The 64,735-nt window shown below is 42.5% G+C and overlaps 2 protein-coding genes across 3 annotated transcripts in view; one reads left to right on the forward strand and one right to left on the reverse strand.

Moving 5' to 3' along the window:
- Positions 1-11,423, reverse strand: part of LOC135572387 (rho GTPase-activating protein 4-like) — a 21,498-nt gene extending 10,075 nt beyond the window's left edge. The window contains 3 exon segments of the mRNA XM_065020081.1: positions 7,553-7,715; positions 10,518-10,689; positions 11,152-11,423. Of these exon segments, the coding sequence (XP_064876153.1) occupies positions 7,553-7,715; positions 10,518-10,689; positions 11,152-11,221 (405 nt within the window). The 5' untranslated portion in view covers positions 11,222-11,423.
- Positions 11,424-39,218: 27,795 nt separating this feature from the next.
- Positions 39,219-54,065, forward strand: LOC115121319 (zinc finger TRAF-type-containing protein 1-like). Of its 2 annotated transcripts, none has more exons than XM_029650376.2 (6): positions 39,219-40,363; positions 41,080-41,174; positions 41,351-41,494; positions 42,908-43,128; positions 53,440-53,618; positions 53,690-54,065. In XM_029650376.2, the coding sequence occupies exons 1-6, from the start codon at positions 40,064-40,066 to the stop codon at positions 53,900-53,902; spliced, it is 1,152 nt and encodes a 383-aa protein (XP_029506236.1). In that variant the 5' UTR covers positions 39,219-40,063; the 3' UTR covers positions 53,903-54,065. The 2 variants fall into 2 exon arrangements, with proteins under 2 accessions (XP_029506236.1, XP_029506237.1); XM_029650377.2 differs by having other exon boundaries at positions 39,220-40,363; positions 42,908-43,119.
- The last annotated feature ends 10,670 nt before the right edge of the window (positions 54,066-64,735 follow it).

The raw sequence follows: 64,735 nt of genomic DNA on the forward strand, positions 1-64,735 counted from the left end.
GAGACAAATCAGTCATCAGAGATAAATCAGTCATCAGAGTTGAATCAGTCATCAGAGACGAATCAGTCATCAGAGACAAATCAATCATCAGAGACAAATCAGTCAAGAAGAATAAGTCATCAAAGACAAATCAGTCATCAGAGACAAATCAGTCAAGAAGAATCAGTCATCAGAGACAAATCAGTCATCAGAGACAAATCAGTCATCAGAGACGAATCAGTCAGAGACAAATCAGTCATCAGAGATAAATCAGTCATCAGAGTTGAATCAGTCATCAGAGACGAATCAGTCATCACAGACAAATCAGTCATCAGAGTTGAATCAGTCATCAGAGACGAATCAGTCATCAGAGACAGATCAGTCATCAGAGATGAATCAGTCATCAGAGACGAATCAGTCATCAGAGACAAATCAGTCATCAGAGATGAATCAGTCATCAGAGACGAATCAGTCATCAGAGACAGATCAGTCATCAGAGATGAATCAGTCAGGGATGAATCAGTCATCAGAGACAAATCAGTCATCAGAGACGAATCAGTCAAGAAGAATCAGTCATCAGAGACGTATCAGTCATCAGAGACAAATCAGTCATCAGAGACTGATCAGTCATCAGAGTTGAATCAGTCATCAGAGACGTATCAGTCATCAGAGATGATTCAGTCAAGACAAATCAGTCATCAGAGTTGAATCAGTAATCAGAGACTAATCAGTCATCAGAGTTGAATCAGTCATCAGAGACAAATCAGTCATCAGAGTTGAATCAGTCATCAGAGACAAATCAGTCATCAGAGTTGAATCAGTCATCAGAGACTAATCAGTCATCAGAGTTGAATCAGTCAAGACAAATCAGTCATCAGAGTTGAATCAGTCATCAGAGACTAATCAGTCATCAGAGACAAATCAGTCATCAGAGTTGAATCAGTCATCAGAGACTAATCAGTCATCAGAGTTGAATCAGTCATCAGAGACGTATCAGTCATCAGAGATGATTCAGTCAAGACAAATCAGTCATCAGAGTTGAATCAGTCATCAGAGACTAATCAGTCATCACAGACAAATCAGTCATCAGAGTTGAATCAGTCATCAGAGACGAATCAGTCATCAGAGACAGATCAGTCATCAGAGATGAATCAGTCATCAGAGACGAATCAGTCATCAGAGACAAATCAGTCATCAGAGACAGATCAGTCATCAGAGATGAATCAGTCAGGGATGAATCAGTCATCAGAGACAAATCAGTCATCAGAGACGAATCAGTCAAGAAGAATCAGTCATCAGAGACGTATCAGTCATCAGAGACTGATCAGTCATCAGAGTTGAATCAGTCATCAGAGACGTATCAGTCATCAGAGACGATTCAGTCAAGATGAATCAGTCATCAGAGACAAATCAGTCATCAGAGACGAATCAGTCATCAGCGACGAATCAGTCAAGAAGAATCAGTCATCAGAGACAAATCAGTCATCAGAGACAAATCAGTCAAGAAGAATCAGTCATCAGAGACAAATCAGTCAGAGACAAATCAGTCATCAGAGATAAATCAGTCATCAGAGTTGAATCAGTCATCAGAGACGAATCAGTCATCAGAGACAAATCAATCATCAGAGACAAATCAGTCAAGAAGAATAAGTCATCAAAGACAAATCAGTCATCAGAGACAAATCAGTCAAGAAGAATCAGTCATCAGAGACAAATCAGTCATCAGAGACAAATCAGTCATCAGAGACAAATCAGTCATCAGAGACGAATCAGTCAGAGACAAATCAGTCATCAGAGATAAATCAGTCATCAGAGTTGAATCAGTCATCAGAGACGAATCAGTCATCACAGACAAATCAGTCATCAGAGTTGAATCAGTCATCAGAGACGAATCAGTCATCAGAGACAGATCAGTCATCAGAGATGAATCAGTCATCAGAGACGAATCAGTCATCAGAGACAAATCAGTCATCAGAGATGAATCAGTCATCAGAGACGAATCAGTCATCAGAGACAGATCAGTCATCAGAGATGAATCAGTCAGGGATGAATCAGTCATCAGAGACAAATCAGTCATCAGAGACGAATCAGTCAAGAAGAATCAGTCATCAGAGACGTATCAGTCATCAGAGACAAATCAGTCATCAGAGACTGATCAGTCATCAGAGTTGAATCAGTCATCAGAGACGTATCAGTCATCAGAGATGATTCAGTCAAGACAAATCAGTCATCAGAGTTGAATCAGTAATCAGAGACTAATCAGTCATCAGAGTTGAATCAGTCATCAGAGACAAATCAGTCATCAGAGTTGAATCAGTCATCAGAGACTAATCAGTCATCAGAGACAAATCAGTCATCAGAGTTGAATCAGTCATCAGAGACTAATCAGTCATCAGAGTTGAATCAGTCAAGACAAATCAGTCATCAGAGTTGAATCAGTCATCAGAGACTAATCAGTCATCAGAGACAAATCAGTCATCAGAGTTGAATCAGTCATCAGAGACTAATCAGTCATCAGAGTTGAATCAGTCATCAGAGACGTATCAGTCATCAGAGATGATTCAGTCAAGACAAATCAGTCATCAGAGTTGAATCAGTCATCAGAGACTAATCAGTCATCACAGACAAATCAGTCATCAGAGTTGAATCAGTCATCAGAGACGAATCAGTCATCAGAGACAGATCAGTCATCAGAGATGAATCAGTCATCAGAGACGAATCAGTCATCAGAGACAAATCAGTCATCAGAGACAGATCAGTCATCAGAGATGAATCAGTCAGGGATGAATCAGTCATCAGAGACAAATCAGTCAAGAAGAATCAGTCATCAGAGACGTATCAGTCATCAGAGACTGATCAGTCATCAGAGTTGAATCAGTCATCAGAGACGTATCAGTCATCAGAGATGATTCAGTCAAGACAAATCAGTCATCAGAGTTGAATCAGTCATCAGAGACTAATCAGTCATCAGAGTTGAATCAGTCATCAGAGACGTATCAGTCATCAGAGATGATTCAGTCAAGAAAAATCAGTCATCAGAGTTGAATCAGTCATCAGAGACAAATCAGTCATCAGAGTTGAATCAGTCATCCGAGACAAATCAATCAAGATGAATCAGTCATCAGAGTTGAATCAGTCATCAGAGACAGATCAGTCATCAGAGTTGAATCAGTCATCAGAGACGAATCAGTCATCAGAGACAAATCAGTCATCAGAGTTGAATCAGTCATCAGAGACGAATCAGTCATCAGAAACAGATCAGTCATCAGAGATGAATCAGTCAGGGATGAATCAGTCATCAGAGACAAATCAGTCATCAGAGACGAATCAGTCATCAGAGACAGATCAGTCATCAGAGATGAATCAGTCATCAGAGACGAATCAGTCATCAGAGACAAATCAGTCATCAGAGACAGATCAGTCATCAGAGATGAATCAGTCAGGGATGAATCAGTCATCAGAGACAAATCAGTCAAGAAGAATCAGTCATCAGAGACGTATCAGTCATCAGAGACTGATCAGTCATCAGAGTTGAATCAGTCATCAGAGACGTATCAGTCATCAGAGATGATTCAGTCAAGACAAATCAGTCATCAGAGTTGAATCAGTCATCAGAGACTAATCAGTCATCAGAGTTGAATCAGTCATCAGAGACGTATCAGTCATCAGAGATGATTCAGTCAAGAAAAATCAGTCATCAGAGTTGAATCAGTCATCAGAGACAAATCAGTCATCAGAGTTGAATCAGTCATCCGAGACAAATCAATCAAGATGAATCAGTCATCAGAGTTGAATCAGTCATCAGAGACAGATCAGTCATCAGAGTTGAATCAGTCATCAGAGACGAATCAGTCATCAGAGACAAATCAGTCATCAGAGTTGAATCAGTCATCAGAGACGAATCAGTCATCAGAAACAGATCAGTCATCAGAGATGAATCAGTCAGGGATGAATCAGTCATCAGAGACAAATCAGTCATCAGAGACGAATCAGTCATCAGAGACAGATCAGTCATCAGAGATGAATCAGTCATCAGAGACGAATCAGTCATCAGAGACAAATCAGTCATCAGAGACAGATCAGTCATCAGAGATGAATCAGTCAGGGATGAATCAGTCATCAGAGACAAATCAGTCAAGAAGAATCAGTCATCAGAGACGTATCAGTCATCAGAGACTGATCAGTCATCAGAGTTGAATCAGTCATCAGAGACGTATCAGTCATCAGAGATGATTCAGTCAAGACAAATCAGTCATCAGAGTTGAATCAGTCATCAGAGACTAATCAGTCATCAGAGTTGAATCAGTCATCAGAGACGTATCAGTCATCAGAGATGATTCAGTCAAGAAAAATCAGTCATCAGAGTTGAATCAGTCATCAGAGACAAATCAGTCATCAGAGTTGAATCAGTCATCCGAGACAAATCAATCAAGATGAATCAGTCATCAGAGTTGAATCAGTCATCAGAGACAGATCAGTCATCAGAGTTGAATCAGTCATCAGAGACGAATCAGTCATCAGAGACAAATCAGTCATCAGAGTTGAATCAGTCATCAGAGACGAATCAGTCATCAGAAACAGATCAGTCATCAGAGATGAATCAGTCAGGGATGAATCAGTCATCAGAGACAAATCAGTCATCAGAGACGAATCAGTCAAGAAGAATCAGTCATTGGAGACTAATCAGTCATCAGAGTTGAATCAGTCATCAAAGACGTATCAGTCATCAGAGTTGAATCAGTCAAGACAAATCAGTCATCAGAGTTGAATCAGTAATCAGAGACTAATCAGTCATCAGAGTTGAATCAGTCATCAGAGACAAATCAGTCATCAGAGTTGAATCAGTCATCCGAGACAAATCAATCAAGATGAATCAGTCATCAGAGTTGAATCAGTCATCAGAGACAGATCAGTCATCAGAGTTGAATCAGTCATCAGAGACGAATCAGTCATCAGAAACAGATCAGTCATCAGAGATGAATCAGTCAAGACAAATCAGTCATCAGAGTTGAATCAGTAATCAGAGACTAATCAGTCATCATAGTTGAATCAGTCATCAGAGACTAATCAGTCATCAGAGACAAATCAGTCATCAGAGTTGAATCAGTCATCAGAGACTAATCAGTCATCAGAGACAAATCAGTCATCAGAGTTGAATCAGTCATCAGAGACGAATCAGTCATCAGAGACAGATCAGTCATCAGAGACGAATCAGTCAGGGATGAATCAGTCATCAGAGACAAATCAGTCATCAGAGACGAATCAGTCAAGAAGAATCAGTCATCAGAGACGTATCAGTCATCAGACACTAATCAGTCATCAGAGTTGAATCAGTCATCAGAGACGTATCAGTCATCAGAGATGATTCAGTCAAGACAAATCAGTCATCAGAGTTTAATCAGTAATCAGAGACTAATCAGTCATCAGAGTTGAATCAGTCATCAGAGACAAATCAGTCATCAGAGTTGAATCAGTCATCAGAGACTAATCAGTCATCAGAGACAAATCAGTCATCAGAGTTGAATCAGTCATCAGAGACTAATCAGTCATCAGAGTTGAATCAGTCAAGACAAATCAGTCATCAGAGTTGAATCAGTCATCAGAGACTAATCAGTCATCAGAGACAAATCAGTCATCAGAGTTGAATCAGTCATCAGAGACTAATCAGTCATCAGAGTTGAATCAGTCATCAGAGACGTATCAGTCATCAGAGATGATTCAGTCAAGACAAATCAGTCATCAGAGTTGAATCAGTCATCAGAGACTAATCAGTCATCACAGACAAATCAGTCATCAGAGTTGAATCAGTCATCAGAGACGAATCAGTCATCAGAGACAGATCAGTCATCAGAGTTGAATCAGTCATCAGAGACGAATCAGTCATCAGAGACAAATCAGTCATCAGAGTTGAATCAGTCATCAGAGACGAATCAGTCATCAGAAACAGATCAGTCATCAGAGATGAATCAGTCAGGGATGAATCAGTCATCAGAGACAAATCAGTCATCAGAGACGAATCAGTCAAGAAGAATCAGTCATTGGAGACTAATCAGTCATCAGAGTTGAATCAGTCATCAAAGACGTATCAGTCATCAGAGTTGAATCAGTCAAGACAAATCAGTCATCAGAGACAAATCAGTCAAGAAGAATCAGTCATCAGAGACGTATCAGTCATCAGACACTAATCAGTCATCAGAGTTGAATCAGTCATCAGAGACGTATCAGTCATCAGAGATGATTCAGTCAAGACAAATCAGTCATCAGAGTTGAATCAGTAATCAGAGACTAATCAGTCATCAGAGTTGAATCAGTCATCAGAGACAAATCAGTCATCAGAGTTGAATCAGTCATCAGAGACTAATCAGTCATCAGAGACAAATCAGTCATCAGAGTTGAATCAGTCATCAGAGACTAATCAGTCATCAGAGTTGAATCAGTCAAGACAAATCAGTCATCAGAGTTGAATCAGTCATCAGAGACTAATCAGTCATCAGAGACAAATCAGTCATCAGAGTTGAATCAGTCATCAGAGACTAATCAGTCATCAGAGTTGAATCAGTCATCAGAGACGTATCAGTCATCAGAGATGATTCAGTCAAGACAAATCAGTCATCAGAGTTGAATCAGTCATCAGAGACTAATCAGTCATCACAGACAAATCAGTCATCAGAGTTGAATCAGTCATCAGAGACGAATCAGTCATCAGAGACAGATCAGTCATCAGAGTTGAATCAGTCATCAGAGACGAATCAGTCATCAGAGACAAATCAGTCATCAGAGTTGAATCAGTCATCAGAGACGAATCAGTCATCAGAAACAGATCAGTCATCAGAGATGAATCAGTCAGGGATGAATCAGTCATCAGAGACAAATCAGTCATCAGAGACGAATCAGTCAAGAAGAATCAGTCATTGGAGACTAATCAGTCATCAGAGTTGAATCAGTCATCAAAGACGTATCAGTCATCAGAGTTGAATCAGTCAAGACAAATCAGTCATCAGAGTTGAATCAGTAATCAGAGACTAATCAGTCATCAGAGTTGAATCAGTCATCAGAGACTAATCAGTCATCAGAGACAAATCAGTCATCAGAGTTGAATCAGTCATCAGAGACTAATCAGTCATCAGAGACAAATCAGTCATCAGAGTTGAATCAGTCATCAGAGACGAATCAGTCATCAGAGACAGATCAGTCATCAGAGACGAATCAGTCAGGGATGAATCAGTCATCAGAGACAAATCAGTCATCAGAGACGAATCAGTCAAGAAGAATCAGTCATCAGAGACGTATCAGTCATCAGACACTAATCAGTCATCAGAGTTGAATCAGTCATCAGAGACGTATCAGTCATCAGAGATGATTCAGTCAAGACAAATCAGTCATCAGAGTTGAATCAGTCATCAGAGACTAATCAGTCATCAGAGTTGAATCAGACAGTCACACACTATCACATTTTCACTATTAAATTGTGGAGTTGTGTAGATCAGTGTAGATCAAAGACTTGGCTGCAAGGCAACATTAGTGGGTTGATCATTTTTTCAGGTAGTGCAAATATGAATGTGTGTGTGTGTACCCGTTTAGCAAGTCGGTGTGTGTCCTCTGAGCAGTGTGTGAGTCGCTGTGTGAGTGTGTGCGTGCAGGAGTCACTCAGCGCTGCGTGTTCTCTGCTCTCTGCACGTGTCTGAGTCAACAGAACTGACCAACACTGAGACACCGACTGACCACTCTGCTCCTTCCTACAGAGGGGAAGGGGGAGACAGAGAGAGGGAGAGACAGAGAGAGGGGTGAGACAGAGAGAGACAGAGACAGAGAGCGAGGAGAGGGAGGGAGAGACAGAGAGAGGGAGAGACAGAGAGCGGGGAGAGGGAGGGAGAGACAGAGAGCGGGGAGAGACAGAGAGAGACAGAGAGACAGAGAGCGGGGAGAGACAGAGAGAGACAGAGAGACAGAGAGTGAGGAGAGGGAGGGAGAGACAGAGAGAGGGAGAGACAGAGAGCGGGGAGAGGGAGGGAGAGACAGAGAGCGGGGAGAGACAGAGAGAGACAGAGAGACAGAGAGCGGGGAGAGACAGAGAGAGACAGAGAGACAGAGAGTGAGGAGAGGGAGGGAGAGACAGAGAGAGGGAGAGACAGAGAGCGGGGAGAGGGAGGGAGAGACAGAGAGCGGGGAGAGACAGAGAGAGACAGAGAGACAGAGAGACAGAGAGCGGGGAGAGACAGAGAGAGACAGAGAGACAGAGAGTGAGGAGAGGGAGGGAGAGACAGAGAGAGGGAGAGACAGAGAGCGGGGAGAGGGAGGGAGAGACAGAGAGAGACAGAGAGACAGAGAGTGAGGAGAGGGAGGGAGAGACAGAGAGAGGGAGAGACAGAGAGCGGGGAGAGGGAGGGAGAGACAGAGAGCGGGGAGAGACAGAGAGAGACAGAGAGACAGAGAGACAGAGAGCGGGGAGAGACAGAGAGAGACAGAGAGACAGAGAGACAGAGAGTGAGGAGAGGGAGGGGGAAACAGAGAGAGGGAGAGACAGAGAGACAGAGAGCGGGGAGAGACAGAGAGACAGAGAGACAGAGAGCGGGGAGAGACAGAGAGACAGAGAGACAGAGAGACAGAGAGCGGGGAGAGACAGAGAGACAGAGAGACAGAGAGACAGAGAGACAGAGAGCGGGGAGAGACAGAGAGCAGGGAGAGACAGAGAGACAGAGAGCAGGGAGAGACAGAGAGACAGAGAGACAGAGAGACAGAGAGCGGGGAGAGACAGAGAGACAGAGAGACAGAGAGCGGGGAGAGACAGAGAGACAGAGAGACAGAGAGACAGAGAGCGGGGAGAGACAGAGAGACAGAGAGACAGAGAGCGGGGAGAAACAGAGAGACAGAGAGCGGGGAGAGACAGAGAGACAGAGAGACAGAGAGCGGGGAGAGACAGAGAGACAGAGAGACAGAGAGAGACAGAGAGCGGGGAGAGACAGAGAGACAGAGAGAGGGGAGAGACAGAGAGACAGAGAGCGGGGAGAGACAGAGAGCGGGGAGAGACAGAGAGACAGAGAGCGGGGAGAGACAGAGAGACAGAGAGCGGGGAGAGACAGAGAGACAGAGAGACAGAGAGAGGGGAGAGACAGAGAGAGGGGAGAGACAGAGAGACAGAGAGAGACAGAGAGCGGGGAGAGACAGAGAGACAGAGAGACAGAGAGAGGGGAGAGACAGAGAGACAGAGAGACAGAGAGAGGGGAGAGACAGAGAGACAGAGAGACAGAGAGCGGGGAGAGACAGAGAGACAGAGAGAGGGGAGAGACAGAGAGAGGGGAGAGACAGAGAGACAGAGAGAGACAGAGAGTGGGGAGAGACAGAGAGACAGAGAGCGGGGAGAGACAGAGAGACAGAGAGACAGAGAGAGGGGAGAGACAGAGAGACAGAGAGACAGAGAGCGGGGAGAGACAGAGAGACAGAGAGACAGAGAGAGGGGAGAGACAGAGAGAGGGAGAGACAGAGAGAGGGAGAGACAGAGAGACAGAGAGACAGAGAGACAGAGAGAGGGGAGAGACAGAGAGACAGAGAGACAGAGAGAGGGGAGAGACAGAGAGACAGAGAGACAGAGAGCGGGGAGAGACAGAGAGACAGAGAGATAGAGAGAGGGGAGAGACAGAGAGAGGGAGAGACAGAGAGACAGAGAGAGGGGAGAGACAGAGAGAGGGAGAGACAGAGAGAGGGAGAGACAGAGTGGAGAGAAACAGAGTGGAGAGAGACAGAGTGGAGAGAGACAGAGTGGAGAGAGACCGAGTGGAGAGACAGAGTGGAGAGACAGAGTGGAGAGAGACAGAGTGGAGAGAGACAGAGTGGAGAGAGACAGAGTGGAGAGACAGAGTGGAGAGACAGAGAGAGGGAGAGACAGAGAGAGGGAGAGACAGAGAGAGGGAGAGACAGAGTGGAGAGACAGAGTGGAGAGACAGAGAGAGGGAGAGACAGAGAGAGGGAGAGACAGAGTGGAGAGAGACAGAGTGGAGAGAGACAGAGTGGAGAGAGACAGAGTGGAGAGACAGAGTGGAGAGACAGAGAGAGGGAGAGACAGAGAGAGGGAGAGACAGAGAGAGGGAGAGACAGAGTGGAGAGACAGAGAGAGAGAGACAGAGTGGAGAGACAGAGTGGAGAGACAGAGAGAGGGAGAGACAGAGTGGAGAGACAGAGTGGAGAGACAGAGAGAGGGAGAGACAGAGAGAGGGAGAGACAGAGTGGAGAGACAGAGTGGAGAGAGACAGAGTGGAGAGACAGAGTGGAGAGACAGAGAGAGGGAGAGACAGAGAGAGGGAGAGACAGAGTGGAGAGACAGAGTGGAGAGACAGAGAGAGGGAGAGACAGAGAGAGGGAGAGACAGAGAGAGGGAGAGACAGAGTGGAGAGACAGAGTGGAGAGACAGGGAGAGAGTTAATGAACATGATATTAACGTTGAATTTCCTGTACTAACATAACATCAATAAATGGAATCTGCCGGTCAGATCAAACAATAACATAGAATAAACAGGAAGAATGCAATGTTTTCACACACACACCTCTTGGCCTTCAGGGTGAACCTCTCTGTGAGTTTGTCGAGGGCGCGGGCGTACTCTGCCTCGATGTCGCCACGACGACGGAAGAACTCAGACAGGTCAGACAGCTATTGACCTTTGACTTCCACCTGACCGTCCAGAACCTTCATCTGGTCACACAGCTGCACCCGCAGGTCTACGCAAGCGCGCACACAAACACACACACACACACACACACACACACACACACACACACACACACACACACACACACACACACACACACATATGAACACACATATGAACACACGTGAACACGTAGCGGGCGTGACTGTGGGAGACCAGGGTTCAAATCCCACTTGTCTCATGGAGGAAGGAAGTGGGGTGAATATAGCGGACCGGAGTCGGGATCATGGCCTCGTGATGAGATAACCCTGCCTGCTATTTCAAAACCAGTATCACCCAAAAGGGAATTACCTCTTGGTCTAATGGTGAGACTATGGTTTCTCTTTTGGGAGACCAGGGTTCAGATCCCACCAGTGACACATTAACATACGTATTTGAACACACATGACAACAAGAGAAATCAGACATTAGGAGGCAGTATACGTATGAATCCCAGTCACGCATACAGACACGTATAGTTGCATGATCTCACCTTTGACCTGGGAGTCATACTCGTACAGACTCCCTCTCTGCATCCTCAGCTTTCCATGTGATGTCATCATGTCAGACCTCTAACCTCTAACACTGTCTATGGATCCATCCTGGTCTCCAATATGAGTCTGTCCAAGCAGATGAACCTAAGCGAGAAAGACAGACAGACAGCGAGAGAGATCAGAGTAGATAAGGGGAGATGTTATGACGTACTGTATGGTTAGGACATGCTAACCTACCGACCGTTAAACTGGCTAGCACATGCTAACCCACCGACCGTTAAACTGGCTAGCACATGCCAACCCACCGACAGTTAAACTGGCTAGCACATGCAAACCCACCCAACCCTCTCTTTTTCCTCCCTCTTTCAAACACAGCTCGCTTCTCTTTATCTCTCTTTTTCTTCCCCTCTCTCAAATGAACATCCCTCCTCTCTGTCTCTATCTCTCCCTCTCACATAAAAACCCCTCCTCTCTGTCTCTCTATCTGTCCCTCTCTCAAATGAACATCCCTCCTCTCTGTCTCTCTATCTATCCCTCTCTCAAATGAACATCCCTCCTCTCTGTCTATCTATCTCTCCCTCTCTCAAATGAACATCCCTCCTCTCTCTCTATCTGTCCCTCTCTCAAATGAACATCCCTCCTCTCTCTCTCTCTCAAATGAACATCCCTCCTCTCTTTCTCTCCATCTCTCCCTCTCTCAGATGAACATCCCTCCTCTCTGTCTCTCTCTCTCCCTCTCTCAGATAAACATCCCTCCTCTCTGTCTCTCTCTCTCCCTCTCTCAGATAAACATCCCTCCTCTCTGTCTCTCTCTCTCCCTCTCTCAGATAAACAGTCCTCCTCTCTGTCTCTCTCTCTCCCTCTCTCAAATGAACATCCCTCCTCTCTGTCTCTCTATCTCTCAAATGAACATCCCTCCTCTCTGTCTCTCTATCTCTCCCTCTCTCAAATGAACATCCCTCCTCTCTGTCTCTATCTCTCCCTCTCTCAAATGAACATCCCTCCTCTCTGTCTCTCTATCTCTCCCTCTCTCAAATGAACATCCCTCCTCTCTCTCTCTCAAATGAACATCCCTCCTCTCTGTCTCTCTATCTCTCCCTCTCAGATAAACAGCCCTCCTCTCTGTCTCTCTATCTCTCCCTCTCTCAAATGAACATCCCTCCTCTCTGTCTATCTCTCCCTCTCTCAGATAAACAGCCCTCCTCTGTCTCTCTATATCTCTATCTTTCCCTCTCTCACATATACAGCCCTCCTCTCTGTCTCCCTCTCTCACATAAACACCCTCCTCTCTCTCCCTCTCTCACATAAACAGCCCTCTTCCCTGTCTCTCTCTCTCTCTCTCTCTCTCTCAATTCAATTCAATTCAATTCAATTCAAGGGCTTTATTGGCATGGGAAAAGCAAGTGAGGTAGATAATGGGAAAAGCAAGTGAGGTAGATAATATATGAAGTGAAATAAACAATACAAATTAACAGTAAACATCACACATACAGAAGTTTCAAAACAATAAAGACATTACAAATGTCATATTATATATATATACAGTGTTTTAACAATGTACAAATGGTAAAGGACACAAGATAAAATAAATAAGCATAGATATGGGTTGTATTTACAATGGTGTGTGTTCTTCACTGGTTGCCCTTTCCTCGTGGCAACAGGTCACAAATATTGCTGCTGTGATGGCACACTGTGGGATTTCACCCAGTAGATATGGGAGTTTTTCAAAATTGGATTTGTTTTCGAATTCTTTGTGGATCTGTGTAATCTGAGGGAAATCTGTCTCTCTGATATGGTCATACATTGGGCAGGAGGTTAGGAAGTGCAGCTCAGTTTCCACCTCATTTTGTGGGCAGTGAGCACATAGCCTGTCTTCTCTTGAGAGCCATGTCTGCCTACGGCGGCCTTTCTCAATAGCAAGGCTATGCTCACTGAGTCTGTACATAGTCAAAGCTTTCCTTAATTTTGGGTCAGTCACAGTGGTCAGGTATTCTGCCGCTGTGTACTCTCTGTGTAGGGCCAAATAGCATTCTAGTTTGCTCTGTTTTTTTTGTTAATTATTTCCTCTCTCTCTCTCTCTCTCACTTAAACAGCCCTCCTCTCTGTCTCCCTCTCTCACTTAAACAGCCCTCCTCTCTGTCTCCCTCTCTCACTTAAACAGCCCTCCTCTCTGTCTCCCTCTCTCACTTAAACAGCCCTCCTCTCTGTCTCCCTCTCTCACTTAAACAGCCCTCCTCTCTGTCTCCCTCTCTCACTTAAACAGCCCTCCTCTCTGTCTCCCTCTCTCACTTAAACAGCCCTCCTCTCTGTCTCCCTCTCTCACTTAAACAGCCCTCCTCTCTGTCTCCCTCTCACTTAAACAGCCCTCCTCTCTGTCTCCCTCTCTCACTTAAACAGCCCTCCTCTCTGTCTCCCTCTCACTTAAACAGCCCTCCTCTCTGTCTCCCTCTCTCACTTAAACAGCCCTCCTCTCTGTCTCCCCTCTCACTTAAACAGCCCTCCTCTCTGTCTCCCTCTCTCACTTAAACAGCCCTCCTCTCTGTCTCCCTCTCTCACTTAAACAGCCCTCCTCTCTGTCTCCCTCTCTCACTTAAACAGCCCTCCTCTCTGTCTCCCTCTCTCACTTAAACAGCCCTCCTCTCTGTCTCTCTCTCTCACTTAAACAGCCCTCCTCTCTCTCTCCCTCTCTCACTTAAACAGCCCTCCTCTCTGTCTCCCTCTCTCACTTAAACAGCCCTCCTCTCTGTCTCCCTCTCTCACTTAAACAGCCCTCCTCTCTGTCTCCCTCTCTCACTTAAACAGCCCTCCTCTCTGTCTCTCTCTCTCACTTAAACAGCCCTCCTCTCTGTCTCCCTCTCTCACTTAAACAGCCCTCCTCTCTGTCTCCCTCTCTCACTTAAACAGCCCTCCTCTCTGTCTCCCTATCAAAATCAAATTCAAGCTGTTTTATTGGCATGAAAAACTTTGCGTCACTATTGCCAAAGCAACAATGTATACAACATACATTGTAATAAAATAATCAAGAATAATAATATACAATTGTAGTAAATAATAATGCAAACAAATATTTAAAACATGTTTTAAAAAACGACAATCAACAGTCAATAGTATAAATAGAATACACATAAAAGACTGAATACAGAAAATGAAACTATAACTAACAAACAACTAACTACCTAAACTGACATCTTCACCATTACATCAGTACTACAACTACCATCACCATCATTACTACTACTACTACTACCACCATCATTACTACTACTACTACTACCACCATCATTACTACTACTACAGCTACCATCACCATCATTACTACAACTACCATCACCATCATTACTACAACTACCATCACCATTACTACTACTACCATCATCATTACTACTACTACTACCACCATCATTACTACAACTACCACCATCATTACTACTACTACTACTACCACCATCATTACTACAACTACCATCACCATTACTACTACTACCACCATCATTACTACAACTACCATCACCAGCATTACCATCATTACTACAACTACCATCACCAGCATTACCATCATTACTACTACTACTACCATCACCATTACTACTACTACCATCACCATCATTACTACTACTACTACTACCACCATCATTACTACTACTACAGCTACCACCACCATCATTACTACTACTACTACTACCACCATCATTACTACTACTACAGCTACCACCACCATCATTACTACAACTACCATCACCATCATTACTACAACTACCATCACCATTACTACTACTACCATCATCATTACTACTACTACTACCACCATCATTACTACAACTACCATCATCATTACTACTACTACAACTACCATCATCATTACTACTACTACTACCACCATCATTACTACTACTACTACCATCATCATTACTACTACTACTACCATCATCATTACTACTACCATCATCATTACTACTACTACAACTACCACCACCATCATTACTACTACTACTTCCATCATCATTACTACTACTACCATCATTATTACTACTACCACCATCATTACTACTACTACTACCACCATCATTACTACTACTACAACTACCACCATCATTACTACTACTACTTCCATCATCATTACTACTACTACTACCACCATCATTACTACTACTACAACTACCACCATCATTACTACTACTACTACCATCATCATTACTACTACCACCATCATTACTACTACTACTACCACCATCATTACTACTACTACAACTACCACCATCATTACTACTACTACAACTACCACCATCATTACTACTACTATTACTACCATCATCATTACTACTACCATCATCATTACTACTACTACTTCCATCATCATTACTACCACTACTACCATCATATTTACTACTACTACTACCACCATCATTACTACTACTTTACTACTACATTACTACTATTTTCTTCTCTGTATCACGGAGGCCCTCCGCACTGCTAAAGCTAACTCTCTCTCCTCTGCTCTCATCCTTCTAGACCTATCGGCTGCCTTCGATACTGTGAACCATCAGATCCTCCTCTCCACCCTCTCCGAGTTGGGCATCTCCGGCGCGGCCCACGCTTGGATTGCGTCCTACCTGACAGGTCGCTCCTACCAGGTGGCGTGGCGAGAATCTGTCTCCTCACCACGCGCTCTCACCACTGGCGTCCCCCAGGGCTCTGTTCTAGGCCCTCTCCTATTCTCGCTATACACCAAGTCACTTGGCTCTGTCATAACCTCACATGGTCTCTCCTATCATTGCTATGCAGACGACACACAATTAATCTTCTCCTTTCCCCTTCTGATGACCAGGTGGCTAATCGCATCTCTGCATGTCTGGCAGACATATCAGTGTGGATGACGGATCACCACCTCAAGCTGAACCTCGGCAAGACGGAGCTGCTCTTCCTCCCGGGAAGGACTGCCCATTCCATGATCTCGCCATCACGGTTGACAACTCCATTGTGTCCTCCTCCCAGAGCGCTAAGAACCTTGGCGTGATCCTGGACAACACCCTGTCGTTCTCAACTAACATCAAGGCGGTGGCCCGTTCTTGTAGGTTCATGCTCTACAACATCCGCAGAGTACGACCCTGCCTCACACAGGAAGCAGCGCAGGTCCTAATCCAGGCACTTGTCATCTCCCGTCTGGATTACTGCAACTCGCTGTTGGCTGGGCTCCCTGCCTGTGCCATTAAACCCCTACAACTCATCCAGAACGCCGCAGCCCGTCTGGTGTTCAACCTTCCAAGTTCTCTCACGTCACCCCGCTCCTCCGCTCTCTCCACTGGCTTCCAGTTGAAGCTCGCATCCGCTACAAGACCATGGTGCTTGCCTACGGAGCTGTGAGGGGAACGGCACCTCAGTACCTCCAGGCTCTGATCAGGCCCTACACCCAAACAAGGGCACTGCGTTCATCCACCTCTGGCCTGCTCGCCTCCCTACCACTGAGGAAGTACAGTTCCCGCGCAGCCCAGTCAAAACTGTTCGCTGCTCTGGCCCCCCAATGGTGGAACAAACTCCCTCACGACGCCAGGACAGCGGAGTCAATCACCACCTTCCGGAGACACCTGAAACCCCACCTCTTTCAGGAATACCTAGGATAGGATAAAGTAATCCTTCTCACCCCCTTAAAATATTTAGATGCACTATTGTAAAGTGGCTGTTCCACTGGATGTCTTAAGGTGAACGCACCAATTTGTAAGTCGCTCTGGATAAGAGCGTCTGCTAAATGACTTAAATGTAATGTAAATGTTAAATGTACTACTACTACCACCATCATTACTACTACTACTACTACCACCATCATTACTACTACTATTACTACCATCATCATTACTACTACCATCATCATTACTACTACTACTACCATCATCATTACTACTACAACTACCATCATCATTACTACTACTACTACCATCATCATTAATACTACTACCATCATCATTACTACTACCACCATCATTACTACTACTACTACCATCATCATTACTACTACTACTACTACTACCATCATCATTACTACTACAACTACCACCATCATTACTACTAGTAATACCATCATCATTACTACTACTACTACCATCACCATTACTAGTACTACTACTATTACCATCACCATTACTACTACTACTACTACTACCACCATCATTACTACTACTACAGCTACCACCACCATCATTACTACTACTACAGCTACCATCACCATCATTACCACAACTACCATCACCATCATTACTACAACTACCATCACCATCATTACTACAACTACCATCACCATTACTACTACTACCATCATCATTACTACTACTACTACCACCATCATTACTACTACTACCACCATCATTAATACTACTACCACCATCATTACTACTACTGCAACTACCAACACCATCATTACTACTACTACTACCATCATCATTACTACTACTACTACCATCATCATCATTACTACTACTACAACTACCACCATCATTACTACTACTACAACTACCACCACCATCATTACTACTACTACTACCATCATCATTACTACTACTGCAACTACCACCATCATTACTACTACTACTACCACCATCATTACTACTACTACAACTACCACCATCATTACTACTACAACTACCACCATCATTACTACTACTACCACCATCATTACTACTACTACAACTACCAACATCATTACTACTACTACCACCATCATTACTACTACTACTACCATCATCATTACTACTACTACAACTACCACCATCATCATTACTACTACTACCATCATCATTACTACTACTACTACCATCATCATTACTACTACTACTACTACTACCATCATCATTACTACTACTACTACTACTACCACCATCATTACTACTACTCCTACCACCATCATTACTACAACTACCACCATCATTACTACTACTACTACCACCATCATTACTACTACTACTACTACCTTCATCATTACTACTACTACCATCATCATTACTACTACCACTACTACCATCATATTTACTACTACTACTACCACCATCATTACTACTACTACTACCACCATCATTACTACTACTACTACTACCACCATCATTACTACTACTACAACTACCACCATGATTACTACTACTATTACTACCATCATCATTACTACTACAACTACCATCATCATTACTACTACTACTACTATCATCATTACTACTACAACTACCATCATCATTACTACTACTACTACCGCCATCATTACTACTACAACTACCATCATCATTACTACTACTACTACCATCATCATTACTACTACTACTACCACCATCATCATTACTACTACTACTACTACCATCACTACTACTACTACTATTACCATCACCATTACTACTACTACTACTACCACCATCATTACTACTACTACAACTACCACCATCATTACTACTACTACTACCATCATCATCATTACTACTACTACCATCACCATTACTACTACAACTACCAACATCATTACTACTACTACTACCATCATCATTACTACTACTACTACTACCACCCTCATTACTACTACTACTACTACCACCATCATTACTACTACTACAACTACCACCATCATTACTACTACTACTACCATCATCATTACTACTACTACTACTACCATCACCATTACAACTACTACTACTACCATCATCATTACTACTACTACCATCACCATTACTACTACTACTACTACTACCATCACCATTACTACTACCACCACCATCGTTACTACTACTACTACTACCACCATCATTACTACTACTACAGCTACCATCACCATCATTACTACAACTACCATCACCATCATTACTACTACTACAGCTACTACCATCATCATTACTACTACTACTACTACTACCATCATCATTACTACTACTACTACTACTACCACCATCATTACTACTACTCCTACCACCATCATTACTACAACTACCACCATCATTACTACTACTACTACCACCATCATTAAAACTACTACTACTAACTTCATCATTACTACTACTACCATCATCATTACTACTACCACTACTACCATCATATTTACTACTACTACTACCACCATCATTACTACTACTACTACCACCATCATTACTACTACTACTACTACCACCATCATTACTACTACTACAACTACCACCATCATTACTACTACTATTACTACCATCATCATTACTACTACAACTACCATCATCATTACTACTACTACTACTATCATCATTACTACTACAACTACCATCATCATTACTACTACTACTACCGCCATCATTACTACTACAACTACCATCATCATTACTACTACTACTACCATCATCATTACTACTACTACTACCACCATCATCATTACTACTACTACTACTACCATCACTACTACTACTACTATTACCATCACCATTACTACTACTACTACTACCACCATCATTACTACTATTACAACTACCACCATCATTACTACTACTACTACCATCATCATTACTACTACTACCATCACCATTACTACTACAACTACCAACATCATTACTACTACTACTACCATCATCATTACTACTACTACTACTACCACCCTCATTACTACTACTACTACCACCATCATTACTACTACTACAACTACCACCATCATTACTACTACTACTACCATCATCATTACTACTACTACTACTACCATCACCATTACAACTACTACTACTACCATCATCATTACTACTACTACCATCACCATTACTACTACTACTACTACTACCATCACCATTACTACTACCACCACCATCGTTACTACTACTACTACTACCACCATCATTACTACTACTACAGCTACCATCACCATCATTACTACAACTACCATCACCATCATTACTACTACTACAGCTACCACCACCATCATTACTACTACTACAGCTACCATCACCATCATTACTACAACTACCATCACCATCATTACTACAACTACCATCACCATCATTACTACTACTACCACCATCATTACTACTACTACCACCATCATTACTACTACTACCACCATCATTAATACTACTACAGCTACCATCATCATTACTACTACTACCATCACCATTACTACTACTACCATCACCATTACTACTACTACCATCACCATTACTACTACTACCATCACCATTACTACTACTACCACCATCATTACTACTACTACCACCATCATTAATACTACTACAGCTACCATCATCATTACTACTACTACTACCATCATCATTACTACTACTACAACTACCACCACCATCATTACTACTACTACTTCCATCATCATTACTACTACTACTACCATCATCATTACTACTACTACAACTACCCCCATCATTACTACTACTACTACCACCATCATTACTACTACTACAACTACCAACACCATCATTACTACTACTACTACCATCATCATTACTACTACTACCATCATCATTACTACTACCACTACTACAATCATATTTACTACTACTACTACCACCATCATTACTACTACTACTACCACCATCATTACTACTACTACTACTACCACCATCATTACTACTACTACAACTACCACCATCATTACTACTACTATTACTACCATCATCATTACTACTACTACTACCATCATCATTACTACTACTACTACCATCATCATTACTACTACTACTACCATCATCATTACTACTACTACCATCATCATTACTACTACCACCATCATTACTACTACAACTACCATCATCATTACTACTACTACTACCATCATCATTACTACTACTACTACCATCATCATTACTACTACTACTACTACCATCACCATTACTACTACTTCTACTACTACTACTACCATCATCATTACTACTACAACTACCACCATCATTACTACTACTAATACCATCATCATTACTACTACTACTACCATCACCATTACTAGTACTACTACTACTACCACCATCATTACTACTACTACTACCATCATCATTACTACTACAACTACCACCATCATTACTACTACTACTACCATCATCATTACTACTACTACTACCACCCTCATTACTACTACTACTACCACCATCATTACTACTACTACTACCATCATCATTACTACTACTACTACTACCATCACCATTACTACTACTACTACTACCATCACCATTACTACTACTACTACCATCACCATTACTACTACTACTACCATCACCATTACTACTACTACTACCATCATCATTACTACTACTACTACTACCACCCTCATTACTACTACTACTACTACCATCATCATTACTACTACTACTACTACTACCATCATCATTACTACTACTACAACTACCACCATCATCATTACTACTACTACCATCATCATTACTACTACTACTACCATCATCATTACTACTACTACTACTACTACCATCATCATTACTACTACTACTACTACTACCACCATCATTACTACTACTACTACCACCATCATTACTACAACTACCACCATCATTACTACTACTACTACCACCATCATTACTACTACTACTACTACCTTCATCATTACTACTACTACCATCATCATTACTACTACTACTACCATCATCATTACTACTACCACTACTACCATCATATTTACTACTACTACTACCACCATCATTACTACTACTACTACCACCATCATTACTACTACTACTACTACCACCATCATTACTACTACTACAACTACCACCATCATTACTACTACAACTACCGCCATCATTACTACTACTACCACCATCATTACTACTACTACAACTACCACCATCATTACTACTACTACCACCATCATTACTACTACTACTACTACCATCATCATTACTACTACTACAACTACCACCATCATCATTACTACTACTACCATCATCATTACTACTACTACTACCATCATCATTACTACTACTACTACTACTACCATCATCATTACTACTACTACTACTACTACCACCATCATTACTATTACTCCTACCACCATCATTACTACAACTACCACCATCATTACTACTACTACTACCACCATCATTACTACTACTACTACTACTACCTTCATCATTACTACTACTACCATCATCATTACTACTACCACTACTACCATCATATTTACTACTACTACTACCACCATCATTACTACTACTACTACCACCATCATTACTACTACTACTACTACCACCATCATTACTACTACTACAACTACCACCATGATTACTACTACTATTACTACCATCATCATTACTACTACAACTACCATCATCATTACTACTACTACTACTATCATCATTACTACTACAACTACCATCACCATTACTACTACTACTACTACCACCATCATTACTACTATTACAACTACCACCATCATTACTACTACTACTACCATCATCATTACTACTACTACCATCACCATTACTACTACAACTACCAACATCATTACTACTACTACTACCATCATCATTACTACTACTACTACTACCACCATCATTACTACTACTACTACCACCATCATTACTACTACTACAACTACCACCATCATTACTACTACTACTACCATCATCATTACTACTACTACTACTACCATCACCATTACAACTACTACTACTACCATCATCATTACTACTACTACCATCACCATTACTACTACTACTACTACTACCATCACCATTACTACTACCACCACCATCGTTACTACTACTACTACTACCACCATCATTACTACTACTACAGCTACCATCACCATCATTACTACAACTACCATCACCATCATTACTACTACTACAGCTACCACCACCATCATTACTACTACTACAGCTACCATCACCATCATTACTACAACTACCATCACCATCATTACTACAACTACCATCACCATCATTACTACTACTACCACCATCATTACTACTACTACCACCATCATTACTACTACTACCACCATCATTAATACTACTACAGCTACCATCATCATTACTACTACTACCATCACCATTACTACTACTACCATCACCATTACTACTACTACCATCACCATTACTACTACTACCATCATCATTACTACTACTACTACCACCATCATTACTACAACTACCATCACCATCATTACTACAACTACCATCACCATCATTACTACTACTACCACCATCATTACTACTACTACCATCATCATTACTACTACTACTACCATCATCATTACTACTACTACTACCATCATCATTACTACTACTACAACACCATCACACTACTACTACACCATCATCATTACTACTACTACTACTACCATCATCATTACTACTACTACTACCATCATTACTACTACTACAACTACCCCATCATTACTACTACTACTACCACCATCATTACTACTACTACAACTACAACACCATCATTACTACTACTACTACCATCATCATTTACTACTACTACCATCATCATTACTACTACTACTACTACATCATCATTACTACTACTACTACCATCATCATTACTACTACTACTACCACCATCATTACTACTACTACTACTACCACCATCATTACTACTACTACTACTACCACCATCATTACTACTACTACTACTATCATCATCATTACTACTACTACTACCATCATCATACTACTACTACTACCATCATCATTACTACTACTACCATCATCATTACTACTACTACTACTACCATCATCATTACTACTACTACTACCATCATCATTACTACTACTACCATCATCATTACTACTACAACTACCATCATCATTACTACTACTACTACCATCATCATTACTACTACTACTACCATCATCATTACTACTACTACTACTACCATCATCATTACTACTACAACTACCATCATCATTACTACTACTACTACTACCACCATCATTACTACATACTACCATCATCATTACTACTACTACTACCATCATCATTACTACTACTACTACCACCATCATTACTACTACTACTACTACCATCATCATTACTACTACTACTACCATCATCATTACTACTACTACTACCATCATCATTACTACTACTACTACCATCATCATTACTACTACTACTACTACCATCATCATTACTACTACTACTACCATCATCATTACTACTACTACTACCACCATCATTACTACTACTACTACCATCATCATTACTACTACTACTACCACCATCATTACTACTACTACTACCATCATCATTACTACTACTACTACCATCATCATTACTACTACCATCATCATTACTACTACTACTACCATCATCATTATTACTACTACTACTACCATCATCATTACTACTACTACTACCATCATCATTACTACTACTACTACCATCATCATTACTACTACTACTACTACCATCATCATTACTACTACTACTACTACCATCACCATCACTACTACTACTACTACCATCATCATTACTACTACTACCATCATCATTACTACTACTACTACCATCATCATTACTACTACTACTACTACCATCATCATTACTACTACTACAACTACCATCATCATTACTACTACTACTACTACCATCATCATTACTACTACTACTACCACCATCATTACTACTACTACTACCATCATCATTACTACTACTACAACTACCATCATCATTACTACTACTACTACCTCACATTACTACTACTACACCATCATCTACTACTACTACTACCATCATCATTACTACTACTACACCATCATTACTACTACTACTACCATCATCATTACTACTACTACTACTACTACCATCATCATTTACTACTACTACCATCATCATTACTACTACTACCACCATCATCATTACTACTACTACTACCATCATCATTACTACTACTACTACTACCACCATCATTACTACTACTACTACCATCATCATTACTACTACTACTACCATCATCATTACTACTACTACTACCATCATCATTTACTACTACTACTACCATCATCATTACTACTACTACTACCACCATCATTACTACTACTACTACCATCATCATTACTACTACTACTACTACCACCATCATTACTACTACTACTACCACCATCATTACTACTACTACTACTACCATCATCATTTACTACATTACTACCATCATCATTACTACTACTACTACCATCATCATTTACTACTACTACTACCATCATCATTTACTACTACTACTACCATCATCATTACTACTACTACAACTACCACCATCATCATTACTACTACTACCATCATCATTACTACTACTACTACCATCATCATCATTACATCATTACTACTACTACTACCACCATCATATTACTACTACTACTACCATCATCATTTACTACTACTACCACCATCATTTACTACTACTACCATCATCATTATACTACTACTACCACCATCATCATTACTACTACTACCATCATCTACTACTACTACTACCATCATCATTACTACTACTACTACCATCATCATCATTACTACTACTACTACCACATCATCATTACTACTACTACTACCACCATCATTACTACTACTACTACCACCATCATTACTACTACTACTACTACCATCATCATTACTACTACTACTACCATCATCATTACTACTACTACTACCATCATCATTACTACTACTACAACTACCACCATCATTACTACTACTACTACCACCATCATTACTACTACTACTACCATCATCATTACTACTACTACAACTACCATCATCATTCATTACTACTACTACCATCATCATTTACTACTACTACTACCATCATCATTTACTACTACTACTACTACCATCATCATTACTACTACTACTACTACTACCATCATCATTACTACTACTACTACCATCATCATTACTACTACCACCATCATTACTACTACTACTACCATCATCATTACTACTACTACTACTACCATCATCATTACTACTACTACCATCATCATTACTACTACTACTACCATCATCATTACTACTACCACCATCATCATTACTACTACTACTACCACCATCATTTACTACTACTACTACCACCATCATTACTACTACTACAACTACAACACCATCATTACTACTACTACTACTACCATCATCATTACTACTACTACTACCATCATCATTACTACTACTACTACTATCATCATTACTACTACAACTACCATCATCATTACTACTACTACTACCACCATCATTACTACTACTACTACCATCATCATTACTACTACTACTACCATCATCATTACTACTACTACTACCATCATCATTACTACTACTACTACCATCATCATTACTACTACTACTACCACCATCATCATTACTACTACTACTACCATCATCATTACTACTACTACTACCATCATCATTACTACTACTACAACTACCACCATCATTACTACTACTACTACCATCATCATTACTACTACTACTACTACCACCATCATTACTACTACTACAACTACCATCATCATTACTACTACTACTACCATCATCATTACTACTACTACTACCATCACCATTACTACTACTACTACCACCATCATTACATACTACTACTACTACCACCATCATTACTACTACTACTACTACCACCATCATTACTACTACTACTACTACCACCATCATTACTACTACTACTACCATCATCATTACTACTACTACTACTACCATCACCATTACTACTACTACTACCATCACCATCACTACTACTACCATCATCATTACTACTACCACCATCATTACTACTACTAACTACCACCATCATTACTACTACTACTACCATCATCATTACTAAACTACCATCATCATTACTACTATCATTATTACTACTACTACCATCATCATCATTACTACTACAACTACCACCATCATTACTACTACTAACTACCATCATCATTACTACTACTACTACCATCATCTACTACTACTACTACCACCATCATTATTACTACTACTACCATCATCATTACTACTACTACTACCATCATCATTACTACTACTACTACCATCATCATTACTACTACTACTACCATCATCATTACTACTACTACTACCATCATCATTACTACTACTACCTACCATCATTACTACTACTACTACTACCATCATCATTACTACTACTACTACTACTACCACCATCATTACTACTACTACTACCACCATCATTACTACTACTACTACCATCATCATTACTACTACTACTACTACCATCACCATTACTACTACAACTACCACCATCATTACTACTACTACTACCATCATCATTACTACTACTACTACCACCATCATCATTACTACTACTACTACTACTACCATCATCATTACTACTACTACTACCATCATCATTACTACTACTACTACTACTACCATCATTATTACTACTACTACTACCACCATCATTACTACTACACTACCACCATCATTACTACTACTACAGCTACCACCACCATCATTACTACTACTACAGCTACCATCACCATCATTACTACTACTACTACCATCACCATCATTACTACTACTACTACTACCACCACCATCATTACTACTACTACACTACCATCATCATCATTACTACAACTACCATCACCATCATTACTACAACTACCATCATCATTACTACTACTACCATCATCATTACTACTACTACTACCATCATTACTACTACTACCACCATCATTACTACTACACTACCATCATCATTACTACTACTACCATCACCATTACTACTACTACCATCATCATTACTACTACTACTACACCACCATCATTACTACTACAACTACCATCACCATCATTACTACTACTACCATCACCATCATTACTACTACTACCACCATCATTACTACTACTACCATCATCATTACTACTACTACTACCACCATCATACTACTACTACTACTACCATCATCATTACTACTACTACAACTACCACCACCATCATTACTACTACTACTACTACCACCATCATTACTACTACTACTACCATCATCATTACTACTACTACAACTACCACCATCACTACTACTACTACTACCATCATCATTACTACTACTACCACCATCATTACTACTACTACAACTACCATCATCATTACTACTACTACTACTACCATCATCATTACTACTACTACTACTACCACCACCATCATTACTACTACTACTACCATCATCATTACTACACCATCATCATTACTACTACTACTACCATCATCATTACTACTACTACTACCATCACCATTACTACTACTACTACCATCATCATTACTACTACTACTACTACCACCATCATTACTACTACTACTACCATCATCATTACTACTACAACTACCACCATCATTACTACTACTACTACCATCATCATTACTACTACTACTACTACCACCCTCATTACTACTACTACTACTACCACCATCATTACTACTACTACAACTACCACCATCATTACTACTACTACTACCATCATCATTACTACTACTACTACTACCATCACCATTACTACTACTACTACTACCATCATCATTACTACTACTACTACTACCATCACCATTACTACTACTACTACCATCACCATTACTACTACTACTACCATCACCATTACTACTACTACTACCATCATCATTACTACTACTACTACTACCACCCTCATTACTACTACTACTACTACCATCATCATTACTACTACTACTACTACCACCATCATTACTACTACTACAACTACCACCATCATTACTACTACTACTACCATCATCATTACTACTACTACTACTACCATCACCATTACTACTACAACTACCAACATCATTACTACTACTACTACCATCATCATTACTACTACTACTACTACCATCCTCATTACTACTACTACTACTACAACTACCACCATCATTACTACTACTACTACCATCATCATTACTACTACTACTACTACCATCACCATTACAACTACTACTACTACCATCATCATTACTACTACTACTACTACCATCATCATTACTACTACTACTACTACATACCATCACCATTACTACTACCACCACCATCACTACTACTACTACTACTACCACCATCATTACTACTACTACTACTACCACCACCATCATTACTACTACTACTACTACCATCACCATCATTACTACTACTACCATCACCATCATTACTACTACTACTACTACCATCATCATTACTACTACTACACTACCATCACCATCATTACTACTACTACTACCATCACCATCATTACTACTACTACCACCATCATTACTACTACTACCACCATCATTACTACTACTACCACCATCATCATTACTACTACTACCAGCTACCATCATCATTACTACTACTACCATCACCATTTACTACTACTACCATCACCATTACTACTACTACATCACCATTACTACATCACCATCACCATTACTACTACTACTACCACCATCATTACTACTACTACCATCACCATCATTACTACTACTACCATCACCATCATTACTACTACTACCACCATCATTACTAATACTACCACCATCATTAATACTACTACAGCTACCATCATCATTACTACTACTACTACCATCATCATTACTACTACTACAACTACCACCACCATCATTACTACTACTACTTCCATCATCATTACTACTACTACAACTACCAACACCATCATTACTACTACTACTACCATCGTCATTACTACTACTACCATCATCATTACTACTACTACTACCATCATCATTACTACTACCACTACTACCATCATATTTACTACTACTACTACCACCATCATTACTACTACTACTACCACCATCATTACTACTACTACTACTACCACCATCATTACTACTACTATTACTACCATCATCATTACTACTACAACTACCATCATCATTACTACTACTACTACCATCATCATTACTACTACTACTACCATCATCATTACTACTACTACTACTACCATCATCATTACTACTACTACTACCATCATCATTACTACTACTACTACCATCATCATTACTACTACTACCATCATCATTACTACTACCACCATCATTACTACTACTACTACCATCATCATTACTACTACTACTACCATCATCATTACTACTACTACTACCATCATCATTACTACTACTACTACTACCATCACCATTACTACTACTACTACTACTACTACTACCACCATCATTACTACTACTACTACCACCATCATTACTACAACTACCATCACCATCATTACTACAACTACCATCACCATCATTACTACTACTACCACCATCATTACTACTACTACCACCATCATTAATACTACTACAGCTACCATCATCATTACTACTACTACTACCATCATCATTACTACTACTACAACTACCACCACCATCATTACTACTACTACTTCCATCATCATTACTACTACTACTACCATCATCATTACTACTACTACAACTACCACCATCATTACTACTACTACTACCACCATCATTACTACTACTACAACTACCAACACCATCATTACTACTACTACTACCATCATCATTACTACTACTACCATCATCATTACTACTACCACTACTACCATCATATTTACTACTACTACTACCACCATCATTACTACTACTACTACCACCATCATTACTACTACTACTACTACCACCATCATTACTACTACTACAACTACCATCATCATTACCACTACTACTACCATCATCATTACTACTACTACTATCATCATTACTACTACTACTACCATCATCATTACTACTACTACCATCATCATTACTACTACCACCATCATTACTACTACAACTACCATCATCATTACTACTACTACTACCATCATCATTACTACTACTACTACCATCATCATTACTACTACTACCATCACCATTACTACTACTTCTACTACTACTACTACCATCATCATTACTACTACAACTACCACCATCATTACTACTACTAATACCATCATCATTACTACTACTACTACCATCACCATTACTAGTACTACTACTACTACCACCATCATTACTACTACTACTACCATCATCATTACTACTACTACAACTACCACCACCATCATTACTACTACTACTTCCATCATCATTACTACTACTACTACCATCATCATTACTACTACTACAACTACCACCATCATTACTACTACTACTACCACCATCATTACTACTACTACTACTACCAACATCATCATTACTACTACTACTACCATCATCATTACTACTACTACCATCATCATTACTACTACCACTACTACCATCATATTTACTACTACTACTACCACCATCATTACTACTACTACTACCACCATCATTACTACTACTACTACTACCACCATCATTACTACTACTACAACTACCATCATCATTACTACTACTACTACCATCATCATTACTACTACTACTACCATCACCATTACTACTACTACTACCATCATCATTACTACTACTACCATCATCATTACTACTACCACCATCATTACTACTACAACTACCATCATCATTACTACTACTACTACCATCATCATTACTACTACTACTACCATCATCATTACTACTACTACCATCACCATTACTACTACTTCTACTACTACTACTACCATCATCATTACTACTACAACTACCACCATCATTACTACTACTAATACCATCATCATTACTACTACTACTACCATCACCATTACTAGTACTACTACTACTACCACCATCATTACTACTACTACTACCATCATCATTACTACTACAACTACCACCATCATTACTACTACTACTACCATCATCATTACTACTACTACTACTACCACCCTCATTACTACTACTACTACCATCATCATTACTACTACTACTACTACCATCACCATTACTACTACTACTACTACCATCATCATTACTACTACTACTACTACCATCATCATTACTACTACTACTACTACCACCATCATTACTACTACTACTACCATCATCATTACTACTACTACTACTACCATCACCATTACTACTACAACTACCAACATCATTACTACTACTACTACCATCATCATTACTACTACTACTACTACCACCCTCATTACTACTACTACTACTACAACTACCACCATCATTACTACTACTACTACTACCATCACCATTACTACTACTACTACTACTACCATCACCATTACTACTACCACCACCATCGTTACTACTACTACTACTACCACCATCATTACTACTACTACAGCTACCACCACCATCATTACTACTACTACAGCTACCATCACCATCATTACTACAACTACCATCACCATCATTACTACTACTACAGCTACCACCACCATCATTACTACTACTACAGCTACCATCACCATCATTACTACAACTACCATCACGATCATTACTACAACTACCATCATCATCATTACTACTACTACCACCATTATTACTACTACTACCACCATCATTACTACTACTACCACCATCATTAATACTACTACAGCTACCATCATCATTACTACTACTACCATCACCATTACTACTACTACCATCATCATTACTACTACTACTACCACCATCATTACTACAACTACCATCACCATCATTACTACAACTACCATCACCATCATTACTACTACTACCACCATCATTACTACTACTACCACCATCATTAATACTACTACAGCTACCATCATCATTACTACTACTACTACCATCATCATTACTACTACTACAACTACCACCACCATCATTACTACTACTACTTCCATCATCATTACTACTACTACTAACATCATCATTACTACTACTACAACTACCACCATCATTACTACTACTACTACCACCATCATTACTACTACTACCACCATCATTAATACTACTACAGCTACCATCATCATTACTACTACTACTACTACCATCATCATTACTACTACTACAACTACCACCACCATCATTACTACTACTACTTCCATCATCATTACTACTACCATCATCATTACTACTACTACTACCATCATCATTACTACTACTAATAGCATCATCATTACTACTACTACTACCATCACCATTACTAGTACTACTACTACTACCACCACCATCATTACTACTACTACTACCATCATCATTACTACTACAACTACCACCATCATTACTACTACTACTACCATCATCATTACTACTACTACTACTACCACCCTCATTACTACTACTACTACTACCACCATCATTACTACTACTACAACTACCACCATCATTACTACTACTACTACCATCATCATTACTACTACTACTACTACCATCACCATTACTACTACTACTACTACCATCATCATTACTACTACTACTACTACCATCACCATTACTACTACTACTACTACCATCACCATTACTACTACTACTACCATCACCATTACTACTACTACTACCATCATCATTACTACTACTACTACTACCACCATCATTACTACTACTACTACTACCATCATCATTACTACTACTACTACTACCACCATCATTACTACTACTACTAACTACCACCATCATTACTACTACTACTACCATCATCATTACTACTACTACTACTACCATCACCATTACTACTACAACTACCAACATCATTACTACTACTACTACCATCATCATTACTACTACTACTACTACCACCCTCATTACTACTACTACTACTACAACTACCACCATCATTACTACTACTACTACCATCATCATTACTACTACTACTACTACCATCACCATTACAACTACTACTACTACCATCATCATTACTACTACTACTACTACCATCACCATTACTACTACTACTACTACTACCATCACCATTACTACTACCACCACCATCGTTACTACTACTACTACTACCACCATCATTACTACTACTACAGCTACCACCACCATCATTACTACTACTACAGCTACCATCACCATCATTACTACAACTACCATCACCATCATTACTACTACTACCACCATCATTACTACTACTACCACCATCATTACTACTACTACTACCACCATCATTAATACTACTACAGCTACCATCATCATTACTACTACTACCATCACCATTACTACTACTACCATCACCATTACTACTACTACCATCACCATTACTACTACTACCATCATCATTACTACTACTACTACCACCATCATTACTACAACTACCATCACCATCATTACTACAACTACCATCACCATCATTACTACTACTACCACCATCATTACTACTACTACTACCATCATCATACTACTACTACTACCATCATCATTACTACTACTACAACTACCACCACCATCATTACTACTACTACTTCCATCATCATTACTACTACTACTACCATCATCATTACTACTACTACAACTACCACCATCATTACTACTACTACTACCACCATCATTACTACTACTACAACTACCAACACCATCATTACTACTACTACTACCATCGTCATTACTACTACTACCATCATCATTACTACTACTACTACCATCATCATTACTACTACCACTACTACCATCATATTTACTACTACTACTACCACCATCATTACTACTACTACTACCACCATCATTACTACTACTACTACTACCACCATCATTACTACTACTATTACTACCATCATCATTACTACTACAACTACCATCATCATTACTACTACTACTACCATCATCATTACTACTACTACTACCATCATCATTACTACTACTACTACTACCATCATCATTACTACTACTACTACCATCATCATTACTACTACTACTACCATCATCATTACTACTACTACCATCATCATTACTACTACCACCATCATTACTACTACTACTACCATCATCATTACTACTACTACTACCATCATCATTACTACTACTACTACCATCATCATTACTACTACTACTACTACCATCACCATTACTACTACTACTACTACTACTACTACCACCATCATTACTACTACTACTACCACCATCATTACTACTACTACAACTACCAACACCATCATTACTACTACTACTACCATCGTCATTACTACTACTACCATCATCATTACTACTACTACTACCATCATCATTACTACTACCACTACTACCATCATTACTACTACTACAACTACCACCATCATTACTACTACTATTACTACCATCATCATTACTACTACAACTACCATCATCATTACTACTACTACTACCATCATCATTACTACTACTACTACCATCATCATTACTACTACTACCATCATCATTACTACTACTACTACCATCATCATTACTACTACTACTACCATCATCATTACTACTACTACCATCATCATTACTACTACCACCATCATTACTACTACTACTACCATCATCATTACTACTACTACTACCATCATCATTACTACTACTACTACTACCATCACCATTACTACTACTACTACTACTACTACTACTACTACCATCATCATTACTACTACAACTACCACCATCATTACTACTACTAATACCATCATCATTACTACTACTACTACCATCACCATTACTAGTACTACTACTACTACCACCATCATTACTACTACTACTACCATCATCATTACTACTACAACTACCACCATCATTACTACTACTACTACCATCATCATTACTACTACTACTACCATCACCATTACTACTACTACTACTACCACCATCATTACTACTACTACAACTACCACCATCATTACTACTACTACTACCATCATCATTACTACTACTACTACTACCATCACCATTACTACTACTACTACTACCATCATCATTACTACTACTACTACTACCATCACCATTACTACTACTACTACCATCACCATTACTACTACTACTACCATCACTACTACTACTACCATCACCATTACTACTACTACTACCATCACCATTACTACTACTACTACCATCACCATTACTACTACCACCACCATCATTACTACTTCTACTACCATCACCATTACTACTACTACTACCATCACCATTACTACTACTACTACCATCACCATTACTACTACTACTACCATCATCATTACTACTACTACTACTACCATCACCATTACTACTACCACCACCATCGTTAAACAACCATCATCACCCCTACTACCCATACCATTACTCTTTTGGAATAATAATCACAACAATAATAAGAATAATAGTAATAACAATAATACTAATAATGAGTAAGTTAATGTTTACTATGCAGATGTTATTATTCAGTGTCCCTCGGGCTATTGCAAGCAATTACATATTTAGCTGCCCAGAGGAGCCGTTGCTCCTTCGCCCAGAGGAGCCGTTGCTCCTTCGCCCAGAGGAGCCGTTGAGTTTATTCACTGGATTTAATAAGTTAACATTTTGAATAAATGTAGTAATTTCTGTGAATAATGAATCTCTTTGTGAGGAATATTTCTCACAGTAAGGGAGAAAATGCATCTCTGTTTCTACCTCCCCTGTCGTGCAGTGACCACATTACTCTTTGGGTAGCCATGTCTTTTTATGTCTGCCGGTTTCTATTGCCAATTGGTTGTCACTCAGCCTCAGCCCTCCCTCCCTCCCTTAAGTTGAGAACAATAGCATTTGTAGGGTATTTGCACCACCTGGTGCACATGGAGGGAGCTTGCAGCTGTAGTGGTATCTGAGGAACGACAACTGCTATGTCAGGGGCACTCTATTACTATTTGAGAAAGTCCGGTCACACAAATTTCCCAAAAGGTCTGGATGGAATTTATCAGCGTAGTAACAAAATCCCCACCTCGCAACCCATGTGACCCTAAACTGTTCACACCCCTCTTGTGGGCAGAGAGAAAATGTTGCAGTTTCTACACATTTTGCCATGGGGCAGAGATAAAAATAAAAAATAAACGATTTAAGGCATATTTTCTGCAATGCTAGGCATTCTGCCATGTCTCATGTGTGTTTATATGATACAAGCGGTCGAAAGGGGGGGGGGGGCATATTGACCACGTTCTGGGTCCGGGTCCAGGCCGCGAGCCGCCAGTTTAGTATGACGGTACTAACTAGGCCAATGTGGGGAATGTAGTCATGTGATGTCTGGATGATAAACAGTCAATGAAGCCACAACCGAATCCCGAAGATTCGCAGTCTTGGTGATTCAACTGTAGCCAGGCTAAGTTAAGTAAGTTAAGTTAGTTAGGTTAAGTTGTTAAGTAGGTTTTTGAAGTAAGTGAAGTTGATTTTGGCGTGGTTCATTGTGAGAGGTAGGGGATGATGATGGGTGTCACCAGTGACAGTGTGACTTGTGGATTCACTTTCGGTCACCTCCTGAGTGTAAAAGGGAAAGGGACCTGTTTTTAGTGCACATACGTTGGGTATGAGTACTAAGTCAATATGCAGGGGCACATACGCTGGGTACGAGTACTGAGTCAATATGCAGGGGCACATACGTTGGGTACGAGTACTGAGTCAATATGCAGGGGCACATACGTTGGGTACGAGTACTGAGTCAATATGCAGGGGCACATACGCTGGGTACGAGTACTGAGTCAATATGCAGGGGCACATACGTTGGGTACGAGTACTGAGTCAATATGCAGGGGCACATATGCTGGGTACGAGTACTGAGTCAATATGTAGGGGCACATACGCTGGGTACGAGTACTGAGTCAATATGCAGGGGCACATACGTTGGGTACGAGTACTGAGTCAATATGCAGGGGCACATACGCTGGGTACGAGTACTGAGTCAATATGCAGGGGCACATACGTTGGGTTCGAGTACTGAGTCAATATGCAGGGGCACATACGTTGGGTACGAGTACTGAGTCAATATGCAGGGGTACCTACGCTGGGTACGAGTACTGAGTCAATATGCAGGGGCACATACGTTGGGTACGAGTACTGAGTCAATATGCAGGGGCACATACGTTGGGTACGAGTACTGAGTCAATATGCAGGGGTACCTACGCTGGGTACGAGTACTGAGTCAATATGCAGGGGCACATACGTTGGGTACGAGTACTGAGTCAATATGCAGGGGTACGAGTACTGAGTCAATATGCAGGGGTACGAGTACTGAGTCGATATGCAGGGGTACGAGTACTGAGTCGATATGCAGGGGTACGAGTACTGAGTCGATATGCAGGGGTACGAGTACTGAGTCGATATGCAGGGGTACGAGTACTGAGTCGATATGCAGGGGTACGAGTACTGAGTCTATATGCAGGGGTACGAGTACTGAGTCGATATGCAGGGGTACGAGTACTGAGTCGATATGCAGGGGTACGAGTACTGAGTCAATATGCAGGGGTACGAGGTAATTGAGGTAGATATGCTCTTATAGCTAACTATTTAGCAGTCTTCTGGCTTGGGGGCAGAAGCTGTTCACTGTCTTGTTGATTCCAGACTTTGTTCATCGGTTGCTGTGTGGTAGCAGAGAAAAACGTCTAACTTGGGTGGCTGGAGTCTTTGACAATTTTTGGGCCATCTTCTGACACCGCCTGGTATAGAGGTCCTGGGTGGCAGGGAGCTTGGCCCCAGTGACGTACGTTAAGGTAGTGACAGCTGTGTGTCTGTGTGTAGGAGATGTTGGTCTCTGGTCATGTCATTTAGCCATATAAGGCATGTCCCTTTGGCCAATCCCAGGCTGCGACCCCACCCTGCCCAATCAGATAGCTGACACCAGGCCTCCTCATTACCCCCTTCTAACACCACCTTTTGACTGTTTATCTTCTGTGTCAGACACAAGATAAACAGTTGTGGCAATGTTTTGTGTGACCAAAAAGTGTAATAATAATTATCAACAAGATCACAACACCTGGGTTCTGCTGCTATCACCCAATGTGTTAGTCTATTACATCATTTGACAAATGATGGATATATATAGGCCTATTGTTGCTACATTTAGTTGGCTATCAATGGTGCAGGGGCAACCAGGGTTTTAGGTAGCATGATGTGTCAGATCATGTCTAGCCGTGTCTAGGCAGGTGATGCCCTTCAGGTGAGGTGCTCCATTTTGTCGCATATCGGGTTCTGGTCACCTTTCAAGTCTAAAATTCTATCCGGTCCCCCACACGCACCCTGCAGACCGCAACCGCGCATGCGCACCCACTGTTTAAAGACCCCCCCAAGTCATCTGCTACAAAAAAATACACAAAAAAAACATTCCACTGTTAGCCAATCTGCGACGCAGCTCAAGGACTGTCAAGGGAGGCCATAACAGCAGCTGGCAAAAATATTGACAGACATCAAGCAACGAAACTCGGGATTTGCTGTTTTTGTGACCATAGCTGAGTAACACCGGTTAGGATTGGAAGGTGCAGCCGAGCTAGGGTGTAGTGAAGTCGGGGAGAGGAGGAGGAGGGGAGGGTCCGAACAGGAGAAAAACAAAGATGTCTGTGTAGTTCAACTAGGCAAATCCTAGCGACCTGTCTGAACATCTCTCTGATTTTTTTCTCCAAAACTGACACGTCCCGGAGGTCCAGTGGATAGCGAGCTGGCAACAGGGGGGGGGAGAAAAAAAAAACGTTTACCGACCAGCCGAACCGGGCCGTTATGAACGGCCGCTCATGCGCTGTCACGGCAAATAACTGCGACTTGACAACACAAAAACATCTCTGACGGGTTGTTTTGTTCTAGCTAGACGAGGGCGAGGACCGGAGTGTTTTTGTGAGCTTGTTAGCTATAGCATGTAGCTAGCTGAATATATTCGTTAAAACTGCCAGTCAACAGCGCTACATTTCTATACGAAAACGACCATCAAAAAAAAAAACTATTTTGGAAAATTACTAAAACGTCCGTTTGTTAAATTCAACGCGTATTGCGCAACATTGCTTACTAACTAGCTAGCTAACTAGCTAACTCACTAGCTAACGTCCATTCCGGCTGTCCTGGCTTTCCCTTGCCGAGCCTGGGGTCGCTAAATCTGCCAGCTAGCTAACAGGTCGCTAGATTACGCCTGACAAACACCACCACCACCCACCATGTCCTCGATGGAAGAGCGTGGTGAGGTGGGCGTCGCGGCGGCTCCAGGCTCCTCAGGCGGCCTGGGGGTTGGTGCGGTGGGGGCAGCTCTGGAGACAGTGGTCGGTGGGCCGTCAATGCAAGAGGAGGTGGGCTTCCGAAGAGGAGAGGGACTCGGGCCCGATTCGGACCCGGACGAGCCGCCGCCCAAGAAGCGGATGAGATTGCCGGAGGGAGAGTCGGGAAAGCTGGAAGAGAGGCTGTATTCAGTGCTGTGCTGCACGGTGTGTTTAGATCTGCCCAAAGCCTCCGTTTATCAGGTAAATGCTGTCAAACACCTGTCCTGGCCTACCAACTCTGTCCCACCTGTCAATATTAGCCAGCGAGCTAACAAACTTCGTATTAAATAGACCCAAATAACATGTCTATTTAGCTTCACAGGTTAGGAATGTCAGGCATGAAGTAGGGGGTGAGGAAACTCTGTAAAAGCCTACTGATCAGCACCTGTCGTGGGCTGTAACGTTAGTTAGATGGGTGAAGAGAGGATGTTGGGCCCAGGGACGCAGGCTAGCCGCTAGCTCAGTAGGTATCGTGTTCAGAAGGGTTAGCCAGTGCTCAGCGCTGTACAGAGAAATGATGGCCTATAAATAATGCCGGTAGACAGTACCAAGCGCTGCAAAAGAGATTATCTATAAATCCTCAGGATGTAGGTGTTCAAAATGGCACCTGAGCCATTTCTATTCAGATTTGCCAATAAGACATGAACACCTGCAGATGTCTGTTCTGCACATTGATTATCCCAGGCCCCTAGGAAATAGGAAAGCCCCAAGATATCACCTTACACAGAGTGAACTGCTCTCCTCTCTTACCCAGTTCACTGTGTTGTGATACTGAGTAGCATGCCCTCAAATAACCACGAGATGCTCTCCCCACCCCAAAGCAAATTAGCATATTAACACTGATTTCTAAAGACTCATGTCAACAGTATGGACACACCAAACACACCTACATGAACCCTTTCCTCTCTGCTCTACAGTGCACTAACGGTCACCTGATGTGTGCTGGCTGTTTCATCCACCTGCTGGCTGACTCTCGTCTGAAAGAGGAGCAGGCCACGTGTCCTAACTGCAGGTCTGTACACGCACACACAGTTTACAGATGCACTTGAATTGACTGAGTGAGTAATTGTGATATCTAAAATATTTTAAATTGTTGCATGGTGCGTTTTTATATATTTTTTGTTCAGTATATAATTGGTTGATTGAGTGTGCCCCATCTTTCTCTCTCCACCCCCCTCCCTCCCTCAGGTGTGAGATCACCAAGTCTCTGTGTTGTAGGAACCTGGCTGTAGAGAAGGCTGTGAGTGAGCTGCCCACAGACTGTCCCTTCTGTCTCAAACAGTTCCCTCGCTCCAGCCTAGAGAGGCACCAGAAAGAGGAGTGTCAAGACAGGTACACACCTCATTGGTACACACACACACACACACTAACACACACACACTAACACTAGTGCTGAGCGATTAGTGTTTTGAGGTCGTTTTGGTTCTATAATTTTTTTTAAACATTAAATGAATTATGTGGGTTGAATTCTGTAACAACACAGAATATAACAATTAATAAGAGTCCCATGATGGTAGTGACTGCCCATTACTGCTTATTAGTGATAATTTATTCATATTTCGAGCTGCTGTCTGACAATATCAACATTTTAGTAGTTCTTCAAAGTAAATAAGGCATACTTTTATGACTGCTGAATACCAACTATCAATCACTTAGATCATGTATTTTCAGGTAAAGATACCCGGTGAAGCAACGGCTGCTCTCGATTGCACAGTCTTCTGTCTATTCCGTAGCAGGTGTAAAAGAAACACACACACCGGACCAATAGGTGCTCAATGGATTATGGTCATTGTAGTTAGTTACCACGTTTTCTTTGTTAAACTATGTATAATATTGGCCTGTTGGAAACTACAACTTCCTGCTACATCTCACAGTTCAGGCTGGATCTGATTTATCTCTAGAGAAACTGCAATGTGTGCATTGAGCTCACAGGAAAAAAATGAACAAAATTAAAATAATTCAATTACTTGTTTAAAAAAAAAAGGGCCTCCCGGATGGCGCAGTGGTTAAGGGCGCTGTACTGCAGCGCCAGCTGTGCCACCAGAGACTCTGGGTTCGCGCTCAGGCTCTGTCGTAACCGGCCGCGACCGGGAGGTCCGTGGGGCGACGCACAATTGGCCTAGCGTCGTCCGGGTTAGGGAGGGTTTGGCCGGTAGGGATATCCTTGTCTCATCGCGCACCAGCGACTCCTGTGGCGGGCCTGGCGCAGTGCGCGCTAACCAAGGTTGCCAGGTGCACGGTGTTTCCTCCGACACTTTAGTGCGGCTGGCTTCCGGGTTGGATGTGCGCTGTGTAAAGAAGCAGTGCGGCTTGGTTGGGTTGTGTATCGGAGGACGCATGACTTTCAACCTTCGTCTCTCCCGAGCCCGTACGGGAGTTGTAGCGATGAGACAAGATAGTAGCTACTACAACAACCTTCGTCTCTCCCGAGCCGTACGGGAGTTGTAGCGATGAGACAAGATAGTAGCTACTAAAACAATTGGATACCACGAAAAAGGGGTAATTAAAAAAACGAAAAATAACCAATATTTTTGTTAATCGCTCAGCAATAACACACCCTACCAGACAACACCTGCAATAGGGTCAATGACAGAACCAGCAGAAATTATACAGCCGGTCCCAAATCATTCTTACCCCTCCCCCTTGGCCCTAACCCCTCCGTGTTTGCAGATCTGTAGGGTGATGGCTTTAAGCGATGCACTCCCATGATTGGCCCTAAACTCCCACTTCCTGATGTGTTGCCAGGGTGACGCAGTGTAAGTATAAGCGGATTGGCTGCCCATGGAAGGGACCGTTCCACGAGCTACCGGCCCACGAGGAGGAGTGCTGCCATCCCACCAAGACTGGCACAGAGCTGATGGGCATCCTGGGGGAGATGGACCAGAGCCACAGCAGAGAACTAACCCTTTACAACTCTATATTCTCCCTGCTCTGTTACGAGAAGATAGGCTTCACAGGTAGGCTAGGTACACACTGTCACACACACTACCTTACTTCCACACTGTCACACACACTACCTTACTTCCACACTGTCACACACACACTACCTTACTTCCACACTGTCACACACACACTACCTTACTTCCACACTGTCACACACACACTACCTTACTTCCACACTGTCACACACACACTACCTTACTTCCACACTGTCACACACACACTACCTTACTTCCACACTGTCACACACACACTACCTTACTTCCACACTGTCACACACACACTACCTTACTTCCACACTGTCACACACACACTACCTTACTTCCACACTGTCACACACACACTACCTTACTTCCACACTGTCACACACACACTACCTTACTTCCACACTGTCACACACACTACCTTACTTCCACACTGTCACACACACTACCTTACTTCCACACTGTCACACACACTACCTTACTTCCACACTGTCACACACACTACCTTACTTCCACACTGTCACACACACTACCTTACTTCCACACTGTCTCACACACACTACCTTACTTCCACACTGTCTCACACACACTACCTTACTTCCACACTGTCTCACACACACTACCTTACTTCCACACTGTCACACACACACTACCTTACTTCCACACTGTCACACACACACTACCTTACTTCCACACTGTCACACACACACTACCTTACTTCCACACTGTCACACACACACTACCTTACTTCCACACTGTCACACACACACTACCTTACTTCCACACTGTCACACACACACTACCTTACTTCCACACTGTCACACACACACTACCTTACTTCCACACTGTCACACACACACTACCTTACTTCCACACTGTCACACACACACTACCTTACTTCCACACTGTCACACACACACTACCTTACTTCCACACTGTCACACACACACTACCTTACTTCCACACTGTCACACACACACTACCTTACTTCCACACTGTCACACACACACTACCTTACTTCCACACTGTCACACACACACTACCTTACTTCCACACTGTCACACACACACTACCTTACTTCCACACTGTCAAATCAAATGACATTTATTTATAAAGCCCTTTTTACATCAGCAGATGTCACAAAGTGCTATACAGAAACCCAGCCTAAAACCCCAAACAGCAAGCAATGCAGATATAGAAGCACGGTGTCTAGGAAAAACTCCTTATAAAGGCAGGAACCTAGGAAGAAACCTAGAGAGGAACCAGGCTCTGGTGGCCAGTCCTCTTATGGCTGTGCTGGGTAGAGAGGAACCAGGCTCTGGTGGCCAGTCCTCTTCTGGCTGTGAGGGGTGGAGATAACAGTACATGGCCATTAAGGCCAGACTGTTCTTCAAGATGTTCAAACGTTTATAGATGAGCAGCAGGGTCAAATAATAATCACAGTGCTTGTAGAGGGTGGAACAGGTGGGCACCTGTGGAGTAAATATCAGTTGGCTTTTCATAGCTGAGAAATCAGAGGTCAAGACAGCAGGTACAGTAGAGAGAGAGGGGGTCGAGAACACCAGGTACAGTAGAGAGAGAGAGAGGGGGTCGAACAGCAGGTACTGTAGAGAGGGAGGGGGTCGAGAATAGCAAGTACAGTAGAAAGAGAGGGGGTCGAGAACAGCAAGTACAGTAGAGAGAGAGGGGGTCGAGAATAGCAAGTACAGTAGAGAGAGGGGGTCGAGAACAACAGGTACAGTAGAGAGAGAGGGGGTCGAGAATAGCAAGTACAGTAGAGAGAGAGGGGGTCGAGAATAGCAGGTACAGTAGAGAGAGGGGTTCGAGAACAACAGGTACAGTAGAGAGAGGGGTTCGAGAACAACAGGTACAGTAGCGAGAGAGGGGGTCGAGAACAGCAGGTACAGTAGAGAGAGAGGTGGTCGAGAACAGCAGGTACAGTAGAGAGAGAGGGGGTCGAGAATAGCAGGTACAGTAGAGAGAAAGAGGAGGTCGAGAACAGCAGGTACAGTAGAGAGAGGGGTTCGAGCACAACAGGTACAGTAGAGAGAGGGGGTCGAGAACAGCAGGTACAGTAGAGAGAGGGGGTCGAGAACAGCAGGTACAGTAGAGAGAGGGGGTCGAGAACAGCAGGTACAGTAGAGAGAGGGGGTCGAGAACAGCGGGTACAGTAGAGGGAGAGAGGGGGTCGAGAACAACGGGTACAGTAGAGAGAGGGGTTCGAGAACAACCGGTACAGTAGAGAGAGAGGGGGTCGAGAACAGGTACAGTAGAGAGGGGGTCGAGAACAGCAGGTACAGTAGAGAGGGGGTCGAGAACAACAGGTACAGTAGAGAGAGAGGGTCGAGAACAACAGGTACAGTAGAGAGAGGGGGTCGAGAACAGCAGGTACAGTAGAGAGAGAGGGGGTCGAGAACAGCAGGTACAGTAGAGAGAGGGGGTCGAGAACAACAGGTACAGTAGAGAGAGAGGGGGTTGAGAACAGCAGGTACAGTAGAGAGAGGGGTTCGAGAACAACGGGTACAGTAGAGAGAGAGGGGGGGTCGAGAACAACGGGTACAGTAGAGAGAGAGAGGGGGTCGAGAACAACGGGTACAGTAGAGAGAGAGGGGGTCGAGAACAACGGGTACAGTAGAGAGAGAGGGGTCGAGAACAACGGGTACAGTAGAGAGAGAGGGAGAGAGGGTACAGTAGAGAGAGAGGGGGTCGAGAACAACAGGTACAGTAGAGGGGGTTGAGAACAGCAGGTACAGTAGAGAGAGAGAGGGGGTCGAGAACAACAGGTACAGTAGAGAGAGGGGTTCGAGAACAACAGGTACAGTAGAGAGAGAGGGGGTTGAGAACAGCAGGTACAGTAGAGAGAGAGGGGTTCGAGAACAACAGGTACAGTAGAGAGAGAGGGGGGGTCGAGAACAACGGGTACAGTAGAGAGAGAGAGGGGGTCGAGAACAACGGGTACAGTAGAGAGAGAGGGGGTCGAGAACAACGGGTACAGTAGAGAGAGAGGGGGTCGAGAACAGCGGGTACAGTAGAGAGAGGGGGTCGAGAACAGCGGGTACAGTAGAGAGAGAGGGGGTCGAGAACAACGGGTACAGTAGAGAGAGGGGGTTGAGAACAGCAGGTACAGTAGAGAGAGGGGGTCGAGAACAACAGGTACAGTAGAGGGGGTTGAGAACAGCAGGTACAGTAGAGAGAGAGGGGTCGAGAACAACAGGTACAGTAGAGAGAGAGGGGGTCGAGAACAACAGGTACAGTAGAGAGAGAGGGGGTTGAGAACAGCAGGTACAGTAGAGAGAGAGGGGGTCGAGAACAACAGGTACAGTAGAGAGAGAGAGGGGGTCGAGAACAACAGGTCCTAGAAAAGGTAGCACATCAAGTGAACAGGTCAGGGGTTCCATAGCTGCAGGCAGAACAGTTAAAACTGGAGCAACAGCATGACCAGTTGGGCTGGGGACAACCACGAGGCATCAGGCCAGGACGTCCTGAGGCAAGGTCCTAGGGCTCAGGTCCTCCTAAAGAGAGAGAGAGATGGGAGAATGAGGGGGAGCATACTTATGTTCCCATAGGACACCAGAATTTCACCAGACAGGACAGACTGACCCTAGCCCCCCGGCACATACACTATTACAGCATAGATACTGACACCAGAATTTCACCAGACAGGACAGACTGACCCTAGCCCCCCGGCACATACACTATACAGCATAGACACTGGAAGCTGAGATGGACGGACGGACGGGTGGTCTGACGATAACCTCAGACGGGGCCAACCAGACAGGATATAACCCCACCCACTTTGCCAAAGCACAGCCACCACACGACTAGAGGGATTCCAACAGATCACCGTCTTACCACCCGGAGACGAGGCTGAGTATAGCCCACGAAGATCTCCCACGAAGATCTCCCATGAAGATCTCCCACGAAGATCTCCTCCACCGCATGAGTCCCACCGGACAGGAAGATCATGTCAGTGACTCAACACACATGTTGAGTATAGCGAGAAAAGCCTTGCATGATGTGACGCACCCCTTTTATGTGTACGCCATGCGAGAGCACCAGTAAGCCAATGACTGAGCCCCTGTAATAGGGTTTAGAGGCAGAGAATCCCAGTGGAGAGAGGGGAGCCGGGCAGGCAGAGACAGCAAGGGCGGTTCGTCGCTCCAGTGCCTTGCCGTTCACCTTCTCACCCCTGGGCCAGAATACACTCAATCATAGGACCCACTGAAGGGATGAGTCTTCAGTAAAGACTTAAAGGTTGAGACCGAGCCTGCGTCTCTCACATGGGTATTCAGACCATACTATAAAAATGGAGCTCTATAGGAGAAAGCCCTGCCTCCAGCTGTTTGCTTAGAAATTCCAGGGACAATAACGAGGCCTGCGTCTTGTGACCGTAGCGTACGTGTGGGTATGTACGGCAGGACCAAATCAGAGAGATGGGTAGGAGCAAGCCTGTGTAATGCTTTGTAGGTTAGCAGTAAAACCTTTACATTTTGTAAATTATAAATATGTTTTATTATTGTTGACCGTGAAATCAGACCTAGCCTTAACAGGAAGCCAGTGTAGAGATTCTAGCAGCTGTGTAGAGATTCTAGCAGCTGTGTAGAGATTCTAGCAGCTGTGTAGAGATTCTAGCAGCTGTGTAGAGATTCTAGCAGCTGTGTAGAGATTCTAGCAGCTGTGTAGAGATTCTAGCAGCTGTGTAGAGATTCTAGCAGCTGTGTAGACATTCTAGCAGCTGTGTAGAGATTCTAGCAGCTGTGTAGACATTCTAGCAGCTGTGTAGAGATTCTAGCAGCTGTGTAGAGATTCTAGCAGCTGTGTAGACATTCTAGCAGCTGTGTAGACATTCTAGCAGCTGTGTAGAGATTCTAGCAGCTGTGTAGACATTCTAGCAGCTGTGTAGACATTCTAGCAGCTGTGTAGACATTCTAGCAGCTGTGTAGAGTGTAGAGATTCTAGCAGCTGTGTAGACATTCTAGCAGCTGTGTTTTAGCACTAACGGAAGTTTATTTAATGCTTTATCCGGGGAGCCGAAAAGTAGAGCATCGCAGTAGTCCAATCTAGAAGTGACAAAAGCATGGATTTGCTTTTCTGCATAATTTTGTTTTACAAAAAGTTGAGTGTTTTTTGCAATGTTACGAAGATGGGGGGAGCTATCCTTGAAATATTCTTGATATGTTCGTCCAAAGAGAGATCACGGTCCAGAGTAACACTGAGGTCCTTCAGTTTTATTTGAGACGACTATCCATCCATCAGGATGAATTGTCAGATCCAACAGCAGATCTTTCTTGGGACCTAGAACTAGCATCTCTGTTTTTGTCACATTTTCTGCCATCCACTTCCTTATGTCTGAAACTCAGGCATCCAGGGTAGGCAATTTTGGGGCCTGTGTTGCATCCGCATAGCCGAAAAAGTTGATATTGTCTTTCCGAATGACATCACCAGGATGTAGAATATATAGTGAAAACAATAGTGGACCTAAAACGGAACTTACATTTGATTTGTCAGAGGATAAACCATCCACAGAGACAAACTGATATCTTTCTGACAGTTAAACTCTAAACCAAGTAAGAACTTGTCTGTGCAGACCAATTTTAGGGTTTCCAATCTTTCCAAAAGAATGTGGTGATTGCCGGTGCCAAGAGGAGTCTAGAAGCACGAGGACTGATGCAGAGCCTTGATCTGGGCTCAGGTATTTTCTAATCTTCCAGGATTATGAGGAAAAACATTTAGATCCAGAATGTTTATATCCACCGGGCTAAACTAGATCCAGGGTATGACTCTGGCAATGCGTTGGTCTGGCGGACATGTTAGACACAACCCACCGAGTCGATGATGGCTCCGAAAACCTTGTTGAATTGGGTCTGTGTCACTAAACAAACTTGAATATTATCTGCCCTGACTACAAGGTTCAGGGAGCTCAGTAAGGAACACGGTATATGGCTCAGAAGGCCTGTAAACGGTGGCTATAGCAAGTGATTGAGGAGGCTGTGATACACGCAGTACCTGACTTCCACAGTTCGGTCTTTCGCGGTCACGGAATTTCATCAGCTGGTGATTGTCAAGCAAATAACTGTCTGTCTCACGATAATTGACCGTTAATTAACATATTTAGCATCTAGCTTCCACACACGGATGCAGACCTTTGGAACATCTACATTTTTTTTAAAGTCTAATGAATCCAAGTAAAACAGCCTACACTTCCACAATAAATCCATTATTTATTTTAGACAGGTCTAAAGAAACATGATATGAAGAAAAATTTAGTCTATTTCAGAAGAACAAAATACTCTTGAGTTGTCCTTATGTTAGGCCCTGATCTGGCTATGTCATATGGCTGTGGGCTACACTAGATCGTTTAACAGACCAGATTTGCTTAGAATTCCGTGGCATTATTTTATATTATGAAGAATTAAATTAGAAAAAAAGAGCTGAATAAAATATTAATATTTTCTCCTTACGATTTGAGGAATTGCGCACATGCGGCTATTCTGTGTTGAGCGGTTAACAAAGAAATAGGTCCTCCTATCTGCTTAATTTAGAGTTATTAATGTGACTTTGTTCTATAAACGTTGGGCTATATGTTTAGATTATTAATACATTGTAAGGCTGCATGACGTGACTCATGAAAAAAGTTGCTTGAAAGGCAGGAGCTCTGATTTGTTTTTTTTGCACAGACTGTACACACTTCATCAGTCTCTCATTCACAATTTGACAAGCACTTGATAATGCCTTGAATTTCACGGCGGCATACCCTTTGGCCGTAATGCACCCTAAAAAAAAAAACAGGCCTTTTGCGGCCAGTCCCGTTGTGCCCTCGGCCCGGAGTGCTGCGTTGTGCCCTCGGCCCGGAGTGCTGCGTTGTGCCCTCGGCCCGGAGTGCTGCGTTGTGCCCTCGGCCCAGAGTGCTGCGTTGTGCCCTCGGCCCGGAGTGCTGCGTTGTGCCATTTCTCCCCGAGAAACTCAGGTGCTCACGTGCTGCTTATGTATGCCAGTTAGGCTCTAAACCCCTTGTAAGTGGATTAATGTGCTTCATTTTAAGAAGTTATTTGGCCACTTTAGTTGTGATACAAACCTTATCAAAACATATAGGCTTTATGGGCTAGACTACATGAGGTGTGTCACTATGATTTGAAAAATTTGCCCAAAAAAAGGCAGTTTCTTACGCTGGGCATTGTTCACAAGTGATGATATATAATTCAGAAGTGATAGGCTAATATTGTCACCCATCACACTATTCTTGATTTAATATTGTCTTTACATATAATATATATGTGACATTTGTTTTGATTTAGAATGGACCATTATCATGCACCTGTCTCAAAACAGGAAGCAGGAAAAAATACATGTCATCTATGCATTTAAATAGTGAATGAAGAACCCTTTTCCCCTGGTTCATTTTCATGCCGGTCAGGTAGGCTATACTCCTGTTGTAAAGAGAAGCAATGTGCTTAACATTAGGAAAGTTGAGAAATATAGTAGGCCTAGCCTATAGAAAGCTGATGGGATCCTCCTCTTTTTAATAGAGGCCATCACTCTGTTTTCTCACAATAGCATAGCCTATAGAAATGTTGCGCAACATGAGCTCATGGGCTCTCATGAAGTGTTTGATTAGATTTTCCATTACATTTACATTGACGTCAGAGTGATTAGAGGGAGTGCTGAGAACCAGGCAGTTAGCAAGTTTGGTCGGCTACTATTGACCATCGGCAGCATCAGAGTTTTGAGAAGACTAATTACCGTGACTAAACGGCCACGTGACATTTGACTGCCTTCATGACTCGTGACCGCCGGTGTGGCGGTAATGCGGTCACCGTAACAGCCCTAATCCACAGTACACACTGTAAACACACATACACACACGTGGATTGGGATATGTTCCGCATTGCGTCCAACAACAACATTGACGAATACGCTGATTCGGTGAGCGAGTTTATTAGAAAGTGCATTGACGATGTTATACCCACAGCAACGATTAAAACATTCCCAAACTAGAAACCGTGGATTGATGGCAGCATCTGCCGAAACTGAAAGCGCGAACCACTGCTTTTAACCAGGGCAAGGTGACCGGAAACATGACCGAATACAAACAGTGTAGCTATTCCCTCCGCAAGGCCATCAAACAAGCTAAGCGTCAGTATAGAGACAAAGTAGAGTCGCAATTCAACGGCTCAGACACAAGAGGTATGTGGCAGGGTCTACAGTCAATCACGGATTACAAAAAGAAAACCAGCCCTGTCGCGGACCAGGATGTCTTGCTTCCAGACAGACTAAATAACTTTTTTGCTCGCTTTGAGGACAATACAGTGCCACTGACACGGCCCGCTACCAAAACCTGTGGACTCTCCTTCACTGCAGCCGACGTGAGGAAAACATTTAAACGTTTTAACCCTCGCAAGGCTGCAGGCCCAGACGGCATCCCCAGCCGCGCCCTCAGAGCATGCGCAGACCAGCTGGCTGGTGTGTTTACGGACATATTCAATCAATCCTTATCCCAGTCTGCTGTTCCCACATGCTTCAAGAGGGCCACCATTGTTCCTGTTCCCAAGAAAGCTAAGGTAACGGAGGTAAACGACTACCGCCCCGTAGCACTCACTTCCGTCATCATGAAGTGCTTTGAGAGACTAGTCAAGGACCATATCACCTCTACCCTACCTGACACCCTAGACCCACTCCAATTTGCTTACCGCCCAAATAGGTCCACAGACGATGCAATCTCAACCACACTGCACACTGCCCTAACCCATCTGGACAAGAGGAATACCTATATGAGAATGCTGTTCATCGACTACAGCTCAGCATTTAACACCATAGTACCCTCCAAACACGTCATCAAGCTCGAGACCTTGGGTATCGTCCCCGCCCTGTGCAAATGGGTCCTGGACTTCCTGGCGGGCCGCCCCCAGGTGGTGAGGGTAGCTAACATCTCCACCCCGCTGATCCTCAACACTGGGGCCCCACAAGGGTGTGTTCTGAGCCCTCTCCTGTACTCGCTATTCACCCATGACTGCGTGGCCATGCACGCCTCCAACTCAATCATCAAGTTTGCAGACAACACTACAGTGGTAGGCTTGATTACCAACAATGACGAGACGGCCTACAGGGAGGAGGTGAGGGCCCTTTGAGTGTGGTTTCAGGAAAATAACCTCACACTCATTGTCAACAAAATAAAGGAGATGATTGTGGACTTCAGGAAACAGCAGAGGGAGCACCCCCCTATCCACATCGACGGGACAGTAGTGGAGAGGGTAGAAAGTTTTAAGTTCCTCGGCGTACACATCACAGACAAACTGAATTGGTCCACCCACACAGACAGCGTTGTGAAGAAGGCGCAGCAGCGCCTCTTCAACCTCAGGAGGCTGAAGAAATTCGGCTTGTCACCAAAAGTACTCACAAACTTCTACAGATGCACAATCGAGAGCATCCTGTCGGGCTGTATCACCGCCTGGTACGGCAACTGCTCCGCCCACAATCGTAAGGCTCTCCAGAGGGTAGTGAGGTCTGCACAACGCATCACTGGGGGGGCAAACTACCTGCCCTCCAGGACACCTACACCACCCGATGTCACAGGAAGGCCATAAAGATCATCAAGGACATCAACCACCCGAACCACTGCCTGTTCACCCCGCTATCATCCAGAAGGCGAGGTCAGTACAGGTGCATCAAAGCTGGGACCGAGAGACTGAAAAACAGCTTCTGGCCATCAGCTCAAGGCCATCAGACTGTTAAACAGCCACCACTAACATTGAGTGGCTGCTGCCAACATACTGACTCAACTGCAGCCACTTTAATAATGGAAAAATGTATGTAAAAAATGTATCACTAGCCACTTTAAACAATGCCACTTTATATAATGTTTACATCCCCTACATTACCCATCTCATATGTATATACTGTACCTATACCATCTACTGCATCTTTATGTAATACATGTATCACTAGCCACTTTAATCTATGCAACTTTGTTTACATACCCTACATTACTCATCTCATATGTATATACTGTACTCGATACCATCTACTGTGTCTTGCCTATGCCGTTCTGTACCATCACTCATTCATATATCTTTATGTACATATTCTTTATCCCTTTACACTTGTGTGTGTGTATAAGGTAGTAGTTTTGGAATTGTTAGGTTAGATTACTCGTTGGTTATTACTGCATTGTCGGAACTAGAAGCACAAGCATTTCGCTACACTCGCATTAACATCTGCTAACCATGTGTATGTGACAAATAAAATTTGATTTGATTTGAGTATCTGACTTCCAGGACAATAATTTAAATCTGGCTGAAAAGACCAGTCACACACACAGAAAACATGAGTCTTTCCCCCTCTCTCTCCCCTGTCCAGAGGTCCAGTTCAGGCCGTACCGGACAGATGACTTCATCACCCGTCTGTACTATGAGAGTCCTCGTTTCACCGTGTTGAACCAGACCTGGGTACTGAAGGCCAGGGTCAACGACTCTGAACGCAACCCTAACCTCTCCTGCAAACGCACCCTCTCCTTCCAACTCATCCTCAAGAGCAAGGTACACACACACACACACACGCTCGCTCTCGACTCGCTCTCTCTCTCTAACGTTCACCCTCTTCCTTCTAGGTGAACTCGGCTATAGAGTGTTCCTTCCTGCTGTTGAAAGGTCCGTACGACGATGTGAGGATCAAGCCTGTGATCCACCATCACGCGTTCAGCAACGACACCAACGAGACAGACTACGTTCCCCTGCCCATCACCGACTCTGTGGAGTGTAACAAACTACTGGCCGCCAAGAACATCAACCTACGACTCTTCATCTTCCAGATCCAGAAATAGACAGAGGAGGAGGAGGGAGAGGACCGAGAGAGACGTGTAGAGGACGTGAGGGAGAGAGAAGTTTGAGTTTAAAGTGAGACACCACTGATACCTCTTTACACACACACACACACACACACACACACACACACACACACACACACACACACACACACACAGCCCACTAGACCACATATTGAGAGAGTTAGGGAACCCCACCATTTCAGGTGCTGCTTTTAGTGTTGCTTTGGAGACCGGATGGTGTTGCTAGGGGAATTCATCTGTATGGACTGAGGAGTTGTTACTATGGGGGTGTTAGGGGAGAGGGGGTTGTCGCTATGGAGACAGGATGGTGTACCCGTGGAGTTGAGTCAGTCTGACCTTTCACCCTTTGACCCCAGAGCCAAAGGTAGCTCATACCCACCAAAGCAGGATGAACCATACGAGAGTGTGTGTGTGTGTGTGTGTGGTATGATACTCTGAGTAAATGTGTGTGCGTATGTGTTCCAAAGATGTGAATGTGAGCTTTTGAACTCTGTTGACCACTCAGCTAGTCTGTCCTATAGAATGGAAGGGTGGGTTACTTGTATACATACACTCTGACCTGCTCCTAGTCTGTTTGATTAGGACAGCCGTCCATTTTGGTTCGGAGACCAACTCAGAGCAGAGCCAAGATGGCAGTGTTTTGCATGCTCCTTTTAGTTAGTCCTTCAAAAATGAGTTGTGATTTATATATTTAACCTCAAAAGTTAACTTATACCTCCTTTTTTTTTAAAATTTATTTTTAATCCTGAATATTTAAATTCCTTTGAACTTAGCCTTTTTTTTTTTTTGGTATTAGTGTGGCTGTGCGCTCGTGTGTGTGTGCGCGGCGTTGCTGGTGTGCGTTTGTGTTGAGACAGATGCATTTAGGGCCCTGGTGATCACATCCCTATAAACAGATACTTGCATGGCCACACACACACACACACACACACATACAATTGACAGACCTCTTAGGCCTGCTCAGAAACCAACATCTGTGTATGTATGTGTGTGTGGACTCCTCCTTCTGCTCTGGTTGGGCCGTGCTAGAACCGGAGAACCCAGAACGGACCTGAAGGGAACCCCAGCTAGTGTGACAGACTGGGTTTGAATCCGGTTTGTCTGCGTGCCACAAGACCGTGTTAGTCCGCTAAGCTAAAGCCTAGGGCATTATCTTGGGGAGGTTCCCCTGTAGTAGGGTGGTTCCCCTCCGGAAGATGGAAAAGAGAACCTGAACGGTCCACCGGGTCAACCCTGTTTCACAGGACTAAGGGCTCGATTCCATCCGCTTTAGCCAACATCTGCAGAGTGGTTGTTTTGGCGGTCAAATTCACAAGTAAAGCCGGACATTCCCATTGGCTGCACGGAGTCACATTAACAGAAATCCCATGCAGCCTTGTTTACAAGTTCAACACTGGAATGTGAGATGTAGTCTACACTTGGATTTAGGGATGAATGAAATCCTCATTTAGTTGAATGATGTTTCAATTTGAGCATAAATATTTCCATATAGCCTAAACGTTCTCGTTGTGAACTTCTGCAGCGAGTGGTTTCCTGACGATGATCGCAAGAACAGCTGCTCAGCGATTTTTATTTTATTTTTATTATTATTATTTTTTGATGGCTCAAACTTAAGTCTCACCGCCAAAACATCCGCTATGCTGGTGTCTTCTGTCACCGGTTAACTCATGATCTGATTGTCTAGACCTAGCTCATGGCTCTGGTTTTAAATGGGGAGAATCCTGGATGGGACCTTTTGACTTTGGGAACTGGACATTTGTGTGTGTGTGTGTGGGGGGGGGGGCGCGGGGGTCTGGTGCGTTACTATGGTGACGTGTTTAGAGTGTTAGAGTTACTTGAATGATGCTGAGATGACGATGTTACTAAAAAGTAGAATCTACTGTGATGGCTCTGTCTCTCCTCCTGACCTATTTAGGTTGAGTATTTCTATAGATCTGACTCCTCCGGGCCTATCTAGGTCTTGTATTTCTGTGTTTTAATGCTTTTTCGTCTCTATGCCAATAGACTCACTGACTCATCTCACTATGGCTGTACATGTGCCTTTTATTAAAGATCATGGAAACTGAAATGTGTGTGTGTGTGTGTGTGTGTGTGTGTGTGTGTGTGTGTGGCACACGCATGAGAGGGCAAGACGACACCACAACATTAAGAAAGGTGACCTGTCAAATCAGCCACATCAATTTAATCTGCTCAAACACATCAATACATATTCTATAGTAATTTCATATCCATACAAAACTCAACTGGAGTATATAAATGATGCTGCACAGCACCTCTGATATACAGTGCCTTCAGGAAGTATTCAGACCCCTTGACTAATTCCTTTTTACGTTACAGCCTTATTCTAAAATGGTTAAAATAGTTCCCCCCCCTCATCAATCTATACACAATACCCCATAACGACAAAGTAAAAATAGTTTTTTTTATACATTTTTGCACAAAATGAAACACTGAAAGATCACATTTACATAAGTTTTCAGACCATTTTCTCAGTACTTTGTTGAAGCACCTTTGGCAGCTATTACAGCCTTGAGTCTTATTGGGTATGACGCTACAAGCTTGGCACACCTGCATTTGGGGAGTTTCTCCCATTCTTCTCTGCAGATCCTCTCAAGCTCTGTCAGGTTGGATGGGGAGCGTCACTGCACAGATATTTTCAGGTCTCTCCAGAGATGTTTGATCAGGTTCAAATCCGGGCTCTGGCTGGGCCACTCAAGGACATTCAGAGACGTGTCCCGATGCCACTCCTGCGTTGTCTTGGCTGTGTACTTAGGATCGTTGTCCTGTTGGAAGGTGAACCTTCACCCCAGTCTGAGGTCCTGAGCACTCTGAGCAGGTTTTCATCAAGGATCTCTCTATACTTTGCTCCGTTCATCTTTGCCTCGATCCTGACTAGTCTTCCAGTCCCTGCGTCTGAAAAACATCCACACAGCATGACACTGCCACCACCATGCTTCACCGTAGGGATGGTGCCATGTTGCAGATGTGACACTTGGCAAAGAGTTCAATCTTGGTTTCATCCGACCAAAGAATCTTGTTTCTCATGGTCTGAGTCCTTTAGGGGCCTTTTGGGAAAACTCCAAGGTTACTGAGGAGTGGCTTCCGTCTGGCCACTCTACCATCAAATCAAATTTATTTATATAGCCCTTCGTACATCAGCTGATATCTCAAAGTGCTGTACAGAAACCCAGCCTAAAACCCCAAACAGCAAACAATGCAGGTGTAAAAGCACGGTGGCTAGGAAAAACTCCCTAGAAAGGCCAAAACCTAGGAAGAAACCTAGAGAGGAACCAGGCTATGTGGGGTGGCCAGTCCTCTTCTGGCTGTGCCGGGTAGAGATTATAACAGAACATGACCAAGATGTTCAAATGTTCATAAATGACCAGCATGGTCGAATAATAGTAAGGCAGAACAGTTGAAACTGGAGCAGCAGCACAGTCAGGTGGACTGGGGACAGCAAGGAGTCATCATGTCAGGTAGTCCTGGGGCACGGTCCTAGGGCTCAGGTCCGCCGAGAGAGAGAAAGAAAGAGAGAATTAGAGAGAGCATATGTGGGGTGGCCAGTCCTCTTCTGGCTGTGCCGGGTGGAGATTATAACAGAACGTGGCCAAGATGTTCAAATGTTCATAAATGACCAGCATGGTTGAATAATAGTAAGGCAGAACAGTTGAAACTGGAGCAGCAGCATGGCCAGGTGGACTGGGGACAGCAAGGAGTCATCATGTCAGGTAGTCCTGGGGCATGGTCCTAGGGCTCAGGTCCTCCGAGAGAGAGAGAGAAAGAAAGAGAGAATTAGAGAACGCACACTTAGATTCACACAGGACACCGAATAGGACAGGAGAAGTACTCCAGATATAACAAACTGACCCTAGCCCCCCGACACATAAACTACTGCAGCATAAATACTGGAGGCTGAGACAGGAGGGGTCAGGAGACACTGTGGCCCCATCCGAGGACACCCCCGGACAGGGCCAAACAGGAAGGATATAACCCCACCCACTTTGCCAAAGCACAGCCCCCACACCACTAGAGGGATATCTTCAACCACCAACTTACCATCCTGAGACAAGGCCGAGTATAGCCCACAAAGATCTCCGCCACGGCACAACCCAAGGGGGGCGCCAACCCAGACAGGCTGACCACAACAGTGAATCAACCCACCCAGGTGACGCACCCCCAGGGACGGCATGAGAGAGCCCCAGTAAGCCAGTGACTCAGCCCCCGTAACAGGGTAGAGGCAGAGAATCCCAGTGGAAAGAGGGGAACCGGCCAGGCAGAGACAGCAAGGGCGGTTCTTTGCTCCAGAGCCTTTCCGTTCACCTTCCCACTCCTGGGCCAGACTACACTCAATCATATGACCCACTGAAGAGATGAGTCTTCAGTAAAGACTTAAAGGTTGAGACCGAGTTTGCGTCTCTGACATGGGTAGGCAGACCGTTCCATAAAAATGGAGCTCTATAGGAGAAAGCCCTGCCTCCAGCTGTTTGCTTAGAAATTCTAGGGACAATTAGGAGACCTGCGTCTTGTGACCGTAGCGTACGTGTAGGTATGTACGGCAGGGCCAAATCAGAGAGATAGGTAGGAGCAAGCCCATGTAATGCTTTGTAGGTTAGCAGTAAAACCTTGAAATCAGCCCTTGCTTTGACAGGAAGCCAGTGTAGAGAGGCTAGCACTGGAGTAATATGATCAAATTTTTTTGATCCATAAAGGCCTGATTGGTGGAGTGCTTGCAGAGATGGTTATCCTTCTGGAAGGTTCTCCCATCTCCACAGAGGAACTCTGGAGCTCTGTCAGAGTGACCATCGGGTTCTTGGTCACCTCTGTCCAAGGCCCTTCTCCCCGATTGCTCTTGGTGGTTCCAAACTTCTTCCATTTAAGAATGATGGAGGCCTCTATGTTCTTGGAGACCTTTATTAATTAAGACATGTGTTGGTACCCTTCCTCAGATCTGTGCCTCGACACAATCCCGTCTCAGAGCCCTACGGACAGTTCCTTCGACCTCATGGCTTGGTTTTTTCTCTGACATACACTGTCAACTGTGGGACTTGTAGACGGGTGTGTGGCTTTCCAAATCCTGTCCAATCAATTTAATTGACCACAGGTGGACTCCAATGAGGTTGTAGAAACAGCTCAAGGATGATCAATGGAAACAGGATGGACTTGAACTCAATGTCAAGTCTCATAGCAAAAGGTCTGAATACTTATGTAAATAAGATATTTCTGTTTTCATGAATTTGTAAATTTGCATATTTACAATCTGAACCGGTTTTCGCTTTGTCATTATGGGGTATTGTGTGTAGATTGAGGATGTTTTATTTAATCCATTTGAGAATAAGGCTGTAACGTAACAAAATGTGGAGAGAGTCAAGGGGTCTGAATACTTTCTGAATGCACTGTACACTACATGGCCAAAAGTATGTGGACATCCCTTCAAATGAGTGGATTTAGCTATTTCAGTCACACCCGTTGCACACAGCCATGCCATCTCCATAGACAAACATTGGCAGTGGAATGGCCCTTTCTGAAGAGATCAGTGACTTTCAGCATGACACCGTCATAGGATTCAACAAGGGTAGACCTTAACATGAAATGCTTACTTACAAGCCCTTAACCAACAGTGCAGTTCAAGAAGAGTTAAGAAAATATTTACCAAATAAAGTAAAATATAAAAAGTAAAAAATAACAATAACGACGCTATATACAAGGGGTACCGAGTCAGTGTGTCAGCAAGTCAGTTTGTTAAATTTCTGCCCTGCTAGAGCTGCCGCGGTCAACTGTAAGTGCTGTTATTGTGAAGTGGAAACGTCTAGGAGCAACAACGGCTCAACAGCGAAGTGGTAGGCCACACAAGCTCACAGTATGGCACCGCCAAGTGCTGAAGTGCGTAGGCTAAAAATTGTCTGTCCTTTGTTGCAACACTCACTACCGAGTTCCAAACTGCCTCTGGAAACCTCGTCCGCACAATAACTGTTTGTTAGGAGCTTCATAAAATGGGTTTCAATGGCCGAGCAGCTGCACACAAGTCTAAGATCACCATGCGCAATGCCAACCTTGGCTGGAGTGGTGTAAAGCTTGCCACCATTGGACTCTGGTGCAGTGGAAATGCATTCTCTGGAGTGATGAATCACGCTTCGCCATCCCAGCATGCTTTGGGCTTGGTTCGGAAGTAGCTGCAACTCCAGGAGAGTACGCACACACACACACACACACCAAAGACAACACACACACACACATACACAGATATACAGTGCCTTGAACTTTGCGACCTTTTGCCACATTTCAGGCTTCAAACATAAAGATATAAAACTGTATTTTTTGTGAAGAATCAACAACAAGTGGGACACAATCATGAAGTGGAACGACATTTATTGGATATTTCAAACTTTTTTAACAAATCAAAAACTGAAGAATTGGGAGTGCAAAATTATTCAGCCCCCTTAAGTTAATACTTTGTAGTGCCACCTTTTGCTGCGATTACAGCTGTAAGTCGGTAGGGGGATGTCTCTATCAGTTTTGCACATCGAGAGACTGACATTTTTTCCCATTCCTCCTTGCAAAACAGCTCGAGCTCAGTGAGGTTGGATGGAGAGCATTTGTGAACAGTAGTTTTCAGTTCTTTCCACAGATTCTCGATTGGATTCAGGTCTGGACTTTGACTTGGCCATTCTAACACCTGGATATGTTTATTTTTGAACCATTCCATTGTAGATTTTGCTTTATGTTTTGGATCATTGTCTTGTTGGAAGACAAATCTCCGTCCCAGTCTCAGGTCTTTTGCAGACTCCATCAGGTTTTCTTCCAGAATAGTCCTGTATTTGGCTCCATCCATCTTCCCATCAATTTTAACCATCTTCCCTGTCCCTGCTGAAGAAAAGCAGGCCCAAACCATGATGCTGCCACCACCATGTTTGACAGTGGGGATGGTGTGTTCAGGGTGATGAGATGTGTTGCTTTTACTTCAAACATAACGTTTTGCATTGTTGCCAAAAAGTTCAATTTTGGTTTCATCTGACCAGAGCACCTTCTTCCACATGTTTGGTGTGTCTCCCAGGTGGCTTGTGGCAAACTTTAAACAACACTTTTTATGGATATCTTTAAGAAATGGCTTTCTTCTTGCCACTCTTCCATAAAGGCCAGATTTGTGCAATATATGACTGATTGTTGTCCTATGGACAGAGTCTCCCACCTCAGCTGTAGATCTCTGCAGTTCATCCAGAGTGATCATGGGCCTCTTGGCTGCATCTCTGATCAGTCTTCTCCTTGTATGAGCTGAAAGTTTAGAGGGACGGCCAGGTCTTGGTAGATTTGCAGTGGTCTGATACTCCTTCCATTTCAATATTATCGCTTGCACAGTGCTCCTTGGGATGTTTAAAGCTTGGGAAATCTTTTTGTATCCAAATCCGGCTTTAAACTTCTTCACAACAGTATCTCGGACCTGCCTGGTGTGTTCCTTGTTCTTCATGATGCTCTCTGCGCTTTTAACGGACCTCTGAGACTATCACAGTGCAGGTGCATTTATACGGAGACTTGATTACACACAGGTGGATTGTATTTATCATCATTAGTCATTTAGGTCAACATTGGATCATTCAGAGATCCTCACTGAACTTCTGGAGAGAGTTTTCTGCACTGAATGTAAAGGGGCTGAATAATTTTGCACGCCCAATTTTTCAGTTTTTGATTTGTTAAAAAAGTTTGAAATATCCAATAAATGTCGTTCCACTTCATGATTGTGTCCCACTTGTTGTTGATTCTTCACAAAAAAATACAGTTTTATATCTTTATGTTTGAAGCCTGAAATGTGGCAAAAGGTCGCAAAGTTCAAGGGGGCCGAATACTTTCGCAAGGCACTGTAAACACCCAATACATAAATCAATTGCTTGTTTGTTAAACGTTAACTCAAAGCTGTATCATTCATTGTAATAGCTGACAAGTAGAGGACTAGCAGCAATTCAGGAGCTCTCTTTTTCCCCTCTTTCTGAAGAGTAGAAGCAGTAGGGAAAGAGACCGGTTCACTGTGAGACTTCAGACAACATCTCTTACAGTGTAACGGCCCCCTCCCTACTGCTACATATATACGCACGCATGTGACCGCAGTGTACCTGTGTGGCCTGGGTAGGTGTGGCAGGTCTTTGGAGTGCTGAGTAGTAATACAGTTCGGAGTTCAACATCATGTCAACACATGGAGTATTCTATTATTCTGTTCTATCATTCCATGATTCTATTCTATCATTCTATTATTCTGTTCTATCATTCTATGATTCTATTCTATGATTCCATTATTCTGTTCTATTATTCCATGATTCTATTCTAGCATTCTATTATTTTGTTCTATCATTCCATTATTCTATTCTATCATTCTATTATTCTGTTCTATCATTCTATGATTCCATTATTCTGTTCTATCATTCTATGATTCTATTCTATGATTCCATTATTCTGTTCTATGATTCCATTATTCTATTCTATCATTCTATTATTCTATGATTCTGTTCTATGATTCTGTTCGATCATTCCATGATTTTATTCTATTCTTCTATTATTCTGTTCTATCATTCCATGATTCTATTCTATCCTTCTATTATTCTGTTCTATGATTCTATTCTGATTCTGTTCGATCATTCTATGATTCTATTGTATCATTCCATGATTCTATTCTATCATTTTATGATTCTATTCTATCATTCTGTTCTATCATTCCATGATTCTGTTCTATCATTCCATGATTCTGTTCGATCATTTCATTATTCTGTTCTATCATTCCATGATTCTATTCTATCATTCTATCATTCTGTTCTATCATTCCATAATTCTGTTCGATCATTTCATTATTCTGTTCTATCATTCCATGATTCTATTCTATCATTCTATTATTCTGTTCTATCATTCTATGATTCTATTCTATCATTCTATCATTCTATAATTCTATTCTATGATTCCATTATTCTGTTCTATCATTCCATGATTCTATTCTATGATTCTGTTCGATCATTCTATGATTCTGTTCGATCATTCCATGATTCTATTGTATCATTCCATGATTCTATTCTATTCTATGATTCTGTTCTATCATTCTATGATTCTGTTCGATCATTCCATGATTCTATTGTATCATTCCATGATTTTTATCATTCCATGATTTTTATCATTCCATGATTCTGTTCTGTCATTCCATGATCCTGTCATTCCATGATTCTGTTCTATCATTCCATTTTATCATCCTATTATGATGGTGTTGTGTTGTTCCTACCTGGGTTGGAGGGGGTTGGCAGTAGCTGGGGGGTTGTGAGGAGGGGCGGTGAAGACTTAACTCAGTGTGGGAGGGGCTAAGGGAGGGTATAGAGGCAGAGCTTCTGCCAATGACTGGCAGCTCACAGTCATGTGACCAAACTGGGAAGGCAGGTCCTCGCCCTGAGGACCACAGACAGACAGACAGACACTCCTACATGTATACTGTTGATGCTGCATACACTGTTATATCCACAAAATAAGAACATGCATGAATACACATGGTACCGTAGAGAACTACTGGGGAGGAATATTTAACCACCTGAGAGAGAGAACGTTTTTATGGTGAATCTTCCAGTACAAAAATATATATATTAAATGCTGTGAAAATATATAATACTTATATTCTCCTTACGGTGCCTTCGGAAAGTATTCAGACTCCTTGACTTTTTACACCTTTACGTTACAGCCTTACTCTAAAATTGATTAAATTGTTTTTCCCCTCATTAGTCTACACACAATACCCCATAATGACAAAGTGAAAACAGGTTTTTAGAAATGTTTGCAAATTTAGAAAAAACAAACTGAAATACCTTATTTAGTAATCAACAACAACATTAACCAATGAAGTGTCCTGAAACACAACAACACATTAACCAATGAAGTGTCCTGAAACACATTAACCAATGAAGTGTCCTGAAACACAACAACACATTAACCAATGAAGTGGCTTGAAACACAACAACACATTAACCAATGAAGTGTCCTGAAACACAACAACACATTAACCAATGAAGTGTCCTGAAACACAACAACACATTAACCAATGAAGTGTCCTGAAACACAACAACACATTAACCAATGAAGTGTCCTGAAACACAACAACACATTAACCAATGAAGTGTCCTGAAACACAACAACACATTAACCAATGAAGTGTCCTGAAACACAACACATTAACCAATGAAGTGTCCTAAAACACAACACATTAACCAATGAAGTGTCCTGAAACACAACAACACATTAACCAATGAAGTGTCCTGAAACACAACACATTAACCAATGCAGTGTCCTAAAACACAACACATTAACCAATGAAGTGTCCTGAAACACAACAACACATTAACCAATGAAGTGTCCTGAAACACAACAACACATTAACCAATGAAGTGTCCTGAAACAAAACAACACATTATCCAATGAAGTGTCCTGAAACACAACAACACATTAACCAATGAAGTGTCCTGAAACACAACAACACATTAACCAATGAAGTGTCCTGAAACACAACAACACATTAACCAATGAAGTGTCCTAAAACACAACAACACATTAACCAATGAAGTGTCCTAAAACACAACAACACATTAACCAATGAAGTGGCTTGAAACACAACAACACATTAACCAATGAAGTGTCCTAAAACACAACAACACATTAACCAATGAAGTGCAAGCCCTGCTTAACCGTGCTAAATGAAATGATCCCAGTCTGTCACACAAACACACGCAACAGTGATACCTAGGGCTGTACGTTGTACAGGTGTATAGTACAGGTGCCTTCCTTCTCTTCCTGGCTGGT

The sequence above is a fragment of the Oncorhynchus nerka genome, linkage group LG7 (genome assembly GCF_034236695.1).
Source record: "Oncorhynchus nerka isolate Pitt River linkage group LG7, Oner_Uvic_2.0, whole genome shotgun sequence".
NCBI classification, from domain to species: Eukaryota; Metazoa; Chordata; class Actinopteri; order Salmoniformes; family Salmonidae; genus Oncorhynchus; species Oncorhynchus nerka.

Excerpts from the sequence above, each read along its gene's own strand:
- LOC115121319 (XM_029650376.2), top strand. The coding sequence starts at position 40,064 with ATGTCCTCGATGGAAGAGCGTGGTGAGGTGGGCGTCGCGGCGGCTCCA. Across the intron at positions 40,364-41,079 it reads CCAAAGCCTCCGTTTATCAG|TGCACTAACGGTCACCTGAT; the intron begins GTAAATGCTGTC and ends TCTGCTCTACAG. Across the intron at positions 53,619-53,689 it reads AACTCATCCTCAAGAGCAAG|GTGAACTCGGCTATAGAGTG; the intron begins GTACACACACAC and ends TCTTCCTTCTAG.